The sequence below is a fragment of the Balaenoptera acutorostrata genome, chromosome 20 (genome assembly GCF_949987535.1).
Source record: "Balaenoptera acutorostrata chromosome 20, mBalAcu1.1, whole genome shotgun sequence".
Taxonomy (NCBI): domain Eukaryota; kingdom Metazoa; phylum Chordata; class Mammalia; order Artiodactyla; family Balaenopteridae; genus Balaenoptera; species Balaenoptera acutorostrata.
This window is the reverse complement of record NC_080083.1, coordinates 40,608,915-40,665,625: the sequence shown is the minus strand read 5'-3', so window position 1 is coordinate 40,665,625 and position 56,711 is coordinate 40,608,915. Positions and strand designations below refer to the sequence as shown.

Sequence of the window (56,711 nt, the reverse complement as noted above, 5' to 3'; positions counted from 1 at the left end):
AGTGCGCACTGTCGCCACTGGGCGCCGCCAAAGCCTCATTTGGAGGCACCGTCCCTCCTTGGCGTACAAACCTCCGACTCCCGGAGTCCTGAGGTTTCGGGGAGAAGCCAGGAGCGGCGTCCCCTGCCCACTCCCCCTTGATGGGCAGGCAGGAGGATTCTCATGCAGTGTTCAGGCACATAGATCTTAAGCCTCCTCGAGATGGTCACCGAGTCCGCCGGTGCACCCCATCCCAATCTTGAGAAGGGGCGAGACACTGGGCTGGCGGGGACTTAGCGGCACGGTCCCCTTATCCCTACCAGGTTCTACCTACCCCGCAAGTTCTCGCGCTGTAGCATCGACGAGTATAACCAGTTTCTGCAGGAGGGCGGCGGGAGCTGCCTCTTCAACAAGCCCCTCAAGGTACCAGCCCCAGGGCTGGGAACGTGGGAGCGGGGCTTGGGCAGGGTCCCGGCCAGACTCCCGACACTCCTTCCCCGTCCAGCTCCTGGACCCGCCTGAGTGTGGGAACGGCTTCGTGGAGGCGGGGGAGGAGTGCGACTGCGGCTCGGTGCAGGTGCGAGACTGGTGCTGGTGCCAGGTGGGGGGCGGGGAACGCAGGGTTGAGTGCGAGGGAGGGTCTGGGTGGGGAGGGTCAGGGCTCGCCCTCTCCCTGCGTCCCTCAGGAGTGCAGCCGCACGGGCGGGAACTGTTGCAAGAAATGCACCCTGACTCACGACGCCATGTGCAGCGACGGGCTCTGCTGTCGCCGCTGCAAGGTGAGGGGGACCCGCCGCTGGGACGGGAAGGAGCGGGGACCGGGAGGGACTGGGCTGCGGACGTCCAGATAGGGGGCGGGACTTAAGGAGGAGGAGCCGCTGGAGGCAAATCTGTAGGGGCGGGGCTTGACGCGAAGAAAGCGCCAATGGGGAGGGAGGAGCTGGGCGTGGGGCCCTCTCCGTTCTGTTGGAGGCGGAGCTACGGGGAGTGGGGCGGAGCACCTGCTGAGAAGTAGCGGGGTGGGCGGAGCCGTGAACGGACCTGGGGGCGGTGCTGAGTGGGCAGGGAGCGGGCAGGGAGAGGACAGGGACCGGGCCGAGGAGGCGGGAAGACGAGGGGTCAGTGGTTCTTGCTTGAGCCCCGCAGTGCATCCCTTCCCTAGTACGAGCCGCGGGGTGTGTCCTGTCGAGAGGCCGTGAACGAATGCGACGTCGCGGAGACCTGCACCGGGGACTCGAGCCAGGTCCGTCCGTCCCGGCCGCCCTGCGGAGTCCCGAGCGAGGCAACCACTATCCCTATCCGTTTGGCTCTGCTGGGTGACTGTTCTGCGCGCCCCTCCTCTCCGCTGCTGTAGTCGCCGCCGCTGATCAGCCTCAGTTTCTCATCTGGGAAAGGAGTTCTTCATGCCTTCTGGCTTTGCTCCTCCAATCGTTGAACCAGTATTTATAGTCTGGCTGGTGTTCCCAGTGCCTGGCGCAGTGCCTGGTGTCTACTAGGGATCACAGTGGATAATATTATTATTTAACCTCTAAGTACTTATTACATACCAGGCATTTAGTCTTCCCAGCCCTGTGAAGGAGGTTCAGGAAACTGAGGGAGACTGGAGAAGCTATGGGACCTGCCAATCCATGTGGTCTGAGTTCCCTCCTCTTGTCCTTGACCTGGAGGAGCCCTGTGACCTGAGCCCCCACCTGGTGGGCCTTTGGCACCCCTTTATTCTTCCCTGGGGCCGACCTCAGCTCCCAGTCCTGGGTCAGCTCTACTCAGTCCAGCCCCTTTCTCCGCAGTGTCCCCCCAACCTGCACAAGCTGGATGGTTACTACTGTGATCACGAACAGGTATGATGGGGTGGAGGTTCCACCCCCTCTGGGTCTCTGGCTCAGTGCAGTCTCTTGTCTTGTCCTCAGTGTCTGTGTCCCTTGTCTCCTGTCTGTCCCTCAGGGCCGCTGCTATGGAGGTCGCTGCAAAACCCGGGACCGGCAGTGCCAGGCCCTTTGGGGCCATGGTGAGTCTTTGGCTGGAGATGGGAGAGGGGACTGTGCAGTACCTGGAATTGAGAGGCTGGAGCGGGGGCAGGCTCTGGCTGAAATGCCTTCCACCAGATGTGCAGCTCCCCAGGATCTCAGGGACCCAGCTGGACTTGGGGTCAGGCCAGTGTTGGAGGTGCAGGCCTGAGGTCCCAGGTGGGTTCTGGAGTGGGTGGGGTGATGCCTGGCATCATTTCCCTACAGCGGCTGCTGATCGCTTCTGTTACGAGAAGCTGAACGTGGAGGGGACAGAACGTGGGAACTGTGGGCGCAAGGGGTCAGGCTGGGTCCAGTGCAATAAACAGTGAGTAGTCAAAGCTCCTGGTTGGGCTTCCCCAGTTTTGGGGCTGGGGCTCTGGGGCTGGGCAGGGTTTTTTCAGAGATGGGGCGGGCTATGAGTCCCAGTGGGAGACTATGTGAAAAATCAGGGGATGGGGAGAGGGCAGATACGAGGTCAGTTGTTGGGTCTGAGGTCAGACTTGGGGCCCACTGTCTCCACACTACCCCAACAGGGATGTGCTCTGTGGCTTCCTCCTCTGTGTCAACATTTCTGGAGCTCCTCGGCTGGGGGACTTAGGGGGAGACATCAGCAGCGTCACTTTCTACCACCAGGGCAAGGAGCTGGACTGCAGGTGTGGGCTGGGACCATGGCTGGGGAAGGGGAGGTTGCAGCCGTGATGGGGTCGGGGGCAAGGGCAGAGGTCGGCTGTGATGTTTCCCCAGGGGTGGCCATGTGCAGCTGGCCGATGGTTCAGACCTGAGCTACGTAGAGGATGGCACAGCCTGCGGGCCCAACATGCTGTGCCTGGACCATCGCTGCCTGCCAGCCTCTGCCTTCAACTTCAGCACCTGCCCTGGCAGCGGGGAGCACCAGATCTGCTCCCACCACGGGGTGGGTGCCTGGAGGTCAGGGATCAGGGGAAGGGCTTACAAGTGGGGACAGGGCCCTGCTCACCTCTACTGGCCCCACCCCACCTCTAGGTCTGCAGCAATGAAGGGAAATGCATCTGTCAGCCAGACTGGACGGGCAAGGACTGCAGTATCCACAACCCCCTGCCCACGTCTCTGCCCACAGGGGAGACGGAGAGATATAAGGGTGAGGCTGGAGCTGGCCGGGGTGGGCTCCATCTTTCCTGTCCTCCATGACTGTCCCTGCCAACTGAGCCCTGCCCTCCTCCCTAGGTCCCAGCGGCACCAACATCATCATCGGCTCCATCGCTGGGGCTGTCCTGGTTGCAGCCATCGTCCTGGGCGGCACGGGCTGGGGATTTAAGTAAGATACACACACGGCCCCTGCCCCCCCCCCCCCGGCATCCTCTGGGGTTATCAGAACCCCAGGCTGTTGGAGTTGAGGGGGCCTCCCTGAGAGGTTAGCCAAACCGGAGCTCGCCTATCACAATCCAAGCCAGCCCACAGCTTCTTAACATTTAAAAAAACTGGTTGCTCACATTTAAAAAACCAGGAGATTTTACATTAAGAATCCTGATTTCCAGCTTCTCTTGAAACATGAGAAGATGGGGGCCCCTGTGCTTCAGTGCGTCCCAGCCTGGCCACAGAGTGGAGCTGAGCAGGGGGCTGCCCGAGTCCTCCGTCCCCAGGCCCCACCCAGCCTACGGTGTTCTGTGGGCACCCGTGTCCGGGGCCCTCGAGCTGGTCTAACCCCTGAGTGTACAGAGGAGGACCTGAGGCCCAGGGTCATGCGGTGAGTTAGTTGCAGTCAGGACTCAAACCCAGGACCCAAGTTCAGTAGGTATTCCTGGTCGCTCTCCCTGGGCCTGTCATTAGCGTCTAGGTCCCGGGGCCCCTGGCCCATCTCTGGGGTAAAGGGTCTCCCGGGAGCCAGAAGGCCCCTCCCTGGGAGAAGGAGAAGGTCACAGATGGCTCCTTTTCCTTTCTCTGCCTGTCCTCTCCTTGGCTCCTGAAGAAACATCCGCCGAGGAAGGTATGACCCGACCCAGCAGGGGGCAGTGTGACGCCGGCCACGTCATCCCTCCCGCTGTCCCTGTCTCCTCCATCTCATTCGTCACCTCGCATTCTGTGGCTGGGGAGCTGGGGCTGGTTCCTCCACCCTTGCTGTCACTGCCATCACTACGGGGGTGGGAGAACCCCACCCACCCCAGGAAGAGTCCTCAACTTGCCCCTTGCCCCCTCCTCCAGTCCACCCACCCCCTCAGGCCTTGGTCGTTTAACTCCTGCCCTTCCTACGGCCAGACCACCTCTGGCCCCGTGGACCCTGGAGCTGGGCCCCCGCCCACACAGGCCCCAACCCCTGGGAAGGGAGCCTACCTCTGCGTCCCATCTGTTTTGTCTTTCATGTCACCGCTGTCTGACCTCCCGCCAGATCCCCTCCCTGGCCAGCCTGTGACTTGCCGCCTCCAGGGCCCAGCACTGACCTCCCGGGGCCCGGCTCGAGGGCTCTCCTTCTGGGCCCTGCCTTATATCCTCCCCTGATGCCCCCTCTCCATTCCAGGTCTGGAGGGGCCTAAGTGCCCTACCCCCCCCCCCCCCCCGCCCCGAGCCTGGCGTCCACCATCTCGGCCCTGAACCAGGAGGCTGCCCCCGCCCAGCCACGGAGGGAGGCATCGTGCAAATGTCTTCCGGGCTCAGCCCTTCAACTCCTGGCCCTACAGGGGCTTGGGGCCGGGTTGTGGCCCTGCCCTCACACCACCAGGGTGGACCAGGCCTGGAGGGCATTTCCCCCATGGTCCCCCACCCCACCTCATGCAGCTTTGGCCTTGCACACCAACTCTCCCTGTGTGAATGTACCTTCCATCATCACAGATTGCCACAGCTCAAGTTGGGCGGGGGGAGGGCTAGAGGGGTGCCCCAGTGGGGCAGGCAGCCACCAGTGGGCGTGGCCTGGGATGGCCCCTCCTCAAAACCAGGCAGCTGGGACCAGGCAGGGTTTAAGCTCTCTGGGACCTAGGGGGAGAGGGCTGACATCTACATTTTATTTTTTTTTTTAACTGAATCTCAACTGATGAATGTAACTTTGGGGGTGCTGGGGCCAGGGCAGTTGTGGGGATGTTTTGACATTTTCAGGAAGGACTGGAGGAGCTGAGGTCTGACCATCCCCCCCATCCCTCCCCCGGGATGGTCACACCTGGAATCTTCTCACTGAACGCAGACGTCGTCCCCAAGCCAGGCAGGGGCCTGGCATCCCTGCTTGCCCCCTCCGCCCAGCCCTGCTGAGCTTGGAGAGAAGTACGAGTGCTGATTCAAACCAAAGCTGCCTGTTCCGTGCCCAAGGCCTAGGTTATGGGTACGGCAACCACATGTCCCAGATAGTCTTCGATTCCAAAACAACCGTCCTGCTGTCCCTGCCAGGACACATGTATTGGGGGGACGGTCCTAGAAAATACAGTCCCTAAAATAACATGGCACCTTCCCCCTTTCAAGAAGGGTGATTCTGACTCAGGGTTTAGGTGCCCCCTGGCATGGCCTGGAGGTTCCAGGCTGGGCCATCTTCCCAGGGAGCACTCTCCCAAGGCGGGAAGGCCAGGGGTGGCCCAGTGCCTGGAGGGTTAGGGGCTCTGCCTGTGATGTGCAAGAGGAAGTAGGAAAAGGCAAGTCTCATGTTTGATCCTCAGCTTCTAGAAAAGTCCTCAAGTCCCCGTCAAACCCATTCTGCTCCCTAACCCCACTCCAGGGCAGAGTAGTAAGTTTACAGTCAGTTTCCCCATTAGTCCTGTGACCCCCACTGCAGCTGAGCCCGAGACCGAGGCTGGCAGAATTCCTCAGTCCCCCCACAAACACAGTCCTGCCCAGGGCCTTTCCTCATGACCCTCGCTTGGGATAGAGGAGCTGCCTCCTTAACTGCTGAAAACCAGCCGGCAGGGGCAAGCTGGGGGGCAAGCTACCTTCTGGATGAAAGCCACAAATGAACGGAGCCCCTCTTCCCAGGGATACCCCCACCCAGACCAGCAGGGGTTTCTGAACACCCCAGGGCCTTTGAGCTGCCTCCCCCTGGGGCATCTTTGAGGAGGAATCATGGAAGAAATGGCTCCCTATTTGCACCACCCCTCAGGGCAAACTGGGGACTGAGGCCCACTGACACCCTTTAAGGTGGCCGGATGCAGCTGCAGTGGGGTCCTTGATACTGAGCTCCAGCTGGCACTGACCAAATGAGGGGGGTGGATGGGGTACCCCTCTGGCCAGTACTGCCCCACCAGCCATACAAACTGAGGCAGGGGCAGGAGGCTAAGGGCCGGGTTTTGCACTATTGCTGCGGTACCTTAAGGCATCCTCTGGTGGTACACACGTGCACACAGGTGGCGATGCATCTGGCACAAGCATTTGGATCCACATCTCCGCACAAGTCTGAATACCTCTGCACACACAGGCATGTCTGTGTGTGCATGCACATGGGGGTGGGGGTGGGCATGTGGAGAACACAAGACTTCCTGTGACCAGTCCACCTGGCTCCCAGCTGTCTGCACCCTCCTGCCCCACCCTGGCAGTGCCCACCCTGGCAGCGCCCAGGGAGGAGGGGAGGCTGCACTGACCTGGGCCTGGAACTGGCTCCATACAGCATCCTGTAAATATGTCATCTGGGGCTCGGTGTGGGGAGGCAGGGACAGGAACATCAATTAAAGATCATGTCCGGGGGCTTCCATGGAGCTCACACCGACTTGTGTCTCTCCTTTCTGTAAATGACCGCACGGTGGCCCAGGACCCTTCCCTGTCCTCTCTGGCCCAGGAGGGGGTGTGATGACCGGGCACTGGAGGTGGGAAGGGAGCACCCAGGACTGGGCTCTGGGAGGCTGGGAGGAAAGGGCGTAGTTTTCCATCCCCAGACAGGAAATAGGCATCGACTGGGTGGAGGGCCTGGCGCTTCCGCTTCCTTGCTCTCCTGACAAAGATAACTGCCGTCTCTGGCTTCAGCAAAGCAGATGGGAGTTGAGTTAGGAAAGCATCTTACCAACAGGCAGAAGACCCAACTTCCCTTTTATGGTTGAAGCCAGAGCAGCCTGTCCTCACCTCCCAAGAGAGTCCAGAAAGCTGGATAAAACCGCTATCTGGTCCCAAGGGCACTGTGCTCTTGAGCCCGCAGAGAATTTTCTCTTTCCTCAGTGTGCCTGGGGCGGGAAGGGGCTGAGCAAGGCCAAGGCTGAGAGCCCCTCCCCCACGGGGGGCCCAGTTTGAGCCAAGGACTTCTTCCTCCCGTCCTCCCCTCCAGAGCGTTGTGGGCCTGCAGATATCTTGCTCTGAAAGTCCTGCCTGTTCAGGGGAAAGATAAGATGAGAGAGGTTGGGGCAGGGATGAAGGAAGGGAAGGGTAGAGAAGAGATAAGGGGAGCAAGAAATAGCTGCAGTGGGCAAGGGCTTGGGGAGAGCGAGCAGCTAGAAGCTGCCGCCGGAAGGGCAGGATTCCTAGGACCACCTCCACGTGCAGACACAGTAGGACTCGGGGCAGTGCTGACCTAAATTCCTGGTCCCCACCCTGTTCCGGCATCTCAATCCCCCAGCACATCTGGAACCTCTACCCCCAGACTCCCCCACTGCAGAAGGTCAGCTTTTTCCCTTTGGGTTCACGGGTGAGGCAGCCTGGCAAGAATCGCTCTCAAACCTCAGTCATGACCAGAAGTCTAGGTTTGCCCTCTCTTCTCTGTTCTGGGCTGGAAACCCTGCTTTTAACTTCATTGCTCCTGCCTCTCAACTCTGCCAATCCCCGTGCATACCCCTTCTCAGTTCTGGGCCCGTGGTGACCTTCAAACTCGGTCTGATGTGTAGATACAGCTGATACTTCATGGCGGAGGACTCGGGAGGCTCAGCACTTGGCCCTTGTAGGTCGGCGCTCACACCAGCCGCTCAGCCTCAGGCCCAGCCCGGAGCCCCACATGTTACCTGCGTGGGTGCACAGAGGTGCAGGAGGCCATGGAGCAGGCGCAGGGGAGGGGGGTGGGCAGCGGGAATGCCGGGGACGTAGCACCTCTGATGCCAGCACACTTCCCATCTGCCCAGGTGCCAGGCTCTGTAGGCTGGAATGGAACAATTAGATCTGGTCCAAACAGATAATCTGAAAAGTACAGACATCCCCCGTTTTCTGAAAGTTCAATTTATGCCCCTTTGCTTTTACAAGAGACCTACATTAGTACCTGTTTTCTTAACTGAAAGAAATTCGAAGAGGATTTTTACTTCTATTAAAAAAAGATGAAAGGGCTTCCGTGGTGGCGCAGTGGATAGGAGTCTGCCTGCCAGTGCAGGGGACACGGGTTCGATCCCTGGTCCGGGAAGATCCCACATGCCGCGGAGCAACTAAGCCCGTGCGCCACAACTACTGAGCCCGCGCGCCACAACTACTGAAGCCCGTGCGCTCTAGAGCCCGTGCTCCTCAGCAAGAGAAGCCACCGCAATGAGAAGCCCGTGTACCACAAGAGTAGCCCCCACTCGCCGCAACTAGAGAAAGCCCGCGCGCAGCAACGAAGACCCAACGCAGCCAAAAATAAATAAATAAAATTTAAAAAAAAAAAAGATGAAAGGTGAAAATAGCGTTCAGCATGTTTGCAACAGCCCTTATAGAGGCCTCGAGCACCCCAAGCAGAGAAAGCGGCACCGCCAGGCTCCTTCCCCAGGAACCACACGCAGCACCACGCTGCCGATGCACTGTGAGCACTGGTGCTTTATCTTGATTTATTTTGTGCATTCGTTAGCAAGATGTGTCCTAAGGTAATTTCTTCTTTGCTGTACTCCATTTTGGCTTATGAAAGTTCTCCTAGGAACGCTCTACTTTCAGATAGTGGGGGAAACCTGTACTTACTTGGGTTTCAGAACATGTCAGGCAGTTCTGGCAGAGTGGTGCCTAAAAAGTGTGACGTGGAACCAGAAATTAAACTTACTGTGAAGACCACCTATTGCAGAACTTCCCTGGCGGTCCAGTGGTTAAGACTCCACACTTTCACTGCTGGGGGTGCAGATTCCACCCCTGGTCGGGGAACTAAGATCCTGCATGCCTAATGGTGCAGCCAAAATTTTTTTAAAAAGACCACCTATTGCAAGGAATTCCCAGGTATCTGATTTTTCAAAAGTAGAAACAAAAAAGTAGATAAAATCACTATCCCAGACTGTCTCTGAGTCTCACTCCCTAAACCAGCACCCACCTGTTGAGGATTTCTGGGTGAATCATGGGTGCGGATTTCTGGGTGAATCATGGGTGCGGATTTCAATTCCCAGTTCTATTTGTTCAGGCTAATGTGTGGGTACCCTTGGTGCCCTCATGAGTTGGAGGTGGCCGGGATGGAGAGCTGGGGACGTTAGCACCTTGAATTTGCTCAGAACTTACTCGTGGAGCTGAAGAAATGATTACAAATTCATTCTGGCTCATCCCAGTGTCCAACAGAATTGAATGCAGCCCACAGAAACAAGCTATGTATGTATTTTAAAATTTTCTAGTAGCCCCATTAAAGAAAGAAACAGGCAAAGTTAATATTAATACATCTTACTAAATCCAATATATCCCAAATAATCTCAATTCAACATGTAATCAACAAAATCATTGAGATGTTATATTGGGTTTGAGGGTTTTTTGGGGGGTTCATTTGTTTTTTGCCCTCTGCCTTTGAAATCAGGAATGTATTTTTACTTAAAGCACATCTTAGTTTGGACCAGCGGTGTTTCAAGTGCTCAACTGCCACCTGTGTCCAGTGGCTCCCAGAGTGGACAGCACAGGTTCAGAAAATAACTAACATTACTAAGTTGCAATATCTAAACCCAGGCAACTTGGAAATCAGGCAAGGACAGAAGAGAGGAAACAAATTACAGCAAGAAAGACTTGGATCAGCTGCAATGGACAAGATCTCGTGAAAGAGGTCAGAGGGATCCTGTGTGTACCTTTCTAGAAGGCGAGAGAGAGGCTAGGATGACTTTGGCAGGATTGGGGAATTTTTTTTTTTCTTATAAATTTATTTATTTTGTCTTCGTTGCGGTGCGTGGGCTTCTCATTGTGGTGGCTTCTCTTGTTGCAGAGCACAGGCTCTAGGCGCACAGGCTTCAGTAGCTGTGGCTCGCGGGCTCTGGAGCACAGGCTCAGTAGTTGTGGCGCACGGGCTTAGTTGCTCCGCGGCATGTGGGATCTTCCCGGACCAGGGATCGAACCCGTGTCCCCTGCACTGTCAGGCAGATTCTTAACCACTGCACCACCAGGGAAGTCCCAGGATTGGGGAATTTTAACTTAACCTAGACTGAGAGATCTAGATGTGTCCTGCCCTCAGAGCGGCTCTTGTCCCCGGGCACTTGCTGTAGGTACAGTCAGACTTCTATCAACCTGTTCAGAAGGTCAGCGGGAGACAGGCAGCCCCGGCCCCGAGGCTTGGTGCTGAGGACGACTCTTCTTGCCGAAAGGACTTCAAGGGCTGTCAGTAATGGCTTCAGCTTCAACATTTGGCCTTTGAAGATGGAGATTAATTCTCATTTCTTGAGCTGCTACAGATACATTTAAGGGAGTGAGATCTCTGCACCCCAGGCTCACACAGGCCCCCAGGAGCTCCCGCCAAGCCCAGGAACCCTCCGCACCCCATCCTTATCTCCACATTCACAGGGGCTCTTCAGGCCTCCTGGTGTTGAAAGCAAGGTGGGAAATAAACGTCGATCGGTGCTGTGACTCAAACTATCACTGTTCTTTTATGACCTTACGACCTGGACGCCATCCCTGGTGACAGTTCCTGAAAGGTGCAGTGACAGCCCTTGCGGCAGGAGTCCTCAGGAGGACTTGCTGTCGCCTGAACTTGGGAGAAGTATCTCCCTACTTCCTGAGCTTGATGAGGCTGTGAAGCCCTGGATCCCATCCCCCACGCAGTGCTGCATTCCAGCTCAGCTGTAAGGGGACGAGGCACACTTGGTCCCCCAGAATGCCAACAGAGCATCCCTGATGCTGGACTGCCCTTTGCTCTTGCACAGAGCTCTTCACATGGTCCATCTGACCACGAATTGAGACCCAGCCTGACCCACCCCCCGGGAAGGGACGCCGGCCGTGTTCGGTACACTCACGGCCCCAGGGCAGCCCGGACCACTGGGCTCAGGCCTCCAGCCCCCACTGCTGTCTTGGGCTCCGAAGTGTTAACCGCTGTTCCCTGCAGTCCCCACCCTGACCCCTCAGGCACAGTCCTGGCCTTCAGCCACCTGAACCCCTGCCCGCTTGGCAGCCTACATGCTTCCTGACAAGTGTCTGACCAACTGCCAACCTCTATTCTCCCCAAGAGCTGTCTGCTCCTCCCTGGCAGCTGGAGTGCCCACTCGGGTTTAAAAATAAACTCACGCTCTGCCTTTCTTCAGCCTGACCCCTGTAACTTCCTCCAGGTTAAGCCTGATCCTGGCAGCTGCTGAAAGTAAGGGGCTGCCATCACTCCAGAGGCCACCGCAGGAACGTGTTCCAGCGTCTCCACTGGGGACAGACCATATGAAGTTTGTCCCAGAAAACTCTGTTTTGTCATGAGATGATTGTCACTTCGCTGGGGGTCATTCCCAGGTTGAGGTGCGGTTGAGGGCACAGGGGTAGGGTGGTGGGAAGCAGGACTGATCTTAGGGGGAGAGTGACTCCCAGGTTGACATCATTACAAAACCGTAGTCTCGAAACAACCTAAATGTCCATGGACAGATGAATGGATAAAGAAGATGTGGTACATATATACAATGGAACACTACTCAGCCATAAAAAAGAATAAAATAATGCCATTTGCAGCAACATGGATGCAACTAGAGATCATCATACTAAGTGAAGTAAGTCAGAAAGAGAAAGACAAATACCATATGACATCACTTATATGTGAGATCTAAAATATGACACAAATGAGCCTATCTACGAAACAGAAACAGACTCACGGACATAGAGAACAACAGACTTGGGGAAGCGATGGAGTGGGAGACTGGGGTGAGCAGACGTAAGCTATTATGTATGGAATGGATAAACAATAAGGTCCTCCTGTATAGCACACAGAACTATATTCAGTATCCTATGATAAACCATAATGGAAAAGAATTAAAAAAGAGAATATATATATATATGTATAATTGAATCACTCTGCTGTACAGCAGAAATTAACACAACACTGTAAATCAACTATACTTCAATTAAAGAAATAAGTAAGTAAAATTTAAAAAACCAAAACCAAAAAAAAACAGTAGTCTCCCACCTCAGCTGGGTGCTCGCAGCAACGGCACAGGCACACCTGCATTTGCCTGGCTGATGCTCTTCCCTCTCCCCATCATTTAATCCCACCTCCTTTGCTCCCTACAAAGTCACCCCATCCCACCCCTTCTCACCCAGATAACCACTCGCCTCCTACTTCACACTCAAACTGAAACCCCACTCTTAAGCCCTGCCAGGGTCCCACTTGCATTCTTACCAGTGCTCTTGAGTCCTTCCCCCCAAAGGTCAATCCCTCTTTACCTTGAACCCCAACCCCTCCTACCTTCTCAGGACATCATTCTGCCATTAATTTTTTTTAAGTTTTACTTATTTATTTATTTAGGCTTAGTTGCGGCACATGGGATCTTCGTTGCAGCACGTGAACTCTTAGTTGTGGCATGCATGTGGGATCTAGTTCTCCGACCAGGGATCGAACCTGGGCCCCCTGCATTGGGAGCACAGAGTCCTACCCGCTGGACCACCAGGGAAGTCCCCATTCTGTCATTTACTAATCCTCTCCCCGATAGCTTCTACTTCTTTCCAAACTCAAGACCTTTCCACCTTTAAAAGCAAAACCACCACCACCAGAACACCCCTGGCTACCAGCCCCGAATCTTCACAGCCACACTTTTTTTTTTTTTCTTTTTTAGAGATTTTCTCTAGATTCTCTCCCTATCCTCTCTCCTTTTTTCTCCTCTGCTGCCTCTCATCTGACTTTTTTTTTTAAATTTATTTATTTATGGCTGTGTTGGGTCTTCGTTTCTGTGCGAGGGCTTTCTCTAGTTGCGGCAAGTGGGGGCCACTCTTCATCGCGGTGCGCGGGCCTCTCATTATCGTGGCCTCTCTTGTTGCGGAGCACAGGCTCCAGACGCGCAGGCTCAGTAGTTGTGGCTCACGGGCCCAGTTGCTCCGCGGCATGTGGGATCTTCCCAGACCAGGGCTCGAACCTGTGTCCCCTGCATTGGCAGGCAGATTCTCAACCACTGCACCACCAGGGAAGCCCAGCCACACTTCTTGATGGAATTGGCTGCTCCTACCATCACATTTTCTCATCAATCATCCAGTCCTTGGAGCAAACACTGGAGGTTGTCAACTCCAAATCCATCTCCTTCTCTATCCCATCATCCGGATCCTGGCAACGGCCAGCTCCACTCCTCCAGCCACGCCCTCTCCAGTCGCTCCTCAATGCGGAGCTCTGGCTCACCTGCCTGTTCCCTACCTGTCTTTCCAGCTCACTTCAGGTCCACCTTTCCCCTAGACTTCAACCTTAGGATCTCTTTCAGTTTCTTGAAGTTTTTCATCCTGGGACCTTCTTCCCATTTATGACGTGACCCTCATTTTATCCAGCTAACTCCTATTCATCATTTAGGTCTGAATGGATGTGGCTCGCTCCAGAAAGACACCTGGGTTGGGTGTCTCCCCCACATGTTCTTGGAACACTTGTTCTCCTTCCTAGATCAGAGCACTCAGCACACTCCATCACACTAGCCTGTCCGCGCACGCTTCCCACCCTCCAGACAGCATCAGCTCCATGACGGGTGGGCAGAGCCTGCCTTTCACAGTATCATATTCCCAGCACGTAATCTGGTGCCTGCAATATTCATGGTGCTTAATGTTTGTCAAGTAAAAAAAAAAGCAGTACCATCCAAAGACTAAATTGGACTGGATTGGATAGTTGTGCACTGGGCTAGGGAAAAAAAATAGGAAACATTAAACTGGACCTGAAAATCCAGACTGGCTCACAACTGTCCTGTTTTTTGTTTTTTAGTTTGTTTTTTTCGGCCACACCGTGGAGTCTTAACCACTGGCCCGCCAGGGAAGCCCCTGTCGTGTTGAACTGGGGTTTAATCTGGAATGTGAATGATCTTTGGGGTGTGGAAGCAAAACAGTTTCATTTGAGACATACCCCACAGCAGGTGTTCACTCTGGAAATTTCTTTCCCAATGCACAACAGAAAGAATAACTGACTTGTTACTGTAAAAAAGAATTGGGATTATATTCCCAATCCCACACCCTCTCCCTCAACCATATTTCCTCTGAGCCTTTCCAGGTTTATCGGTGGAAACACCATTCTTCCCACCAAGTACCCTCATGTATGAAGCCTTAGAACTCACAGCCCCTAGTTAGTAAGGGCTTACTGTGGGCCGGGCACTGGCGCAGCATCTCAGGTGACGCTCACGCTCACCAAATGCAGGCCTATTTTAGCCCCGCTTGACAGATAAGGAAACCCAGCCTTAGAGGACACGCCCCCTTGAACCCACTATGTTGCTTGTAACGTTCATCTGACCCTGTTAACTTTGATGTAAAGGTCCTATTTTCTACAACTCTGTAAAGGCACTCAGGGAGTCTCGTTTTCCGTCTTTTTGCAACTTCTGCAGAGTTTTTTTTTTTTTGGTTTTGTTTTTTAAGAGTATTTTTTTTTAACTTGCTTTTTAAAAATAATTAATTAATTAATTAATTTTTGACTGTGTTGGGTCTTCGTTTCTGTGCGAGGGCTTTCACTAGTTGCGGCAAGCGGGAGCCACTCTTCATCGCGGTGCGCGGGCCTCTCACTATCGCGGCCTCTCTTGTTGCGGAGCACAGGCTCCAGACGCACAGGCTCAGTAGTTGTGGCTCATGGGCCTAGTTGCTCCGCGGCATGTGGGATCTTCCCAGACCAGGGCTCGAACCCGTGTCCCTTGCATTGGCAGGCAGATTCTCAACCACTGCGCCATGAGGGAAGCCCTGCAGAGTTTTTTTTATGTGGGGCTACCTAACATCCTTGTTGGGGAGGACGCTAATACATGACACCCTGTGCAGTTGCCGTGGCCCAGAGCGGAGACGGTGGAGCTATGAGGTAGAACAGGCCTGCTGCTCCAACACGAGAGCCTGCCACTAGCTTCAAAGGACCTCCATGGGTTCTTCCCTTTTCTGAGTAATTCATAAACTTCAAAGATTTATAGTGTTTACTTACTAAAATACTTGCCCAGCCTCTCCAGGAGCTTCAGAGGAAAGAATAAAAGAAAAAAAATCCTAATAGTCAGTGTTGTTGAAAGGGGGATGGAGACTAAAATCCTGTTTATTCAGACAGAACTGCAGAATCGGAAAATGAGAGGGACTTGAGAAAGTATCTGTCCAATTTCCCGCTTGATTCCTGCTGCAAAACCCCCAGTTTAGCCTTTGTGTGAATTACAATGATGGGAAACACACCACCTCAAAACCCTAGAGATTCTTTACCAGAAAGCTTAAATTGTAACCACGTTCTTCCTCCCTCCGATTCCTCCTTCCTAGTGTCCTCTTATCTTCCTAGGACTGTCCTTTTTTTTTTTTTTTTTTTCCGCTCCGCTGCGCTGCATGCGGGATCTTAGTTCCCTGACCAGGGATCAATCCAGTGCCACCTGCAGTGGAATCCTGGAGTCCTAACCACTGAACCACCAGGGAATTCCTAGGCGAGTCCTTTAACTGCGAGGACTGCTCCTATTTCCCCAGTGCAAGTCTTCTCTCCCTCAAGCTAAAGATCCTTTCAAATTCCTTAAGTGCCCTTCACGGGCTAGGGACCCAGGTCTTGCCCTGTCCTGTTATTCTCCTCTGGACATGCCCCAACCTACCCATGTTCCTCCTAAAGCACGTTGCCCAGAAAAAGAGAATACTCCAGTGTGTCACGACCAATAGAGCCAGAGCAGCGGGCCCATTACCATCCTTGATGAGGAAACCTCACTTCTACAGAAGCAGTAACTGTGCTCTGATCAGACCACATCAGAAATGTGTATTTACTGGCCTTCATCTTACCATGATTTGGCCTAAATCTGTAGATGTTAAATCTGAGAAAGTTATGGGGGGCTAAATTTAATAATAGCTTTTTGTTTTTAGGAAGGAGCCAAAACTACATGTCAATCCTTGTTCAGAGGATGTATTATACGAAGACACTAGAAATTACGAAATTACACTCGGAGAGACAGCTGAAGACGCCCCATCAAGCACCTGCACAGTCTTCGTTTTTGGTAAGCACTTGCAAATTCACTTCTGGGAAGCTCTCTCTCCTGTTCTCTTTAGAACACGGTGTTGAGGGTTGCTAGGAGCACAAAGTATAAAACTGAAGGCATCCAGCGAAGTAGGTCTACAAATGCTGGTGTGAAAAGTGCTCCAAGATGTAGGAAGTGAAAAAATAAGACATGGAGGTGTCTATAGGATGACACCTCATACGTAGACTGACATATGCACAGGAGAAACCTGTGTAGAATTCACAAAAACAGACCAGCATTTTACACTTGGGGAGAAAAACTGTTGGGAAAGGGATATTTACTCTTCACCCACTTAACACATTTTGGTACTTTGAATTTTTAAGACATGTGCACGTATATTACTTTCTTTTTTAATATAAATTTATTTATTTATTTATTTTTGGCTGCGTTGGGTCTTTGTTGCTATGCGCGGGCTTTCTCCAGTTGCAGCAAGCGGGGGCTACTCTTCGTTGTGGTGCACGGGCTTCTCATTGCAGTGGCTTCTCTTGCTGTGGACCACGGGCTCTAGGCGCGTGGGCTCAATAGCTGTGGCTCGCGGGCTCTAGAGCGCAGGCTCAGTCGTTGTGGCACACGGGCTTAGTTGCCCTGCGGCATGTGGGATCTTAGTTCCCTGATCAAATGCATGTCCCCTGCACTGGAAGGCGGATTCTTAACCACTGGACCCAGGGAAGTCCCTACTCTTCCTTCTTCTAGCTATTTCCTGGGATCATAGCCAACAACTCAAAGAGCTGGCTGAGTGGCTGCTCACTGCCTAGGGTCAATTAAGATAAAGGAAAAGCAGTTCCTACCCCACACTATGTGTCTTCTAGGTCAACAAGCCCCCCAAAGCAGACCACTGGAACTAAACACCATAATCACAAGCTGGTCTATAATCACAACTGGTTCAAAAGCTGTAGCTCAGGCTTCCCTGGTGGCGCAGTAGTTAAGAATCCGCCTGCCAATGCAGGGGACACGGGTTTGAGCCCTGATCCTGGAAGATCCCACATGCCGCAGAGCAACTAAGCCCGTGTGCCACAACTACTGAGCCCGCGCTCTAGAGCCCGTGCTCCACAAGAGAAGCCACCGCAATGAGAAGCCCGCGCACCACAACGAAGAGTGCTGCAACTAGAGAAAGCCCATGCGCAACAAAAACCCAACGCAGCCAACAATAAATAAATTTATATATAAAAAAAAAGCTGGGGCTTCCTTGGTGGCGCAGTGGTTGAGAATCTGCCTGCTAATGCAGGGGACATGGGTTCGAGCCCTGGTCTGGGAAGATCCCACATGCCACAGAGCAGCTAGGCCCGTGAGCCACAATTACTGAGCCTGTGCGTCTGGAACCTGTGCTCCGCAACAAGAGAGGCCGCGAAAGTGAGAGGCCCGCGCACAGCGATGAAGAGTGGCCCCCGCTTGCCACAACTAGAGAAAGCCCTCGCACAGAAACGAAGATCCAACACAACCATAAATATAAATAAATAAATAAATAAAATAAAAAAAAAAAAAAAAAAAAAAAGCTGTAGCTCCTTTGTCTGTGATCATTTCCCCATCTGAATGTGAAGTAAACAATCCACTGACAATTCTCACTCACTCTGTTTCCAGGGCTTTTGGGATTAAGTGTCTTAAGGAGCCCAAATCCTTATGCAGACCACTCTGCAGTCAGAAGTTGAGGCCTGTCATTGCTCTCAACAGCACCTGGGTACGGGATCGACCATCAGTCTCTGCCTGCTGGGCAGAAGCCACAGCTGCAACACGCTTTCAGGAAAATGGGCCAGGCTGAAGGAGCTTCCTGTCAGTGTTTTTCAATGTTTCCAGAGCAAAGATAAAATTTCACTTTCACGGGACTGACTATACAAACTAAAAATAAAACTGAAAAAAGCTATCTAGTTCTGTATCATTTTCCCCCATGGTCAGGTCCCATTCAGGTCACTGGCTATGCACCGAAATCGGTTATGAACAGTTGCTTGGTTCTGCCTTGCCTGGAGTTTAAGGCTGTCAGCCAGCCCATACCCTGTGTGATGGCCCCGCAGAGCAGAGCAGACAAGGATACTTGTGTGAGGTTCGGCCGAGGGTAAAGAGGGAATCCGGTCAGCTTTTCCTTGAGGCGCTAGCAGTGGGCTTCCATAGGTTTTCTTTCACAATCCCTGAATCTCGTTTAAAGTAGGCATAGCATGTCAAGGGCAGGGCAAGGAAATGCTGTGCCATTTCCTCAGGATTGAGAGGGCAGGAGAGAAAACCAACTGACAGCGGATGCTTGTTACCATGTCATCATCTTTTTTCCTTTTGTTTTCCAACCCTGAGTCACTTCCTATTTCTAATTTCCTCAAAGATGTTATAAAATGTAGGGTGGGGCTTCCCTGGTGGCGCAGTGGTTGAGAATCTGCCTGCTAATGCAGGGGACACGGGTTCGAGCCCTGGTCTGGGAAGATCCCACATGCCACGGAGCAGCTGGGCCCGTGAGCCACAACTACTGAGCCTGCGCGTCTGGAGCCTGTGCCCCGCAACGGGAGGGGCCGCGATAGTGAAAGGCCCGCGCACCGCGATGAAGAGCGGTCCCCGCACCGCGATGAAGAGTGGCCCCCACTTGCCGCAACTAGAGAAAGCCCTCGCACGAACCGAAGACCCAACACAGCCAAAAAATAAAAAAAAAAAAAAAAAAAAAAAATGTAGGGTGGAGAAACTCTGAAGTAAAGACACCAACTCGTTCATATACAAGGTGGGATGGTTCTTGGTCTAGTCATAGTCAGAAGCCAGAAGTCCTGAGTGCATATTGGAGGATGTTTTGAAAATTTATGCTTCGGGGGGAGGGATAAATTGGGACATTGGGATTGACATATACACACTACTATATATAAAATAGATAACTAATAAGAACCTAGTGTATAGCACAAGGAACTCTTCTCAATACTCTGTAGTGACCTATATGGGAAAAGAATCTAAAAGAGTGGATATATGTGAATGTATAACTGATTCGCTTTGCTGTACAACAGAAACACAACATTTTAAATCAACTATACTCCAATTAAAAAAAACTTATGTTTAAACATCTAGTTGGAGACAGCATTCTTCCCAGCGGCCCCCGCCCCTCCCCCAAATCACTTATGGACTACCCCACTGATTCCAGATGAGTGTCTGAATCATCTGCAGTCCTCCACTCCAGCCAGCCATCAATCTGAGCTGACACATGAGATGACACTCATGTGCTATGTCAGGTTTAAACCTCCTTGAACAGAGATCATTCAAAACAATTTCCCTCTCGCTTTTATTCTGGCCCACATTTCACGTTTTTATTTTTTTCCTAAGTGGTTCTCAAACCTTAATATACATAAGAATTACCTAGAGAGAATTTTTGGGTGATGTCACTATTCTGTATCTTCCAGTGGTAGTTGCTCAATGCATGCATTTGTAACTATACACTAAAAAGGGTGAATTTTACATCATGTAAATTACACCTTAATAAAAGATTTTTTTAAAAATCACCTGGAGAACTTATTAGTTCTTATTATAGGCCTCAGATGGGTCCAAGGAACCAACATCTTAATAGGAATTCCCTGTTACTTCTTCATAGGTGGTCCAAGGGTCACATTTGGAAAAAATGCTGTAAACACAGCAAGGTCCACCCAGCTGGATCCACCCCCTGCCACAGTGAGAGCCCCACTAATACCTGCTTCTGCACTTCGCTAGGAAAAGAGCATAGGATACTGGATTAAGCCACTGGGCAATCAATGTGCAGACGTGTATTCTGTTCTCAGCTCCGCCTCAACTCCCCTATCCTTTATGCCCCTGTGTAACATGCTTCCAACTTGAAATAATTAAAGGAGGCAAACCCTAAAAGTATTACATGTTAAGATTGGTATAAGCCCTTAAACCCTTAGAAATATTGTTTTAATCTCTATGTAGTAAAGAAAACAGACTTTAACTTTGATGCAACACCTTTTCCAGGTACTAATATCTGTTCTGATGGCAAATCTGCCAAAGAATCCGCTTTCCAAACTAGCAGTGACTTAACAGCTCCAACATCTTTCAAACGGCTCACAAGTTTATTACCAAATATGGTTTGGCTGACCAGTTTACAATCTGTGCCGCTGAGGGTGGGCTTGATGCATGAACTATTTTGTCACTCATTCAGCTATTCTGTGTCTGGGGTAACAGAGGACATTGTTGGAATAAATGCTACCCTCTCCTCAGCCCTCTCCCACATCCTCTATTCTCACAAAGTGGATTAGTCATACCAAGACTGGTCTACGTCTGTGAGGAGCATCTTTCTCAGAAGGCACTCCTCTTCTCCAGGCCTCGAGAACCAAAGGGAGCCAGAGATCGGGTATGTTCCTGGTTTCTGTGCTTAGACCTTAGCCTCCACCCTTAAGGTCACCTACCCCTCCAGACTGTAATGCCACAAACACGCCAAATCCTTTTAGCCACAGCCATCCCAGAGGAGTTCTAACCCAGCTATGAAAAAGGGCATCTTTTGAGCCCAAACCTCTACTTGGAAAATTTCCTGCTCATGTATTTCCACTGAGATCAACTTACAGGTGAATGTATGGGAAGAGATTTTCATATCAGGTTTTCTGTGTAAACCATTAAGCTCTTGGGCACTATTTGATACAAAGAATGGGGTAAAAATCTTCAATATGACATTTCCTGGCAGTTGAGTTTTCACGTTTGGAAAAAGATGCACAGACCACAAATGAATCTTCTAAACTGTATTTGGAACTGACAAAAACATCTGGAACTAACAAAAAATCTTGCTAGAGACAAGGCCCTCAGCAGAGTCTGTCCCCACCATAAAATTTTACATCAACTGTACAGAACAAAATTAGCGACGAGTGATCTTTGGCACTAGAATGGGTGACTCCTTAGCTGTTCATACAATATCCACACTGCACATCACATGACATTAAATTGCTGGTTAACAGTTGAATTTTACATTTAAATTATCTTAAAAAGTTGGGAGTCCTAGCTAAGTTTTTTGGTATCAATATGCTAATGATATCTAACACTTAGTGCCTGAGGTAGAGACTTCTGTAAGAGATTTATTGAAGAGAACACAATTGAGAGTACAAAAAAGAAAAACACTTCCAATCTTGGAATCATACAGCCAAATGTCTTTGCTGGTTCAGCAAGCCAACCCTGAAATGCAGAACTCTTTACTTCTTTTATTTCTGTAGAGATTTTGCACGGGAGTAGGGCTTTCTTTTGATTGGACTCCTGAATTTTGGAATACATGGATTGCTTCTTTCAAAAGTATGATTATTAACATGGAATGTGCATGAACCAAACTCACTTAACATCATTATTAAAAACAACAAAAACAACACAACTGCACATTAGGGACAACAAATAAAATCTTTTAAACTCTCCATGATATGTGGCCAGAATGAGTGACAAGTATGCAAGTCAACCTAATGATTCTAACCTTTGATGGTAACTGTGGATTACTACAGATCTACGATATATAGGTGAGCTGAAATTTTATTTCCAAACTCTGCACTGTATAGGTGCAGGGGCTTTATTTTCAGGTGGTAAGACTCTTCGTGAAATTACATTATTTTATAAAGATGAAATTAATCTAACAACTGGAACCTTCCAATCAAAATGACCAGCAGCTCTGTATCTCTGACTTCAGGTACTTTTCTTCACAGTTGGGAAAGACCTTTCCTTTATAAAAAGGCATTTGTGAAGTAGGTTCAAGTATAACATAAACTTGCCTTTTATAAAAAACTGGCTGGCCAAAAATTTATCCTAAACTATAGGTATTATTTTTAGAAGTGTACTGTCTCTTAAATGAGACAGAAAACATAAAGCCTAGACGTTTATAAGCGTAATGGGTAAAGCACAGGTATGACTAATAGGAATAACATTTAAGTCCATTCTTGGTATAAACTGCTTAGAGCAAGTTAAGTGTTTTAAACAATCACTGATTCCTGTGATAAAGAGCACTGAAGGACTTCTTACTACATCACATAGTTCTTCCACCTATTTTTTTTTTGAAGCTCCAAGGTCAGACAAATTACCAATAATAATAGTTGGTTTTTTAATACTTTTTTTACCAGACGCTTTTTCTAACTACTTCATAACACTTCTGAGAGGTAAGTGGCTCCTGGAACTTGGAAAAGTAAAGTCAACCGCCTAGTCTCATACCATGAAGAAATGACAGTTAAGGTACCTAATGATGACGTTTTTCTTTTTAAACATATAGGTGTCCTTCTAAAAGACAGATATGTGGGAGCCCTAACCTGTGAGAACCATTTTAGATGGCAAAGTTCCTTTTTAGCAAAAGTCTATAGACGTCAGTCAAGGAAAATCCCCAAACTGACTTCAATGAAGTAACACGCTTGTGGTTTTAAATGAACAAATATAGAGACAGGCGAAACTAAGGCATAAAGCAAAGAGGAAGCCACAAAAGGAACAGTAACATTTCTTTAGGGGAAAATGTTATATAATTCTTCCCTCAAATTTGAACTAAGAAAAAAAGCCTATTTGTTTTACAAATCTCTTCTGAATAACAGACTGTAACAAAGATGAACAAAGGACACACCACATCTGAATAAATCCAACTGTACGTTAAGGAATGTAACATGTTGTTGACCATATCCTGATTGTAGCCTGTGAAGGACTAAGCACTCAACTTCTATTTAGAGAAGCAAATGTCATACGACAGAGCATGTCTTACACAGCAATTCAAAGGAATGATTTTGATAGGGAAAAAAAAAAAAAAAACCCTGCTGACAGGTGTTTTATACAAATACCTGCAAGTTCCAGAACAGTAACTGGAACAACATTTTTATAGACTCAATGTAGACCCAATTAATGCGTTAATAAGCTAGACACTGACAGGGCCGTTTTCTTAATGTAGGTCCATGACATGTTGTTAGGGGAGAATGGCCTTGGCAAACTCAAATGTTCAAAGGCTGAAAGAAATGGACTAAGAAAGCAGTGAGAGTTGGGAAATCTAAGTCATAATTAGAACTTTAGTGAGAGAATAAAAATAGACTTTAACACATGTGAAGTGACCCAGAATATCTTTCTATGTACTCGAGGAAGTTGAAGAATTATCCAGACACAGAAGATAACATTCTCATCAGAACAAGCCCAGATGAAACACCAGGGGCCCTGTTTGTAGAAACTAAGTGGATGCTTCTGGCGCCGAATGTCTGCCTGGCATTTCTGCTTGACTCCTTCCCTCTCTCTCACTCAGATCCCCAACCCTCCCACTGGCAAAGCCACTCTGTTCTCCTTCAGGCTCTGAATAGATGGATGTGAATGTATGTGTATTTTTTCTGTCCTTCAATTAAGAAATATACATGAAGTTCTACTGACATAAGAATTATTGGTAGTTCTTTATCTTAGCTGGCCTGAAGTATTTAAAATCTTCCCTGTTTTAGAATAATTATTTGAAATTCCTTATTAAACACTTGGTTTCAAGGAAACTGCACAGGTCTATTAATTATCAAGGATACATACATGTATAAATCATTTTCTGAAATTTCCCCTTCAGTCTCACTGGAGTTTACCTTTTGCTTAAGTGTTTAGAGATCTTGAGGAACTTCGCTAGGCTAAAATTTACAGATTAAAAAAAGCAAAATAAAGGTAAATTCATGGTTAGAAGATAAGCTTAAATTTTCAACTGAGTGTCTTTTGCGGGGGGTGGGGGAGAAATGCAATGGAGAACAACAAAGAAAAAAAGAACTGCATACAGGACGCTATTCTAAGAATAGAAAACTGACATTTAAAAATTAAGACAAAAAAATAACACTCTTGGAATTCCAAAGTTGGAGGTGGCTTGCAATAACTTTCTGTTAGAAGAGAGTGAGATACCCAAAATGAAATGCTCCCTGGTATAGCAAACACCCCTTCCTTTAAATCTTTACCAAGCTCTTACTCAGAAGCTCATAAACTGTTAAGACAAATGATGTGAACATGACAGGAGAGCAAAGTTCTCCAACATAACAGAAGGTTGAAAATGGCAATAAAATACTACTGCAAATTACGAGTGTTATGTGAACATTAATGCTTGTCATTAACAAATAGATATGCCTATAGCAAATAAATATTGAAATTCTCTTTCGGTCTATTTACAGATAGAATCCCAGGTCTGACTGGTCTTCCAGGCAGAAACCTACATTGGCAAAAATATGTAAATTATAAAAGTTCCATGGTGAATTATAAAAAATAAGGAATTTGAATTTAGGCCTTCTGCCATATGCAGTTTAAGGTAGCTTTGATTAATTTTTAGCCTAGAAAGGAATTTTTGTGTTTTTACTGTTAACATATAAAAAAAATATCCGTCACTGGCTTCTTAAGAAACCAGAGTGGCAGGTTTTCGGATACAGATTTAAGGCAAATCAAACAGGTCCACAACTAAACGTCTTATCAGGGCTTATTTTCCAGGTGTGCCTTTGTTTTGTGACAGAGGAATCTTAGAACAGTTCTAGCCAGGGTCTCCACACTGCTACTGGATGAGGACACCTTTGTGCATCAGCCTTTTGAAAGAACTGACATTATATACACACCATCAAAGCATATACTGGCAAGGCGTGATATTTAAAGGACTTCTGCAGTGAATCACTTTATCTTCTTTGAAAACACAAATAGGTTTTCAAAGACTAGATGCAACTCTGGACACATGAATGAGATTCAAAGATTTCTCAAGTCAAAGAGAGATCTCAACCTCGCTCTACTATGGACTTTCTTTCCAAGACTGAGAACTGATTCATCCTCCTCCGGCTCCTTACATATCTGAAATCTTCCCTGCAACACGAGAGGCACTTTTATTAGGTATGTAGCATCTATTAAAACTTTAAATCCAGGGTAGAATTTGCTGAACAAAGTAATAACACTAGCCTAATAGGCATTACCTTAAGGATTATTTCCCCTTTAATATAAAAGTATAACTACAGTGGTCCAATATACAAATACAAAAAAAAAGTACCATAATACTGTACATACAAAAACTGTTCAACAAGAATGATTTAAATATATCTGTTCTTTTCCAGATCTGGAAGACACAAATGTAAAGTTCTGCAACTGTATTATTGCTGGAACATGTGTCCAGGAACAGTGTTTCCCGTTCTTTCCCCTTTGTCCCAGCCCCACCTTCAGAGTCCCCTGAGCTTGCATCATGAGCCAACAGCATCCCTGAAAATAACCAGAGCCAAATGTTTACTCAATGGAAGTCATTATTCAGTGAGCCGCTGCTTACCATGAACTATGAAAAGCACAAGTTTTAAGCCCAGCCAAGATTAAATCCAGACGGAGGTCTTCCCATCCCCTGATTTGCTACTAGCACTGCTTTTGTTGGACCCAGCTTTGGACCCCACTTTGGCTTTTTTTCCCCGGGGACCATGGGGGTTGTTTTGGTGATTGTAGGCCTGGATTGCCAGATCCAGGCGTTCCTGAGCCATTTTGATTTCCCTCTGCAGAGTCTCCAGGTCAGCTGGGAGGTTGTCCTCATGGCTGCCATACTGTTGTTCCTGGGCGATGTTGGCCTTGTTTTGCTTGTAGGCAATCTTAGCGTTGGACAGTTCGGTGTACTGGATTTGATCTGGTTTGACGGCAATGTTATAGCCAGGGGGAGCAGATGGTGTGTTCCAAGTGAAAGGATAATTATAAGCACCCGGATCTTCCAGTTCCCTCCTTTTACTGTTTAGTGAGTCTCGAATTGTCCCAAATCCTAAATGAAGCATCTCCCAAACGTTAAGCAATAGGCAAAGGCCTGTAACACCATACATTATCAGAAGAAAGATGGTCTTTTCAGTGGGTCTAGAAATAAAGCAGTCTATCTTATGAGGGCAAGGAAGCCTGCTGCACACATAAAATGGGTGGACTTGGAAGCCATACAGAAAGTACTGCCCTATCAGAAAACCCACCTCAAACACGGTCCTTGCCAGCAGCTGCAGCACGTAGATTTTCATGAGACCATCCTCCTGAATCCGGTGTCGGCCATCATGCTTAGGTTTAGATTGGTTCTGATCTTTATTTTCTTTTTCACTTTCTAATTCCATTTCTGGATACATCATGGGATCCTCTTCATGGTCCTCTTCTGTTTCTTCCAGTGCCCGGTGTTGTTTCCAACGCATTGCATAGGGTTTGCTCCGAGTGGCCTTCTTGTCTGCTTCACCGTGCTCCATTTTGGCGATCTTATGAATGGCATAGCCCAGGTACATCACTGAGGGGGTGGCCACCAGGATGATCTGGAACACCCAGAAGCGCACGTGGGAGAGGGGTGCAAAGGCATCATAGCAGACGTTCTCGCAGCCTGGCTGCTCTGTGTTGCACACAAATTTGCTTTGCTCGTCGTAATAGATGGACTCTCCTCCTACAGCTGTAAGGACAATCCGGAAGACGATCAATACAGTAAGCCAGATCTTCCCCACAAACGTGGAGTGGTTGTGGATCTCCTCTAGCAGGCGAGTGAGGAAGCTCCAACTCATGGTGACTGAACTGGTTCGCCCTGATAAAAATGAAAATTACCAAAGGAAAATCAGCAAATATTAAAATCTTAATTTTTTAATTGATGATATCTCTAGGAACTACTTCTCTACAATACTTGAAATTTATCTTCAAGGCTCATACTAGAATGACTGTTAGAATAAATAGCATCTCACTCTCTACACTACCATCAGGTAGGACCATTCACCTCAGTCAAAGAGCACTGGTTTGGGCCTACAGGGTCCTAGGAAGTCTGATTAGTTTTCGTGTCTTCCTTAGCTTAAAAGGTAAAATTATAGCTATCATTTGAGATATATTTCTCAAAGTATACTGGATTTTTTACATACAGTATTATTTCATAAGACCTTCGAACTTTGTGGAATATAGATAAGAAAATAGCACAGAAGTATAGCTATTCGGTCACAGTAAGACTGCCACTGAGAACATAATGGGGACACCTGGGCTGGATGGACTCCATTGTGAAGAGGTACCTTATCAGGAAAGTTAAATTTTGGACCTGGTGACAAGTATTAAAAAAGAATTAAGGAGATAGTACAGCTGCAAATAACTGGCAAAGATCAAGGACTAAAATAAAAGACAGAAAGAAACAAGGAAGACACTCCTGAGCTAGGCTGCATCACACAGATTCTAGCATTCTGTATTATATTTCTGTATTTTGTTTATGGTAGAAGTTAAAAAATGCCTGTAGATTGAATTGTGAGGACATTAAAAATCCAATCAATAGACAAATCCACTTAAAACAGCATTTTGAAGGATAGTTTTATTCTGAGATTCTTAGATCTATGTCCAGAATCCAGGTAAAAACCATCAAATGAGATAATGTATGTAAAATCCCTAATACAACCCCTGACACATAGTACACCTAGCTTTTCTCTTCTATCTTCCCTCTCTTGGTTTACTTCTGCAGGTAACAGCTGATTATCAGCATCACCAAAGAAATTTAAATACACTTTTTACCTGTTATCCAGAATTTGTTATCCAAAATTTTCTTAGAGAAATGATGTTTTGCGCACAAGTTTTCCAGATTCCCTCTGGAAGGGAAAAAGAAAAGAGAAGGTCATAAGTTTCCTCCCACAGAAAACAATCAATCACTAGAACGCCATTTTCAGGGAGAAAGAGTTTTCTACGTACCATAGGAATCAATCAGCATGAGATGGAAACAGGCTTGAGTTTGAATATCACTGTTCACTCCTCCTATACGTGGTAGGAGAAACTACCTTACAGTGACTCAAAGAGTCTTAGGTCACTGTAGTCTAAGAAAATATGACAGGAAGATGAGTCATTGGTGAAAATCTGAAGATGAACTCTGGCATCTATAGGAAAAAGCCAAAGTAGAAAATCTCACCAAATTTAAACTGGATCACTAAAGGCCTTGCAAAAATCTTCACCCTGTGTGCTCTATTCCTGTTCTGTTCTCTGAAGCAGCCAATACCTCTCTCAATGGGATTTGAGCAGCCAACTAGGAGCAAGCTGTTTAGTTAAAACACTCAACAGCTGGCTCTCAGTCACTGGGACACCCATATCCACAGAAGGTGATTTACAGACTCAACTGCTCACAGAAGGAAAACACCTGCATCTGTATTGTGATTAAAATATATATATATAGGACAAATTATTGCTCATTATCAAGTTCTGCAAACTATGGAATAACTATGGCCAAGAATCATCCGCACCATCATTTAATTTAATAAATGAATGTAAAACAATCCCTAAGTGTTCCAAGTTATTATGTGTTCAAAATAACTTAATAAAAAAGATACATGAAAAAAAAACAGAACAATTCCCAAAAGGTCAATGAAGAAGAAGAAAAAAAGTTCAGGCATCTGCATAACATGCAAGTACGAAGATTTACATACAGAATCCAACCACACAAAGATCTCACCATAGGACTTCAAGTACAACTCTCATTTCCAGACCTGATGTCCAACTGAGTTCACCACTTCTCTCACTGCACATACAAGTTATAGAACCACAACACAAGAAGTAAATAATATGCAGTCTTTAAATGGTGATGTAAGCCAGATTTCCAACACAGAACTCCATAATGATTCACATCCACAAGTCCAGATTCACATTTTCCCCAAACACCATATCTAAAGCATTTACCTTAAAGCCTGAAATTCTATTTGTTCCAATAAGCCAAAATCATGAAAGTGCAATTGTTAATTAGTTAGGAAGCTCATCCTCTATACTGCCATCCATACCGAAAACAAATGGGTACCTTTATAAATAATTATTGCTATGAAATAATTTCTCAACAGTTCAGCATCTCATACAATAATCTAACTTTTTTTTTTGGGGGGGGGGAATTAGTGACAAACCCTTCAAAGCTTATAAGTTATAAAGCAGCCACTTAAACACATACAGAAATACACATTGCATACTGGTTAAGCTGTAGGCCTAGACAATGATGAACCCTTAGAGCCTGGTTTTCCGTGGGCACTTGTAAGTGCCATAGCACCCTATACCCAAACCTTGAGTATAAATGATGTGTAAAGTAATGTAGCTTCAGCATCTCATACAATGGATGATGGGTAATTTTCTTTCTAAAATAACCATGGGCTTCCTAATCAAATGGCAGCATTACCACTGAGCTGTCAGTAGGTTTTCCGTTGACACTCTTCCCTTTCCAAATCCCTTTCTTCTCTTTGTAAGCATTAAGAGAAAGGCTTAAGTATCAGAGTAGCCTCCTCCAATTTGGGGGGTGGGGTGGAAAGGAGAAGAGGGAGGGAGGGTGTGAGAGAGGAGAAAAAACTGAATGAGTAGAATGGTGGCTTCTGGAATTGACATTTCTAAGCAAAAACGTGTCACTGCCAAGTGTGGTCTTGCTGTATTCTTGCGCCACTAAAATCCCCTTTTTTCAGAACCATTTTTTTGCTCTCCTACCAGAAGCCTAAGATTCAGAACACAGTCTTCTCTGACTTCCCTGTTTCAGCAAACAGACTTGGTTATAGAGTAGGGAGTGAGAGCATGTAATTAACCTGTGAACAGCTCTCGTGAAAAAATAAAAATCATTTCCATACTCTATTTATGAATGGAAAATATGGGAGCATGTGATGAGTGGTGGTGAGAGGTGGGGGGATGCCAAACACCTAAATATTTTTTGCCAATTAGGAAAGCCAACTGATTTAAATGTATCTTGACACTTAATGTCTTCTTGAATATATCCTTTATGCTTTGGCTGAATTTATCTATAGACAAATTCTAGGAAGTGGTATTATCAGGACACAAGAAATGTAAGTCTGCGTGGTTTTTGCTCTGTACTGTCATTTGATTTTCTAAAAAGGTCCTAGCAGTTTACAATGCCTGGCAATGAATGAGTACAATTTTACCTCAACTTTATCAGCACTGTCTGTTATGCTACTTTGCTAGGTGTAAAATGGTATTTCAAAATTATGTCAATTTGTATGTTTTTAATACAGCAGGATACCCTTCCCTTATATTCCTCCTTCTTTGTGAACTATTTCTGTCCTTTTGCCCATTTATCTGCAGAATGTATTCTTAATACAGTACAGACATCAATCATTTGACATTTAATATAAATACCTCAGTTTATTGTTTTCCTTAAAATTTTAGTATTTTATACAGTCACACCAATTTCTTGAATAAATTAAAAGGTGGAAAAGTTATTCTTCCTAGGATGGCTTTTTACATAAAGAATTTGCAAAATTCATGGTAGCTCATAATTCAAAAGGATTCTCAATTCTCTCTCCACCCCCCAACACATACTGAAGAAAATCATATTTGCTTTTATAACATTTACTGGACAGAAATCAAATGTGCTATTTTTAGTCTGTTTTCCAAATAATTTTCAAATCTACCTTGTCTTACACTAGAAAATAGAATTTTAAAAATTACTTGGGGGCTTCCCTGGTGGCGCAGTGGTTGAGAATCTGCCTGCCAATGCAGGGGACACGGGTTCGAGCCCTGGTCTTGGGAAGATCCCACATGCCGCAGAGCAACTAGGCCCGTGAGCCACAATTACTGAGCCTGCGCGTCTGGAGCCTGTGCTCCGCAACAAGAGAGGACGCGATAGTGACAGGCCCGCGCACCACGATGAAGAGTGGCCCCCACTTGCCGCAACTAGAGAAAGCCCTCGCACAGAAACGAAGACCCAACACAGCCATAAATAAATAAATAAATAAAAATTTTTTTAAAAAAATCTATCTTTAAAAAAAACAAAATTACTTGGTATCAAGACGGTAATAAATTAAGTAATCTCCTCCCAAATTATTTATATTTGAAGAGTTTTCTATCAGCTACATCCTAACAGGATCAAGTCAAAGTTTACGGCATGTCTAAAACTCAGGATCTTTGAAGATTAAATATAAAAGCTCATTATTTGGATTATCTCTGGAGGTGGATTATATGATTAGATCTATTTTAAAGATGAAGAAATGAGGTCCAGAAAGTTTATAAAATTTGCCCGAGATCATCCAGTTATTAAGAGGTGAAGCTAGAATCTAAAGTCAGCCAGTCTTGCTCCAGTCTCAGCTTTTAACTACTAGTAAAGAATTGCATTCCAGATGAGGTGGAACTATGTACAGGCCCCATGTGAATACAGAGGAGGGCTCCTCACCCCAATCTTTGGAATCGGAATTAAACTAAATAATAAACTCACAAAGATCAAAGGGGGGGGGTAGTTCTGCTGCCAAAAGAAACTGGAAAAAAAAAAATCAAAGGGGGAAATTTCAGGGTTTAAGATCTTACACACAGAATGAATTGAAAGTTAAAACAAAACAAAACAAACAACAACAAAACATAAAACCCAAAAAGAACTCCAAGGTTGTTTCTTGGCAGTTGGAAGGGAAGAATAAACTAGAAAAATGGTATCTTCAACAAAAATGTTTTTTTTTTTTCACTAAGAAGGATAACTTCTTTGGGCATTGAGAACAGTGACAGAAGGTGGTAAATTTAGTTCAGGGGTGAAAATGCTTGTTAAAGGGTAGATACAAAGATGGTATACATATGAAGTGCTCAGAGCTGTGCCTGGTCTCAAGGCAAGCACCATTATTACCATTACTACCAGTGCTGCTGCAACTTTTTGTCTTATCACCTCAACTGTACTGGGAGCCCCTAGATGTTAGACACCACATCTTTTATCTCTGCTTCCCTAGCGTCTAGTCTGATGATTGGCCATTTTTTAAAAATTAATTACCTTATTTATTTATTTTTGGCTGCGCTGGGTCTTCACTGCTGCACGCAGGCTTTCTCTAGTTGAGGTGAGCCGGGGCTACTCTTTGTTGCGGTGCGCGGGCTTCTCATTGCGGTGGCTTCTCTTCTGCGGAGCACGGGCTCTAGGCACATGGGCTCAGTAGTTGTGGCACACAGGCTCAGTAGTTGTGGCTCACGGGCCTAGTTGCTCCTCGGCATGTGGGATCTTCTCAGACCAGGGCTTGAACCCGTGTCCCCTGCATTGGCAGGTGGATTCTTAACTACTGCGCCACCAGAGAAGTTCCTGATTCGCCATTTTAAGTGCTAAATAAACATTTGACAAACAAATGAATAAATGCATTCCTATCGGACCTGCCTTACATTTTTCACTGCAATCTCTTCTCTCTCTCTATATATTTTTTCTCCTAGATTCCCACTGCATCAGTCTGTCCAAAAATGGAATAAGCAGCCTCATGAAGCAGTGAACCCTGGTATAAATGCAGCAGGGAGGGTAAAGGGATATAAAGGGAGGTGTCTGTACTTCACTGAAATCTATAAAATGTGACACCAATGATGGCAATACATTATGTATGTACAGTGTAGTACCTAAAACAGCCACTAAAAAAGCACACAGAGGGACTTCCCTGGTGTCACAGTGGTTAAGAATCTGCCTGTCAATGCAGGGGATATGGGTTCGAGCCCTGGTTGGGGAAGACCCCACATGCCACAGAGCAACTAAGCCCATGCACCACAACTACTAAGCCTGCGCTCTAGAGCCCACGAGCCACAACTACTGAAGCCCGCGCGCCTAGACCCCGTGCCCTGCAACAAGAGAAGCCACCGCACCGCAACGAAGAGTAGCCCCTGCTTGCCACAACTAGAGAAAGCCTGCGCGCAGCAACAAAGACCCAATGCAGCCAAAAATAAATAAATAAATAAATAAAATTTAAAAAAAAAAAGAAAAAGAAAAAAGAATGACCATACCTAGTGTTGGTGAGGATGTGGAGAAACTGGTACTCTCATACAAGTAGGAATGTAAAATAGTATAATCATTTTGGAAAATAGTCTGGCAGTTTCTTAGAAGTTAAACAACATATACCAACTATATGATCCAGCCATTCTGCTCCTAGGCAAGAAGTAAAACCGTATGTCTATAAAATGACTTGCACATAAATGTTCACAACAATTTTATCTGTAATAGCCAAAACCTGGAAACAACAGAAATGCCCATCAGCAGCTTGATGAGTAAACAAATTGTGGTACACTCATACAGTGGTATACTACTCAGCAATAAACTATTGATATGCATAGCATGGATGAATCTCAAAATAATTAGACCAAACGAAAGAAGTCAGGCAAAAAAAAAAAAGGCACACACTGTATGATTCCATTTATATAAAATTCTAGAAAATGCAAACTAACCTATAATGACATAAAGCATGTCAGTGGTTGCCTATGGATGAGCTGGGGGTGGGAGGCAATGAGGGATTGGCCAGCCTGATATCAAACTCTCATGGTGGGCTTCCCTGGTGGTGCAGTGGTTGGGAGTCTGCCTGCCGATGCAGGGGACACGGGTTCGAGCCCTGGTCTGGGAGGATCCCGCGTGCCGTGGAGCAGCTGGGCCAGTGAGCCACAATTGCTGAGCCTGCGCGTCTGGAGCCTGTGCTCCGCAGCGGGAGAGGCCGCGGTGGTGGGAGGCCCGCGCACCGCGATGAAGAGTGGCCCCCGCTTGCCACAACTAGAGAAGGCCCTCACACAGAGGCGGAGACCCAACACAGCCATAAATAAATAAATTAATTAATTAATTAAAAAAAAAAACCTCTCATGGCTATTATTTTTCAGTTTCTACTTGTCTTACTTTTCCTTTTCCAAACTTCTAAATACATATCCTGATTTTTGTCCTATCTTATTAGCCCATCCTTTTCAGTGCTCTTTGCTGGTTCTTCCACCAGAATCCAAGCTGTAAATGATGTCCCACTTTGCTCCAACATCTCCCTGAAACTTCAGACTTGAAATTCAACTGCTACTCCACATCTTCTCTTGGACGTCTAACAGGCACCTGAAATTTAACATAACCCAAACCAATCCTCCCATCCTCCAAAGACCTACTCTTACTCTGTCTGCAGTTTTCCCAAACTCAGTAAGTAGTTTCGCCATTCATGCAGTTTTTTAGGCCAAAACCTTCAAGGCAACCTCACTCCTTTTTCTCACTCCATAGGCAAACTATATCAGCAAATCCTGTCAGTTCTATCTTCAAAATATATCCACAATCCAACCACTTCTTTCCACCTCCACTGCCATCACTCTGATCCAAGCCCCCTTCAACTCTAACCAAGATTATTGTAAAAGCAAGAGTCTTCTAATTGGCCCCCTAGCTTATTCTCTTATGCCTCTCAAATCTCTTCTCCAAAAAGCAACCAGAGTAAAGCTTTTAGAAAGTATGTCAGATCATGTCCCTCTTCTGCTCAAAACTCTCAGAACAAAACCCAAAATCTTTACTATAGTCTACAATGCCCTTTATCATATAGCTACTAGTACACTTTTGGTCTCATCACCTTCCATTCTCCCTCTTGCTCATTCTGATTTAGGAATATCTACATCCTCACTATTCCTCTGATCATACCAATCATGCCATACTTTTGCCTCAAGATTTCTGTACTTGCTATTTTCACGGCTTTGAACTTTTTTATTTCATAGATATTAACAGAAAACTCTCTCATTTCATTCAAGTCTGCTCAAAAGTCATCTCCTTAATGACTTTCCTCAGACCACTTTCCTAAAATAACATCTGTCATTCTCTAGCCCCTTTAATTTCCTTTATAGCACTTAACCCTCACATAATTTTTATTTTACAATTTTATTGTTTATAGAATATAAGCTCCCTGAAGGCAGGATTTTGTTCTTTTATCCCCAATATCTAAAACCCCACAGCCTGACAAATGGTAGTAGGTTCTCAATAAATATCTGTTCAATAAATTAATTCAAACATTTAGAAAAATGCTCCGGATGTATTAACTGAAAAATATAGGATACAGAACAGAATTATCCCAATTTTGGAAAATGAATAAAATTTATGCATTAAAAAATCCTAGAAGAAAAACAAAAATGTAAAAAAAACCCCACCAAAACCTTGAAAGGTTATAAACAAATACCCACTACTTTCTCCTTTCTTTAGCCTGTTTCCTGCATCTCTACTAGAATTCTCTCTCTAAAATGGATCTGTTACTCCTTTGCTGAAAAACCACTAATGGAGGTGGCTCCTCAAACCAGTGGGGCAAAGATGGACTTTTTAAAGTATTAGAATAAAACATAGTTGATATCTGTTATAACTCTGGATATGAGAAGAAAAGATGAATCTGAGTACAAAAAATAAAAAGTGTCTCCGTGGTTAAAAGAAAAAACAACCTAAACAATACTGAAAAACAATGGGAACTTCCCTGGTGGCGCAGTGGTTAAGAGAATCTGCCTGCCAATGCAGGGGACACAGGTTCGATCCCTGGTCCAGGAAGATCCCACATGCCACAGAGCAACTAAGCCCGCGAGCCAGAACTACTGAAGCCTGTGTGCCTAGAGACTGCTCCGCAACGAACAGTCGCCCCCGCTCACCACAACTAGAGACAGCCCATGCACAGCAATGAAGACCCAACGCAGCAAAAACTAAATAAAAATTTTAAAAAAAGAAAAATAAAAACAATGAACTGGGGAAAAAGGTTTCGGTAACTCTTTTATAAGCAAAGAGCTAATTTCTAATATATAAAGAGTTCAAAACATACATTCCACAGAAAGAAAAACACAAATTCCCCTTTAAAAAAATGCATAACGTGGCTGAACCTTGAAAACATAATGCTAAGTGAAAGAAGTCAGACACAAAAGCCACCTATTGTATGATTCCATTGATATGAAATGTCCAGAATAGGCAAATCAGTAGAGACAGATTAGTGGTTGTCAGGGGCTATGGGAAATGGATTGTGACTGTTAGTTAATGGGTACCGGGTATCTTTTGGGGATAATGAAAATGTTTGGAATTAGACAGTGGTGGTGGTTACACAACCTTGTGAGTATACTAAAACCACTGAACTGTATACTTTAAAAGGACAAATTTTAGCATATGTAAATTATATCTCAATAATAAAGTACTCTAAGATACAATTCTTCTCCTATGACATTGGCAAAAATCCAAAAGGAGAGGCTATGGAAAAACAGACATTCTCACATATCGCTGATGGGAGTGGTACAACCTCTGGTGGCAATTTGATAATATCTAACAAAATTACAAATGCATCTATATCCTTTGACCCAGTAATCTCACTTTGGGGAATGATCAAACTATAACACTGTTTTTATATAACTCAAATGTCCACTGTCAAGGGAATGGTTAAATGCACTATGGTCTATTTACACAACAGAATACCACGTGGTTGTAAAAAATAATGAGGAATGCTCTCCTTGTATAGAAAGATATTCAAGGGTTTCCCTGGTGGCTCAGTGGTTAAGAATCCGCCTGCCAATGCAGGGGACTCGGGTTCGAGCCCTGGTCCAGGAAGATCCCACATGCCACGGAGCAACTAAGCCTGTGCGCCACAACTACTGAGCCTGCGCACCACAACTACTGAAACCCACGCGCCTAGAGCCCGTGCTCCGCAACCAGAGAAGCCACTGCAATGAGAAGCCCACGCACCACAACGAAGAGTAGCCCCCGCTCGCCACAACTAGAGAAAGCCCGCGCGCAGCAACGAAGACCCAACGCAGCCAAAAATAAATTAATTTTAAAAAGATATTCAAAACATTTAATTAGTGAAAACAGCACGGAAGTGTATATATGTATATGCCTTTTACATAAGGAGAAAAAATATCAATCTGTGTTTTTGCTTATATTTCTATAAAGAAACACAAGGATACATTTTTTTAAAAAACTAATAAAAGTGGGGGAGGGGACTAAGGAGGACGGGGTAGGATCAAGACTTTGATTATATATCTACTTAATTAATTTATTTGGCTGCACCAGGTCTTAGTTGTGGCACTCGGGATCTAGTTCCCTGACCAGGCACCGAACCTGGGCCCCCTGCACTGGGAGCGCAAGTCTTAACCAATGGACCACCAGGGAAGTCCCTGATTATATATCTTTTTACATTGTCTTATTTTTTTTTAACCAAATGAGTAAGTTGCCTTTTTAAAGAAAACACCGCTAAAAGCATTCCATGCCCTACAGAATAAAGTCTGCTTGAGATTTTAAAGAAATCCTTTTGCAAACTTTTTAAAGTTAAAAAAAACTTACATATTTTTCAGAAATTAAATGTTTTATAAAAAGATCATCTTGGTAATGAATTCCTTGGAGGTCCAGTGGTTAGGACTCAGCGCTTTCACTGCCAAGGGTGCAGGTTCAGTCCCCAGTCGGTAGGGGAACTAAGATCCTGCAAGCTGCGCTGCACGGCTAAATTTAAAAAAAAAAGAAAAAAAAAAAGAGTTCATCTTAATTTCTGTTTAACCCCAAGTTTAAATACCACCTGTACATTTTTCATCAACTTACACTGTACATTTTCACATGTGCATTTGTTGTTTCCCTCCATTAAACCCACTTCCCTTGGACATCCTCAGTTTACTCCCTCACTTCAATTTATGCTTCTCTTCAGATGTCACCTCCTGTGGTGAGGACTTCCCTGACCACTTACCTAGGATAACATTCTTCCATCACTCTCTACACCCTTACCCTGCCTTTTTCCTTCAGAGCACTCAACACTACCTAGAACACTTTTTATTTGTTAAGTTGTTCATTATCTGTCACCCCAATAGAATTTAAACAAGGACTTTGCTCTTGTATCCCTGGCACTTCGAACAACTATTAACTGAGTGATTTAATAAATTTGAATCTCTGCTCATTGATTTTCCTCTGCTTTATATGGTCTTTCCACAATTTCCTACTTGGAAAAATTTTTATCCTTTAGGTTCTAGCTCAAAGGTCACTTCAAGTTTTCTTGACCTCCTCACTTAATCTCCTCAGAAAGTCTATAATAGTTTTTCATTCCACAAATAACAGGACTTAATCTATTAAACTGAGGTTAGTAGTATCAGTTTCTTCTGCTGGAATATGAGTTCCCTGAGGGGAAAGTCCATGTTTTTTAAAATTCTCTGAGCCCTCAGGATACAAAAATAACTCAATAAATGTACGCTATATTTAATAGAAGATCTAAATGAATTTATAGGAGGTAGAAAATATAAAATATGTTCACTAATACAACCATTTCAGGGCAGAATACAATGAATGGTATAGAAGTACAAAATGTGAAAATACTCAGAGAAGGAAAAGAGACAATTCCTATAAACTAAAAAGTATAAGCTGTCAATTATACCTCAATGAAGCCAGAAAAAAAAAGTATAAGCTTACTGCAGAAGACAAGTGGGTCTCTGAAGAATGGGTATGGTTTCACCAGGCAGAGCTGGGGTGGGAAGTAGAGGCAAGGCAGATGGAGAAAATGGTGTGAGTGAAAAGTTGCACAAGAAGGCTCTTAGACTGGAACATGATGGAGGATGTTTGGGAAGTAGTTGTAGAGAAGGCTGAACAGGGAAGTCAAAGACCAGTTTGCAGAGGGCCTTAGCACACCATGGAACCTGAAATTAAAGCATGTAAGTAATGATGAGTAAATATTCCTCAAATGTGGTCCACAGACCACCTTCAGAATTATCCAGAGTACACGTCTAAAATGCTGATTCCTAGGTCCTACTTATTCAACTCCCACTCTCAGGCCTACTGAGTCAGAATTTAACAAATCTTCTATGGTTAGACATTTAAGTTGTTTACAACGATTTATTCCAATACTTATAACTTTGTACACATCCCCAATTATAGATTTAGGATAAATTTTTCTAAAAGAATTGCTGGGTCAATAGTTGTACAAACTGTGAAAAAACTGTGTGTGTTATTAAGAAAAGATCAGCTTCTTCATGCACTATCTCTCCAAAAATTCTAAGGCTTTTCATATGTATTACCAAATTACTCCTGCAAAAAGCCGGTACCTATTTATATTTCCACTACTGAGAGTATGAGAATACTGGTTTCCTCACTCCTTCACCAATGATTTTAATGCATTTTTCAAGAAACAAGGCTTGGGTCAATCTGTGTTTAAACCATAAGAAGTTTTAGATGATCATTAACCATTAGGGAAATGCAAATGAGACAAATAATGCACAGTGAGATACCATTTCATACTCAAAAGGATGACTACTATTAAAAGAAAAGAAACAAGTGCTAAAAAAGTTATGGAGAAACTGGAATCATTGTTGTGCATTGCTGGTGGGAATGTAAAATGATGCACCTGCTGCAGAAAATGGTATGCTTATGATTTTCTCAAAATATTAACTATAGAATTATCCTATGATCCTGCAATTCTACTTCAGGATGTATACCTAAAAGAAATGAAAGCAGGGACACAAAGAGATATTTGTACACCCATCTTCATAGCACATTATTTACAATAGCCAAAAGGTGGAAGCAACCCAAGTGTCCACTGACAGATAAATAAACAAAATATGGTATATATCCACAATGTTATTCAGCCTTACAAGGAACGAAATTCTGACACATTCTACAATGCTGATGAACCTTGGAGACAGTATGCTAAGTGAAAGAAGTCAGTCACAAAAGGACAAATATTACGTTTCCACTTATATGAGGGCCCTAGAATAAAATTCATAGAGAGAGAAAGAAGAATGGTGATTGCCAGGGGCTGGGAGGAATGGGTAAAGAGTTTCAGTTGGGAAGATAAAAGTTCTGGAGATAGATGGTGATGATGTTTGCACAACAATGTAAATGTACTTAATGCCACAGACCTATACACTTAAAAAATGGTTAAAATGGTAAATTTTATGTTATGCATATTTTACGACAATGAAAAAGTAAAAAAAATTTTAGACTAACTTCATTCATGCAATTAGTATTCACCTACCATCAAGAAGCTTGCAAGACAGTAGTTTATAGGAAATTACAAACACTTAAAAAAAAAATACAGTTGTATTCAAGAAGTATTTAATGTTATATATGCTATGCAACAGAAGATGAGGAAATAACTGGAATCATCTGTTAAAGTTTAAACATATTTTACAGCATAGTGACTCTACAGGGAAATGCTTTATTTTCCAGTTTATCTGATTCATTTTTTCCATTACAATCTCTTTACTATAATGTTGGCCACAAAAACACCGTTAATCCAAAAATATCTCTTTCATATATATCTTTGGAAAAGTTTCTCATAGACTCATGTTTTTAAAAAAAAGCTCCCAAGGGTTTCAGATCAACAACTAAAAAAGCGTGTAACTTGTCCCTTGTCAATTTTTTAATGCTCACTAAACTGAAATAACCAGGAAATTTAAAAATTTTAAATAAGTAGTGCTATTCTAAATGTTTTACAAATTCAACCGAGTCCAAATGGGTCAGAGCCAAGTTTTAATCTGCTTCTAATTAAAAAAAATTTTTTAAACCCCAAAATCTATAATAGCTAGACCATATTTAAAAGCCTTAATTTCTAAACAAAAAATCCAGGATGAACTAATATTCTAGAAAAGTGATTCTAACTTTGAATTTTGTGAAACTGAGAGCAAGCACTTAACTAGGAGCCAAGAGATTCTAACAGGCACTTCAGGAATAAATATTTCTTTCCACTTTTTCATTTGTGAGATAAGTGAAGAACACCAGATTAGATTATTATTAAGGTCCCTTCTATTAACAGCTGATGAAAATCAACTCAGGCAGAGTACTATTCATAAAACAACCAACAAATTATGTGGAATTCAGAACTCTAGGGACAGGAAAGAAGCAAAGTAAGAGCAGTGAAATTAAACAATAATAAGATGTCAAATTTTCAAAAAGGAACTTCCCAGTCATCCCAGAAAATCTGTGATTGGACTAAAATTAAAAATTTCAATATTGACTCACCATGATTCTACAGTATTAACTATCTGGGCATCCCAGATTATGAGCTGAGCGATCCACTAAGAATCGTGCTAGTGACTCACATTCCTGAATGAGACTGCTTTATGTGCAGAGACAAGGAATCAATTAAAGGGTTTACAATGAAGTTTTGTTTAACTGGAACGTTTTAAGTGGAAGTTAATTCTGCATGAGTGATAATAGATGTTTAATAACTAGCTAGTGACAATTTCTAAGCAAAAGCACTATGGCAGCCTTAATCTATGTATTACAAACAGTAATCTATGTATTATAAACATGAAAACAACTTGTTTTTCAAAAGAGCTCTTGGCTATGGACAATATTTGAGAAACACAAAATTTGTTGTAAATCAAATTATAAAATAAAGGAGAGAAAGTAGTTTGAAATCTTGGCTCCATTAACTAACAAGGAAACAAAATACACCACTGTGGGTTGAAGTGTCAGTCTATGCTGGCAAAAAGCCATTCTATTTGAATGTAAGAACCTTCAGGAACCAGCTGGAGAAGTATGGGGAACCTGGGATAATGTGTTCATTCACAGTGCATAGTAAGTGGTACTGTCTTCATGTAAAAAAGGACAGTATTGGTACACTTGTCCAAAACAGCTTAAGTCAAATCAAAAGGATGACATCAGTCTAGGAAAATGACATGTCTAAGAAAAATTAAAAAAATAAACATATAACATTACCAATATGACTAGGGTCACAACACAAAATTTGCAAAAAACATTATCATACACTGATGGTGAGGGTGGTCTGATACAATCTTTCTGGAAGGCATTATGGTAATATTTACCAGAAACTTTAAAATGTTTTATGTCCTTTGATCAGTAACACCACATCTAGTAATTTATCTTAAATGAATGCCCAATAAAATATATTTATTTATAAAATAAATCTTAAATGAATGCCCAATAAAAGAAAAATTTTATGTAATTTATGATATAATCTCTATGAGGAAATATTGTACAACCACTGTAAATCTTGTTTTAGAACAGAGATCACAAAATCCAAATGTCTACAACTATACAGAGACAAAAAGTAGATTAGTGGTTGCCTAGGACTGAGAAGAATGAGGAAGAGTAGGGAATGACTGATAATAGGTACGGGGTTTCTTTTGGGGGGAATGAAAAAATTCTAAAATTAAACTGAGGTGATGGCTACACAACCGGGTGGATATACTAAAAACATTGAATTGTACATTTTAAACAGGTGAACTGTACAGTGTGTGAATCATACATCAAAAAAGCCATTTAAGACATTTTCTAAATGTCTAGGCACCAGTAAGTGATACAAGGAACTGAAACAGAAAAATGGGGCCTGGACAACACAGGCACCAACTAAAGAGGGGCTACTGATTATTAGCTACAGCTGTTGTTGTTATCAGACTGTCATATCTTTCAAAATAAGTCTTCAACCTGGATTTTTATGTGAAGCCTGATTTGGGGGTAATTTTTTTCTTTTTTTTTTCTTTTTTTCTGTGTTGGGTCTTCGTTGCTGCAGGCGGACTTTCTCTTGTTGCGGTGCATGGGCTTCTCATTGCAGTGGCTTCTCTTGTTGCGGAGCACGGGCTCTAGGCGTGCGGGCTTCAGTAGTTGTGGTGCCTGGGCTTAGCTGCTCTGCGGCATGTGGGATCTTCCCGGACCAGAGCTCGAACCCATGTCTCCTGCATTGGCAGGCGTATTCTTAACCACTGCGCCACCAGGGAAGTCCCTGGGGGTTACGTAACTTTTTGATTGAAGTATAAAATACCTACAGAAAGGTGCACAAATATAAGTGTGCAGCTCAATGAATTTTCACATATGCATGTAACTAGCACTGAAATCAAGAGCAAAGCATTACCAGCCACCCAGAGCCACAGTTATGCCCCTTCCTACCCAAGGGAAACCGTCACTATTGACATCTTGGATAATTCTTTGTTGTGGGAGACTGTCCTATGCATTGTAGAAGGTTTTGCAGCATCCCTGGCCTCTTCCAGTTGCGACAACCAAAGATGTCTCCAGACACTGCCAAATACCCCTTGGAGAACAATATTATACCACATTGAGATCCACTAGTTTAAACTGTCCTTGAACTTTACATAAATGGAATCACAGAAAGGACTCTCTTGTATCAGATTCATAAGGAATACACTTCTAAAAATAATTTAAAAATAAAAGAATACACTCTTGTGTCTGATTTTTGTTCAACATCTGCTAAGTCACCAATCTTATTGCATTTAGCTCTAGTCTGTTCATTCTCTTTGCTTTATTATATTGCCAGTGTGTATATATCACAATTTATCCATTCTACTGCTGATGGGCATTTGAGCAGTTTCCAGTTTGGAGCTATTATGAATAATGCTACTGTGAACACACCAAATATGCCTTCTGGTGAATATATGTACATTTCTGTTGAATACCTAGACCCAGAATTGCTAGTTGTAGGGTATGCATATGTCAGGTTTAGTAGATCAGTACTTTTCCTAAGGGAGTTGTATCCATTTACACTTCTACCTGTCTCTTTTTTCATGTTGACAACTAATAGAAAAAAAATTTTAAATAATATTGAGCCAGATTTTATTGGCTGAGTAAAGCCTGCCAATTTGTGATCTGTTTTAAAAAAATGTTTCACTATGTGAGAAAATGCTCATATGTAGTAAAGAGACAAAAAACAAACAAAATAACTCCCAATAATATAATATGCCTGAATGGAAATATACCAACATTAACAATGGCCTATGAATGTTTTCTCTTCTATTTGCTTTTCAGTATCTTCTACAATAAACATGTAATAATGAAGTTGGCAAAGCCTTCCTATGCAACAAAAGCCCCAAGAGAAATTTAAAAAGTAGGTCGGGGTACAAATTTCATAATATTTGCATACATACATATTTTACATTCATGAAGACCTAATTAAGTAATGAATATATCACAGAAAAGTTAACTATCTCATAGAATCTTTGGTACAATTACTACACAGCCCCTCCATAAGGGGGTCCACGACAGAACTTATATAAAATTTCACCCTAGAGTAAAAGATAGGATGGTGAGGGTACAGGGTAATCCTTAATTTGTAAGGATATATCAAAAGATAGTAGTCCTCTGACATATCTTATATAGCAGTTAGTATAATAATGCTGCTCTTCTCATTTCTTTAGAGACTCACTTTAAATTGCTCCAGAAGCAACACAGAAAATTAACATACTCAATACTCCCTTGAAATGCACAGTTGTTGCCATTGCTACCTGCTGGTTATTGAGTGTCTGATATTCAATATTTGGAAAGAGTTACCTCTATTTGAGAAAATGATTATTAAAACAGCCACCAAAAACTTTCCAGTGTCCCTTATGAGTTCTATTAAATGTTTACTTGACATGCGAAAATGTTACAAAACTCATACTTCCTGTCCTAATCACTCCATTTCATATCAAGGATTCTGCTGTTGGGATAAGACTGTGCCCATGAGATTCACTACAAACCCAAAAGATATATCTCCTGAGTCAAGATACTAAATGCTAATATACTGCTTTAAATGGAGTTTTTTAAACCAAAATAACCTGTTACTTTAAGGCTTTGCTAAAGGGCACTATTCTGAGCACTGCTCCCATCTGCATTTTCCTATCAAGAAACTACACTGACATGTATGTAATTATAAAACCAAAAAGCAAAAAACAGTTTTCTGAGGCAAAATAAATAAAAAGCAGTAGAAAATAAAGCTTTTAACTACTAAGAGCATTCTAGCTGGGGTTCAAAATGCTAAGGTTGCTTTAAATTTCTCATTGAACTAGTAACCATAATTAACTGGTAACCAAAATAAATCTATTCAAGCTATGTATACATAATTTTCCTCCCAGGATATATCACAAATCATAAACACATTTTCCCATCCTCTTTTCTTTTCAGAGTTCAAGTATGATAGGAGACAATGGCTTCAGATACACAATTCAATAACAACTGAGATACTCCCCCAACTCCCAGTAATTTTTCCAAGCTCAAAAAAGAAAGCTTTCCTTTCCAAGTGAATCTGAGAAGTGCACATCTGCTTGAACTGCTCAACCTATAATAAATATAAAGCTTTCGCTCTGAATAACATGAACATCTAGTACTGAACTGGAATGTGAGATCAAAAAGCAAGCTATTTGAGTTAGACAAGCAAACAAATTCCCTTTCAGAAAGTACTATATGGTTTCTCTCACTAAATCATTTTCTGTACAAATCCAGATAGGCTAGTCAATCAGGTCTTTTAAAAAATAGAATAATTAACATTTCTGACATTATAAGCTTAAAAATCATTATCTTAAGAAAACAAACAAATGAAGCAAGCACCTTTATCACCCAAATCTTCCACAAACACACTTACGGTTTCATAGGTTCACACACTATATCAGTGGTAAAAGAAATATTAAGAGATTGGCTAGGGCTTCCCTGGTGGCGCAGTGGTTGAGAGTCTGCCTGCCAATGCAGGGGACACGGGTTCGGGCCCTGGTCTGGGAGGATCCCACATGCCGTGGAGCGGCTGGGCCCGTGAGCCACAACTACTGAGCCTGCGCGTCTGGAGCCTGTGCTCCGCAGCAAGAGAGGCCGCGATGGTGAGAGGCCCGCGCACCGCGATGAAGAGTGGCCCCCGCTTGCCACAACTAGAGAAAGCCCTCGCACAGAAACGAAGACCCAACACAGCCATAAATAAATAAATAAATTTATTTAAAAAAAAAAAAAAAAAGAGATTGGCTAGGCTAGTAGTAGTCTCCAATTTCTAGAGTCTGAGGACCTTTATGTAACTGCAAAAGACTTTCCACTACGTAATAGTGGTTATACATTTATTATCTATCTTTGGAGAAAACACATACACTGGTAAAGTTTAAAAATAAATCTGTAGTTTATGTATCATAACATCACTCACATATACATTTGAAAAGGTTATACGTATCTGTAAGACATTACTTATACACTTCACAGATAATACTTGCATGGATTCTGAGGTCATCTTTCAACTATTCTGCAGTGGCCCATTGTCTGACACCATAGTATGAGATTAATATCCTTATTTTACTGAAGAGAATACTAAAGATCATGATGACTTGCTTAAGGTCACACAACTAATTATCTGTAAAGCCTAGAATACAACTCAAGACCTACTGATCGTTTTCCTATACCATGTAGATTTAGTATTTAATTTTATTTTAAGACCAAACAGAAGGTCACTGAAAAAACTGACAGTGATATACAAGTAACATAACTAAAGAAAAGATTCAATTTAAAATAGCAACAAATAGATGAAAAAAAACTTAGGAATAAGCCTCACAAGAAACATACTACCCAGGAACACAAAAGACTTAAATGCGTAAAATACGTTAAAGACTTAAAGCATTCTATGTTCTTGGATACGATAGCCATCATAAAAATATTAATTCTTCCTAAATTAATCTAAATTGAATGCAATTTTGATTTCTAAAAATGCCAATAGGATTTCTTTGGAACCAGACAAACTAATTCTAAATTTAATGTGTAAAATTAAATAGTAAGAATGGTTGGGAAATTTCAGAAAGAGAAATGAGGGCACACAAGCTTCTCTCGATATATATTATAAAGTTGTAATAATTTTAAAATGTGGAACTGGCAAAACGATTAACAAATTGGAACAGAATAGAAAGTCCAGAAGATCCAAATACATCTGAGAATTTAATGTATGATAAAGGTGGCATTTCAAACTAATGGAAAAAGATGGAATATTCAACAAATGATATTGAACTACCATGGGTAGCTATCTAGAAAAAAATTAAAGTTGGATCTTTAAATTCCAGATGGATCAAAGATTTTAAATTAAAAACAATACAATAAAAGTTAGATGAAAACATGAACATTTTTTCTTAATAATCTGAGTAGTGAAAACTTTTCTAAAATGACACAAAATCTAGAGATCAAATGAAAGAAATGACAAATTCAATTATACAAAATATAATTTCTAGAAAGCAAAAAAATACTATAAACAACTCAAAAGATACACTAAATGCTTAAAATTATTTGCAATTCTTAGAATAAAAGGCTAAGTTCTCTTAACACATAAAGCGCTCCAGCAGATCATTAATTGTTAAAAAAAACAAAAACAAAAAAACACTCAATAGAAATGTGCAATGCAGACACAGAAAACAAACTTATGGTTACCAAAGGGGAAGAGGGGAGGGATAAACTACGAGTTTCAGATTAGCAGATACAAACTATTATATATAAAACAGATAAACAACAAGGTCCTCAACTATACTTCAATTTAAAAAAAACGTGCAATGAAGAGAGAGTTCTCAGAAAAATATAAATGGCTTTTAATAATATAGTATGAAAATAATAATAATAATAATATAGTATGTAAAGATATTCAATATCACTTGTAATTAAAGATTTACAAATTAAAACTATACCAATATACTACTTTTTCATTTATCCAATTGGAAAAAATTTAAAAATTGATAACAGATCAGCGAGAAGGAAGGGTGTATATATAAAGAGGCATTCTTTGTGCTCTACTGGAAGTGATGGGGTAAAATGGTAAGCTTCTGTAAAAGACAATGTGGAGGGCTTCCCTGGTGGCGCAGTGGTTGAGAGTCTGCCTGCTAATGCGGGGGACATGGGTTCGTGCCCTGGTCTGGGAGGATCCCACATGCCGCGGAGCAACTAGGCCCGTGAGCCACAACTACTGAGCCTGCACGTCTGGAGCCTGTGCTCCGCAACAAGAGAGGCCATGACAGTGAGAGGCCCCGCGCACCGCGATGAAGAGTGGCCCCCGCTTGCCGCAACTAGAGAAAGCCCTAGCACAGAAACGAAGACCCAACATAGCAATCAATCAATCAATAAATAAATCTTAAAAAATAAAAAATAAAAAAAGACAACGTGGAAATATCCATCAAAATAGAAAATGTAGATGTATTTTGATCCAGCGATTCCAGTGCTCAACATTTATCTAATGAAATGTTCAGACATACAAAAAAATATACAAGAATATTCACTGCAGTACTGCTGATAATGGGCTGTAAACAATTTAAAGTCTATCAGTAAGGGACTGGGTAAACAAATTACAGCACATCTAGTAGTCAAAAAAAAAAACAGAGTCAGCTCTATCTGCAATGATATGAAACAAACTAAGATATATTAATGAAAAATGCAGGCTACAGAACAGCGTGTAGAGTATGCTACCATTTATGTACGTGGGGGGGGATACTGAATATATGGACATCTCTAGAAGAATTCACAAAAAAAGCAAACAGTAATTGCTTCAGCAGAGAAAAGAAAACTGAGTGACTGAGAATAAAGGAAGACTTACTTTTCTTTTTAAACATATTATTTATTTATTTGTTTGTTTGTTTTTGGCTGCATTGGGTCTTCATTGCTGCCCATAGGCTTTCTCTAGTTGTGGCGAGCAGGGGCTACTCTTCGTTGCTACTCTTGCTTGCAGTGTGTGGGCTTCTCATTGCGGTGGCTTCTCTTGTTGCAGGGCATGGGCTCTAGGAGCACGGGCTTCAGTAGTTGGGGCATGCGGGCTCAGCAGCTGTGGCTCATGGGCCTAGCTGCTCGCGGCATGTGGGATCTTCCCGGACCAGGGCTTGAACCCGTGTCTCCTGCATTGGCAGGCGGATTCCCAACCACTGCGCCACCAGGGAAGCCCCAGAAGACTTATTTTTCACTGTACATCCTTTCATACCTTTTGATTTTGTATTATGTATACCTATTTCAAAAAAATTTTTTTGTCAGTGAAGTGAAATACTCAAACTGTCAATGTCAGCCTTAATGTATAACTGCATAATATAGCCAGGTTTCTTGGGACATTAATTATACTGACTCTTGGCCCACCAAATGGGGAGAAATTAAAATTAGAACTAGGTACAGCATGTCAAAGAAAAAAACTAATCTTCAATTTCTTTATTCCATCTGATAGCAATTTCTTTATTCCATCTGATAGCCTGCCTCAGCCTAGCTGTGATTATCTTCCTGGGAGACAAGAGTCTCCACTGTGTATACCACACCATAAGTGATCACTGTATTTTTGGTCTATTAAAACTGCTGAAGCGAATTCCCTGGTGGTCCAGCGGTTAGGACTCCGCACTCTCACTGCCAAGGGCCCGGGTTCAATCCCCTGTCAGGGAACTAAGATCCCATAAAAGCCTTGCAGTGCGGCCACATGGATGGACCTAGAGATTGTCATACTGAGTGAAGTAAGTCAGACAGAGAAAGAGAAATATCATATCCCTTATATGCGGAATCTAAAAAGAAATGATATGGCTTCCCTGGTGGCGCAGTGGTTGAGAATCTGCCTGCCAATGCAGAGGACACGGGTTCGAGCCCTGGTCTGGGAAGATCCCACATGCCGCAGAGCAACCAGGCCCGTGAGCCACAACTACTGAGCCTGCGCGTCTGGAGCCTGTGCTCCGCAACAAGAGAGGCCGTGATAGTGAGAGGCCCGCGCAACGTGATGAAGAGTGGCCCCGGCTTGCCGCAACTAGAGAAAGCCCTAGCACAGAAACGAAGACCCAACACAGCCAAAAAAATAATAATAAATAAATTAAAAAAATAAAAAAGAAATAAAAAGAAATGATACAAATGAACTTATTTACAAAACAGAAACAGACTCACAGACTTAGAGAATGAACTTATGGTTACCAGAGGGGAAGGATGGGGGGAAGGGATAGTTAGGGAGTTTGGGATCTACATGTACACACTGTTACATTTAAAATGGAAAAAATAAATAAATAAATAAAATTAAATTAAATAAAATAAAATGGATAACCAACAAGGTCCAACTGTGTAGCACAGGGAACTCTGCTCAATGTTATGTGGCAGCCTGGATGAGAGAGGAGTTTGGGGGAGAATGGATACATGTATATGTATGGCTGAGCCCCTTTGCTGTGCACCTGAAACTATCACAACATTGTTAATCAGCTATACTCCAATATAAAATATAAAGTTAAAAAAAAAAAACTGCTTAAGACTGATCAGGCCATGGTTACCAGTAAGTTTACATCAGTAAGTATTTACTGAAGACCTAGCACTGTACTGGCATGTAAGACCAAAAATACAACAAACAAAATACAATAATAAGGCTTCTAGTTAGAACAAAAGCTTTGGCAGAAGTTACTTTTACCATCAATAACTACAAATAAAAAAGAAATTAGTAAACATCCAAATAATTGCTGAATACCTAAATGAACTATAAGCTAGGTGCTAGGGATACTGGCCATCCAAGACAGACATTACTCCTGACTTTATGGAATATAAAGTATAGTCTGGGAATTCCCTGGTGGTCCAGTGGTTAGGACTCAGCACTTTCACTGCTGGGGCGGGGGTTCAATCCCTGGTCAGGGAACTAAAATCCCTCAAGCCACAGCACGGCGGGAGGGCAGGGGGTGGGGCGGAGTATAGTCTAATGGTGACACAGGTATTATACAAATAGCTAAATTAATTAAAACTGTGATCTATCCTACAGAAGGGAAGTGCAGGGTGCTATAAGAGTGTATTATAGGGGTCCCTAATCTAATATAGGAGAATCAGAGAAGGTTTTTCTTCAGAAGTGATATTTAAGCAAATTCTGAAGAATGAAGAGCTGCCTTCCAGGCAGAGGGATTAGCTACAGCATGTACAAAGACTGTTGGGTGAGCTTTGAACCTTCAGGGAATAGGGGGGAAAAAAATATATCAGTATGGCTAGACCATATATAGCAAGAAAGCAAGTAAAAAGAAACGATGCTCGAGAAGCAGGCAAGGCCAGATCACATCATGTTAAATGAAGAGTGAAGGGAAAACAACAGAAGTTTTCAGGTAAGGGACTCGATTAAATTTTTTATAAAGATAATTTTAGCTGCTGTGAGAAGAGCACAAGAGGGTATATTGCTTAGGCGTATATAATACATAGTAAAAGTATAAAGAAATGCAAAGGAATAATAAATTCAAGTTGGTGATTACCTCTGGGAAGGACGCCTACAACGGTGGTTGTTTGGGGTGCGGGGGTGCAATCAGGTAGGGAAACAGAGAAGACTTCAACCGTACTGATAATATTGTATTTCTTTCTTTTCTTTTTTTTTTTTTTGAAACAAGAGTGAACGAGGAAGGACCATTTAAAATTGACCTATAATAGGGACTTCCCTGGTGGTCCAGTCGTTGAGAGTCCGCCTTGCAGTGCAGGGGACGTGGTTCGATCCCTGGTTGGGGAACTAAGATCCCGCGTGCCGTGGGGCAACTAAGCCCGCACAACACGACTAGAGAGCCCTCGTGCTAGAGAGAAGCCCGCGTGCTGCAATGAAGGATCCCGCATGCCACAACTAAGACCCGATGCAGCCAAATAAATAAATTAATTAAATTAAGTTGACTATAATAATTGTCGGGACTTGCCTGGTGGCGCAGTGGTTAGGAATCCGCCTGCCCATGCAGGGCACATGGGTTCCAGCCCTGGTCCAGGAAGATCCCACATGCCGCGGAGCAACTCAGCCCGTGCGCCACAACTATTGAGCCTGAGCTCTAGAGCCCGCAAGCCACAACTACTGAAGCCCGCGCGCCTAGAGCTCGTGCTCAACAAGGGAAGCCACTGCAGTGAGAAACCCACGCACTGCAACGAAGAGTAGCCCCCGCTCGCCGCATCTAGAGAAAGCCCGCGCACAGCAACAAAGACCCAACACAGCCAAAAATAAATAAATTTATTTTTTTAAAAAATAGTCTTGGGAAAAGGTGGCCTAGACTAGGATGGGGAGACTAGAGTGGAGAGAAACTGCAAGAATCTGGCCTCAGTAAGTTGTTGATAGAGCCACTTAATGAAACTGAGTACAGTGAAGAAGGTCTAGGTTTGGAGCCAAGATCAAGAGCTCAGTCTGGGCAACTCAATTAAAAATACCTCTGAGTACCTAAGTGGAGTTGTTGATTGAGCAGGCAGCTTGGATCAGAAAAGGGGTCTGAACTACAGATTAAAAAATGGTTGTATTCAAAATATACATGCGAACTGAAACCACAGAATGGATAAGATTAGAGTGAGAAGGGAGGAAGACTAAGGACCAAGACGTGAGAAAGACCATCAATTAAAGATCTGGTTGGGGGTGGAGGGGACCTGAAGGAATAGCCAGAGATCGAGGAGGGAAAATTCAAACCCAAATAAACACCTACTCTAGATAGGCACTTAGGAATCCGAGGTCCAAGAATGAGTCAAAGGGAATTCCCTAAAAATAGACAAGAGTCTAGATCCACTTTACTCTGAACATTCCCAAAAGGAATGCTGTAACTCAGTTAAGTAACAATAAATTCCATCAAAACTGATAAATCCTTCCAAGATGTAGATGAAAACTTTTCTAACCATTTGAGACTTAAATACAATTAAGAGATTAGTCGAAAATAGGGATATGGAGTTTATTCCATTTCTGTAGAGAAAAAAATGAAAACCCCGAAATCCTATACATTTCTTTCCTTTCAAAGATTTTAGATAATTTCCAGATTGCTAAACCTTTTTAGCATGTTAAACGAGGGGTCCCAAATTGAAATCTGGACTTCCCTGGTGGCGCAGTGGTTAAGAATCTGCCTGCCAATGCAGGGGACAGGGGTTCGAGCCCTGGTCCGGGAAGATCCCACATGCTGCGGGGCAACTAAGCCTGTGCGCCACAACTACTGAGCTTGCGCTCTAGAGCCCGCGAGCCACAATTACTGAGCCCGTGTGCCACAACTACTGAAGCCCGTGCGCCTAGAGTCCGTGCTCCGCAGCAAGAGAAGCCACCATAATGAGAAGCCCACTCACCGCAACGAAGGGTAGCCCCCACTCGCCACAACTAGAGAAAGCCCTCGTGCAGCAACGAAGACCCAACACAGCCAAAAACAAAAACAAAAACAAAAACAAAAACCAGGGGTCTCCAACACTTGGGCCACGGACTGATACCTGTCCCTGGCCTGTTAGTAACTGGGCTGCAGAGCAGGAGATGAGCAGCAGGCAAAGGAGGGAAGCTTCATCTGTATTTACAGCCACTCCCCATCACTCACATTACCGCCTGAGCTCTGCCTCCTGTCAGCATTATGGTGAGTTGTATATTTCATTATATATTACAATGTAATAATAATAGAAATAAAGTGCACAATAAATGTAACGCGCTTGAATCATCCCGAAACCATCCCCACCCCCACCCCTGTCCGTCCGTGGAAAATTGTCTTCCACAAAACCAGTCCCTGGTGCCAAAAAGGTTGGGACCACCGTGTTAAACTGTAAGCATTTTAAGAACAAAGCCCACATAACATTCATCTTTGAACTGAATCTTCAGTCCAGTTCAGTGTTTCACATAAGTACCTGACGGAAAAAACAGTTCACTGAATGAATGGCCACCAGAACACTTATGTCCAAACTGTGCTAGTGCTACAGCAATATAGCCTCATAGAACAGGCTTCAACTGAGAGTTCTACTCATTCCACAGAAATAAAGATCTCATCCTTGTCTTAAGGAAAAAAACCCCATGGGGCAACACATTCCACTGGTCTGAATGATAAATCCAAGTGCTGTCAGCCACTGCAATGCTTGCAAAACTCAAGAATGTACTACCCTATGCCAACCAGAACTGACTGATCATTCATTCTTTTTTTTCTTTTAAATAAGTTTGAATATTTATTTAATTAATTTATTTGGCTGCTCCAGGTCTTAGTTGCGACACGCGGGCTCTTTTTCAGTTGTGGCATTCGGGATCTAGTTCCCTGATCAGGGATGGAACCCGGGCCCACTGCATTGGGAGCGCGGAGTCTTAACCACTGAACCACCAAGGAAGTCCCTGATCATTCATTCTTGAGAGCTGTAGAAAACAGCAGTGCTCAGACTTAACCAAATAGGTCCTTACTTCCACACAAACTAAATTCATCATTTGCAGCAGTGTGCTTGAAAAACAATTGTTGACACTTTGCTGATATTAACAGTTCATAACTGTTTTCTATGTGTAAGCTTCAGATTAATGATAATAGCCAAAACCTCTTATATGTGTTCTCAAAGAAATGGTCTACAAAAGCAAAAAAACACAAAAAACCCATCCTTTCTCTGTCTAAATTTTCACTAGATATTTTGGATAGGAGCCACACATGTTCTATGGCCACAAGAAAAGCACAAATTCAGAAATAAGTAATTATACCTCCAGGTGCACTTAACTGTCAAGATTAATATTAAAAACAAAACAAAAAAAGGAAAACACCTCATTTATTTTGAAATGTGAACTGAAAAAAAAAAAAAACCCAGCTTTTTTGGAACTCATCACTTTGCACTGAATAAGTCATGGAACAAACTATGTATTTATTAAGAAAGTCATGCTCTGAATTTTAATTATGTTTTGTATTCTAGGATCCCAATTAATGAATTGATAGGTCAGCCTGAAGCTAGAGATGAGGGAGGGTGTAGCTAATCAGAGACCCACCCTGAATCCTTTCACTTTGGCTAATTCATACAAATACGAAATAAGAGTAAAAATTATTAAGAGACAGCGGCATTTATAAGTAAGATTATGTTGAAGACATGTTAACTTCTTAAATCCTTTCGTTTTTTTTAATGGTTAAGATGGTAAATTTTATGTTACATATATTTTCCCACAATTAAAAAAAACCAAACACATCTATCTTCCCTCCCACTCTCCACCCCCCGCCCCCCCCCCCACAGGTGAACTCCTTATCTTGATCCGTATTTAGTTGATATAACCTGGAGAAAGCCAGGAAGAATTCTTAAATCCTTTCAATTAAAGACTGAAACTCAATTCAACCTTCATGAACTGAAGAGAAAGTTACTGAGTCCTTTGCTCCTTTTTAAGAGCATTGTGGCTACTAGCAAAAGTAGAAAACCAATCCAAAAGTCACACAACCTAAAAGGAAGCTAAAAGCGTTGACTTTTGGAAAGGATGTTTGAAATGCTCTGGAAAAGTGCACAACAGTTTAAGATTATTAGTAAATAGTATCAAACCATTACAAATCAGGACAAATAATAAAAGGAGAATTTTCACATAACTACCATGTACAAAGATCTGGTGAAAACTAAGACACAGATTTGTTTACCAGAGCTTTTTACCTTTTACCCAGAATAGTTCATGTTTTTTTAATTCTGCCATTACATAGCACTTAAGAAATCCAAAGCAACTGCAATATACAAAACTCTGCTAAAATCCAAAAAATAAAACAAAAACACACACACAAAAAACCATCAAATGTAATCACAATTAACATACTTTTAGTCAGGAGCTCTGCAGTTAAGTTTATTTTTCTGCATTCTTATTCTGAAAAATACCTAAGCCCTCTTCCAGGGGTAGAGGATTTGATCCCTAAATTACATTATGAAGCCTTTTTTCTACAGATATTAATGTACTCCGTTTATCAGGGAATGAAAATCCCTTTCATTTATAGTTTAATTTTTACGGCACTTTCACTGGAACGTATACACAACACGAACGTATAATAATTTTAGACTCATCAGGCCTACAAGATAACACTTATCCAGAACTTATTCTAACTTGATTTATTCGATCCCACAAAGTAATCTCGATGCTAACAAAATAAAGCTCGAGCACAATGAAATTTGTACCACTGCTGGTTCTCAACGAACAAAAATTCCTTCAAATGGTAAAAACCAAACTCGCCCATTTCCCAAAAAAACAGTAATCCCAATCTTAGACACAGTTGCAAAAACAAAAGAAAAAAAAAGAAAGAAAGAAAGAAAAAGAAAAAAAGAACAAACAATTCTAAACCACACAATCACGTAAATCTTTTCAACTCAAAGCTCCAAAAGCAGCCGCCAACCACACAACTGGCCACAATCACAGCGTTAGCGCCTTCTCGTAATTTTGAATCTGGAGACAGAAGGAAAAAAAACCGCAACACACCAGTCATCCAAAGTTTCACGAAGAGGAAAAAAAAATCATTTTAAGTAAAGAAAACGTGTTAACCGAGAGGCGACTACTGCATTCCCCGTCCCCCACTACCAGCCCGCGAACTAAATCTCTCAAACATTCAAGGAGACAGAAGTCCCGGCAGGGATGTTAGAGGAAAGAGCCAGACGAACCGCACGCCGCCTGGAGAGATGTCAGGAGCCGAGCATCGGGAGACAAAGACCAGCCCGCGAAGAGCCCCGGCGCGGGCCTGCGCCCCTAACCGCCCGAGGAGTTGCGAGCACCGCCCAAGTGCAAGCCCAGGTCCTTCGGGCTCCCCGCCCACCCGGCGCCGCCGCCGCGGCCCCGGCCCACCCCCGAGCCGTTTTCCCTCCCAATTTGGGAACCGCGGGCCTGGGGACAAAGGGGGAGGGCGCGCCGGGGGCAGCGGCGGGCTGCTGGTCGCGACGCCCCTCCGGGCTCGGAGGGAAGCCCTCGGTGGTGTCCTCTCCCTCCCCCCTGCCCCCGCCGCACTCTCCGCCGGCCCACCTGCCCCTCTCCAGCCTCCCCACAAGTTCTCCCACCACCCCCCTCGGGCCCCGCCCCTGGCCCGCCGCCTCTCAGCCGACCCTGCGGCCGCCCCTCACCTGCCGGCGGGGTCCCCCGGAGCCGCCTCCTCCGCCGGGCCTCGGCCCGTCCTGCCGGCCGCCGCCTCATGTGCCCTGTGTCGCCATCGCCTTCGCCGCCACAGTCATCTCTCCTCCTTCTCCTCCACCGCCGCCTTCGCTTCAGTCTCCGGCCGTGGCCAAAGCCGCTCCCGCCGCCCAGAGCCACAGGGAGGCGCCTGCGCACTGCGCGCCGCAGTGGGGGCGGGGGCGTCCCGCCGAGGTCTGGGGGCGGAGGGTGCGCTGCACGTGGAGCCCGGGTAGGAGGGGGCGTCGGGAGCGCGGGGGCGGAGGCGCAGGCTTCCAACTTTCCGCGGTGGGGTCCGCGCGCTCCCGGACGGGGCAGAGGCGCGGTGCTTGTAGGAACTACCCAGGCGCGTGGAGTCTGGGCCCTGGGTGGGCGCAGCCTTCGCCTCCCGGACAGTTCATTCCTCCAGCTTGATCCTCAAGACAGGAACTCCGCCGTGGGCAGTGCCTCACTTCGAGTGGGCAACTAACGGCGCAGTGAGGACACGCCTTACCTGGGTATCCTGGGGTGTTGGTCCAACGAGCCCCGGAGTTGTATTCTGTGCGCTCCGCCGAGGC

The 56,711-nt window shown here is 44.1% G+C and overlaps 2 protein-coding genes across 15 annotated transcripts in view; one reads left to right on the top strand and one right to left on the bottom strand.

The window, feature by feature from the left end:
- Positions 1-4,519, top strand: part of ADAM11 (ADAM metallopeptidase domain 11) — a 17,537-nt gene extending 13,018 nt beyond the window's left edge. For 2 of the 4 annotated variants that reach the window (XM_057537003.1, XM_057537006.1), the window contains 12 exons: positions 303-402; positions 485-556; positions 666-758; positions 1,142-1,222; positions 1,767-1,817; positions 1,921-1,984; positions 2,211-2,310; positions 2,519-2,638; positions 2,730-2,898; positions 2,988-3,102; positions 3,189-3,279; positions 3,931-4,513. In XM_057537003.1, the coding sequence (XP_057392986.1) occupies positions 303-402; positions 485-556; positions 666-758; positions 1,142-1,222; positions 1,767-1,817; positions 1,921-1,984; positions 2,211-2,310; positions 2,519-2,638; positions 2,730-2,898; positions 2,988-3,102; positions 3,189-3,279; positions 3,931-3,979 (1,105 nt within the window). In that variant the 3' untranslated portion in view covers positions 3,980-4,513. Of the gene's footprint in view, positions 1-302; positions 403-484; positions 557-665; positions 759-1,141; positions 1,223-1,766; positions 1,818-1,920; positions 1,985-2,210; positions 2,311-2,518; positions 2,639-2,729; positions 2,899-2,987; positions 3,103-3,188; positions 3,280-3,930 lie in introns of all 4 variants that reach the window. The other 2 variants (XM_057537004.1, XM_057537005.1) reach the window with 2 other exon arrangements.
- A 16,274-nt stretch (positions 4,520-20,793) lies between these two features.
- On the bottom strand, positions 20,794-56,285 carry GJC1 (gap junction protein gamma 1). 11 transcript variants are annotated; one of them, XM_057536512.1, is made up of 8 exons: positions 56,109-56,285; positions 42,069-42,402; positions 38,094-38,317; positions 32,696-32,837; positions 31,716-32,035; positions 27,689-27,870; positions 27,515-27,588; positions 20,794-26,558 (listed from the first exon to the last, which is right to left on the bottom strand). In XM_057536512.1, exon 8 carries the CDS (start codon positions 26,536-26,538, stop codon positions 25,348-25,350), a length of 1,191 nt encoding a protein of 396 aa, XP_057392495.1. In that variant the 5' UTR covers positions 26,539-26,558; positions 27,515-27,588; positions 27,689-27,870; positions 31,716-32,035; positions 32,696-32,837; positions 38,094-38,317; positions 42,069-42,402; positions 56,109-56,285; the 3' UTR covers positions 20,794-25,347. The 11 variants fall into 11 exon arrangements, with proteins under 11 accessions (XP_057392495.1, XP_057392497.1, XP_057392496.1 ...); XM_057536514.1 differs by lacking the exons at positions 31,716-32,035; positions 32,696-32,837 and adding an exon at positions 36,987-37,142; XM_057536513.1 differs by lacking the exon at positions 32,696-32,837.
- Positions 56,286-56,711: the final 426 nt, after the last annotated feature.

Excerpts from the sequence above, each read along its gene's own strand:
- GJC1 (XM_057536514.1), bottom strand. The coding sequence starts at position 26,538 with ATGAGTTGGAGCTTCCTCACTCGCCTGCTAGAGGAGATCCACAACCAC.